Source organism: Amphibalanus amphitrite, unplaced genomic scaffold, assembly GCF_019059575.1.
Source record: "Amphibalanus amphitrite isolate SeventyFive unplaced genomic scaffold, NRLGWU_Aamphi_draft 000308F_arrow, whole genome shotgun sequence".
NCBI classification, from domain to species: domain Eukaryota; kingdom Metazoa; phylum Arthropoda; class Thecostraca; order Balanomorpha; family Balanidae; genus Amphibalanus; species Amphibalanus amphitrite.
The window spans coordinates 3029-73590 of record NW_024881803.1 but is presented as its reverse complement, the minus strand read 5'-3'; the positions used below and the strand labels follow the sequence as shown (position 1 = coordinate 73590).

Below are 70562 nucleotides of genomic sequence, written 5' to 3'. Positions count from 1 at the left end.
GGGAGGGGAGAGGGAGGGGTCAGCACCGAGTGGTCCCGCAGCAGAGACTGGGGAGGGGAGAGGGAGGGGTCAGCACCGAGTGGTCCCGCAGCAGAGACTGGGCGAGGGGAGAGGGAGGCGTCAGCACGGGAAGGTCCTGCAGCAGAGACTGGGGAGGGGAGAGGGAGGCGTCAGCACGGGAAGGTCCCGCAGCAGCGACTGGGGGAGGGGAGAGGGAGGGGTCAGCACCGAGTGGTCCCGCAGCAGAGACTGGGGGAGGGGAGAGGGAGGCGTCAGCACGGGAGGGTCCCGCAGCAGAGACTGGGGAGGGGAGAGGGAGGCGTCAGCACGGGAAGGTCCCGCAGCAGCGACTGGGGGAGGGGAGAGGGAGGGGTCAGCACCGAGTGGTCCCGCAGCAGAGACTGGGGGAGGGGAGAGGGAGGCGTCAGCACGGGAAGATCCCGCAGCAGAGACTGGGGGAGGGGAGAGGGAGGGGTCAGCACCGAGTGGTCCCGCAGCAGAGACTGGGGGAGGGGAGAGGGAGGGGTCAGCACCGAGTGGTCCCGCAGCAGCCATTGAGCAGTCAGCAGAGGCAGAGCAATCTATAGTCAGCACACCCGGAACATTACATATAAACAGCCCGCGGTATGCTGGCAAAAAGTCCACCCACTCCAACACTGTGCCACGCCCCCCCCCCCCCACACTGTGTAATCTTCTCCCGTCTCCCTCCCTGTCTCGAACCCCCACCCCCCTCTCTCCCCCCTCTCTCTCTCTCTCTCTCCCTCCCCCCCCCCCTCTCTCTCTCTCTCTCCCTCTCTCTCTCTCACCCGCAGGTCCTCTGGCAGATCCGGTAGCCGACAGAGCCGCACCAGCACACACAGTCCATCCAGGGTGGCCAGCTGGAGGAGCGCCACCGGCCGCCGCCGACCGCCCGGCTCCGTCACCCACTCGCAGTCCAGGCCCAGTACGGGCGTCTCGGAGCACCGGCTGAGAACGAGAGCAGGATGGAGGCAGGGTCAGAGCATATGGCACATACCATACTGCTGATCCGCCACCGCGGCGGGATCCCAACATAGTAGCGGCGGGGACGTGCAAGGAAAACTGATATGCGAGAAGAGGCAAGAAAGCACGGGTCAGTAGAGCATTTATGCACTGAATAAATGCATACATACCATAAATGCATACATACCACTACCCCTAAACACCGCAAAACGATAAATGTACGAGATGCCTCGTACGAAATGCCTCGTATATACGAGATCTTTGGTACATCTAGGCGAGAATGAAAACAAATAACACTTTAGAGGCCGTCCCACACTGGACCTCGAGTTTGCGGGTTTTGAGTTTGCGGGCATAATACTAATTCATAGTGATTAGACCGTTCCCTTATGGTAACTTCATGAATGCAGTGAAGCCGGTACACCTTCGGAAAATTACATATAGTCGCAAAATCAGCGCAACGAACCGAAATTCGACTCCAACGAAAAACCCGCAAGCCTCGCAGAACTCGCTGCGAGGAAAATCGAAAGTTGACTCAAAATCAACTATTGGAATGCGATGCAAGGTCGCTCGCAAGCTAAACACATTCGGCAGCAGTAACTCACGCTCTCAGCTCCCGTCCGACGGTCGACCACTGATCGGTAGAGTCCACCACCACGATCCTCTTCTCCGGGAGCGCCCGGAGCGGGCGGGGGCGGGGGCGGCGCCACAGCCAGACGGCCGCCAGAGACGCCACTGCCGCCGCCGCCGCCGCCAGAAGCGTCGAGCGACGCACAGGCGCAGGGTCAGCCGACATCTCTGGAAAGCGAGGGACGGAGGGTCAGGGAAAGAGGCGGTGTGAGGGTGCACAATCTCTGTGTACACAACTGTATGTCTTCTGAGCGTTGGAGCATTTCAGAAGTTTGCGTTGAATTATCCGAGCAATGCTCTGTTTATTTGGTTTGATTGTTGGGGTTTACGGGCGCGTCGACGGCGACCTCATTACCCAACCATTGTTTATCGGGGCTATGCTTGCTAACCGACTGTAATGGCGAGGCAAGAGCAAGGCGTAACAAAGCGCATCATAGCTCTTATGGGCATTTGGCAGCATTTGTGCTACAATTTTCTATGACTTTATCACGAAATTCATTTGGGTCTGTAGTTTGTAGATGCCAACCACCCCTGTTCAGTATTTTTGTCCTTAGGCCACAACTGTAATTCCAAACTCATTATTACTCATTCCTCATTACAACACTTACTCTCTTATTACTCCCTTCTTACTCATTATTTATTACTTATTACTTATTCATTACTCATTAAAGCACGACAATTACTCATTAGCGCGGGATCCAGGTTAGGTACCATCCGGCACGTAACGGCATAAGTCACATAAAGTCCGTTGTTTATTTTTTTTTTTTGCACATAAGTCATCACATTACAGCGACAAACAATAATACGGACACTGATCGCTAATGCCGAGTCCCAGCTTATTTTTTCGTGACCTCATCAGTATTTGCTACACAGCCCGTGGATTCCGAACATTATTACACGACGTTCGTTCAAGACATCACATTCCCATCGGGTGCAGAATTCTGCCAAAAAAAGTTCGTAGTTCTGTACTTTGTATCTCCTGACAAACCCGACTATCCAGCATTTCCTGTGCTGAGCATACGGGATTTCCTTGACTGAATCTACGTGACCCCAGTGTAGCCGAGCCTGTGTATTTCCTATGAGCTGAACTTCATCTGCGTACCGATTTCCCGCAAAACCCGACAAAACGCGGGTCACGCGAGTAGGATCCCGCATACTGTAGCCAGACCTTTAGGTTGTTGGCACATAGAACAACCCTTGCTCTATCAAATACCTCGCAACCTTCTTATATTTCACTTTCCGTCGTTGATACCAGAACGTGTCATTGCCGCATAAAGGTGATAACACGTCACACGCCTACCATCCTCTCCGTGCCAGCTCTCAGCCCGTCCATCACATGGACCAGCCACCGTCCACCACCATCGACGCCCCGGTGGTGAACGAGCTCTCATCCGAGGCCAGGTAAACCACCATCCAGGCAATCTCATCAGCCGTCCCCACTCGGCCCATCGGCTGGCGCGCCTCGAACTGAGCACGGGCCCGCTGCGGGTCATGGCTGGCCGCCACCCGGCCGCGCCAGCTGGGGGTGTCCACTGTGCCCGGACAGATACAGTTGCAGCGGATCCCATCAGCGACTGTGTCGGCGGCCAGACACTTGGTCAGGCCCACCACGGCAGCCTTGCTGGCACCGTAGGCCAGTCGCCTGGGCACGCCCTTCAGACCGGCCACTGAAGCCATGTTGATGATGCTACCGGCCCGACGACGACGGAAGGCCGGCAGAAAGGCGCGGCACAGCCAGAACATGGAGCGCACGTTGAGGTCGAACGTCTGCTGCCAGACGTCGTCCGTCGTGTCGGCCGCGTCGCCGTCCGGCACGCAGCCGGCGCAGTTGAACAGCACGTCCACAGAGTCGGCCAGCTCGGCGGCCAGCGTCTCGATCTCGTCCCGTCGCAGGACGTCCAGTCTGCGGACGGTGACGGAAGGAGACTCGGTCGCTAGCTCGGCCAGCGCCGCCGCGTTCACGTCAGTGGCAATGACGACGGCACCCTCCGAGGCGCACAGCTGCGCGGAGCGGCGACCGATGCCCTGTGCAGCCGCCGTGATCAGCACTGTCTTGCCATCCAGACGGCCCATCGTGGCAGTGGGCAGTGAGCGAGGCTCAAGGTCAACTGCCAGTTGGTCTGCAAATAACAAATCACTGGTAATGAATGTTTGGAGAGCAGGACATCCGTGAACAGATTGACCTATTGGCTAGTAAAAGCTGCCTTTCAATCAAGTTTATTCTCCTAAACAGGGACAGGCTATGATCACTATCCACCAACAGAACGATACGCTACATTACAAGCCTAATGACATTTTTTCACCGATAGTCAAAAATGTACTCACCCAAAACGAGCACTCCAGCTCAGTAATGTCACCGGCAGCGACTTCGGACCGACACTGAGCAGAAACTCTGTCTCCAGCGACGGCCTCGGTCGGAGAGAGACCAAACAAACAATGGCCGCGGTCCGAGTACCGTCTGGCGCAGCGGCAGCGTACCAACGAACACACACGCTCGGAGCCAGGCGGGACCGGGCATCACCTCGATCATCAGATCCTGTATCCCTCGTACCTTTCAAAGTCACGGTACCACTCTGAAACCAACGGATGTCCAACGTTGTACATAACTTTATCATTTCGGTCAAGGTCGGGTCACAGCCTCTCAGGTCACGTAGTTGGTCGTAAAATGTCATGCTGCATTATATTTGATTCGGCATATCTTTCTGAGTCCATTGGCGGCTTTTCCGACTCGCTACCTTAATTTGATCGTGAATTATAGAAGAAAACTCCGCTGACCTTAGTGATACAATATAGACGTCATCAAGGCCGACAATGTACCTAAATGCTAAGCGTCAGACCTAGCAAAAAGCGTAAGCAATCATGATTTTACATGCTTGAGCAAGTGTTCGATAGCTTTGGGCGGCAAAATGACAGATTCTATTTCCTCCATCGACTTGTTAAAATGAGATCATCATTTCATGTGCTCTGGAGAGCCCCCCTACCCACCCACCCCCTCAGTCACTCGTGTTACGGAAAATACCCCAGTCATGCGCGGGTTAATCCGGCAGGCGGTGGGCCTCCCGGCCACCTTCCGCGCGGTGGGGGGGGGGGGGCATTTTTTTGCCCCCCCCCCGTATCTCCGAAACTGCTGAACGGATCCGGAAAATTCAAACGACGTTCGATAGTCCTGTCAAATTTGTCGAAGGCAACCAAATTTCTTTGACCTCGGGGTCACCGATGACGTCACAGGTCAGGTCAAAGATAAAATGTTTCACCGTTCACGGGTCTTCTAGGGAAAGCGCTATAACACCAAGTAAAACCCACTTTGTTGAAAATCAGCGATAGGGCGTCAGTTGTCTAGTACATGTGTTGCTATTAGAGGTCACTGGTCATACCAGGTCAGGTCACAGGTCAGGTCACCAAGGGTCACCACATGAACCCAACTTCACTAAGGTTGTGCGATGTATGTTTTATGGCCAATTTTCCATTTCCAACTCAATGGTGTTGGTTATAAGACCATCAGGTACGGTTTAGGTCACTTTCTGGTGGAGGTCAGGTCAAGGTCAGGTCAAGGTCAGGCCAAAAAAGGTCAAATTTCAAAGTTGTTAGTTTTGCATAAAATGGGTATTGATTCGATACAGCTCGTCACGGGGAGTCTAATGGTGGTCTTGGATTTGCGCTACGAGGTCTAGAATTGCTAAAAATTGAGTTTGAAAATTTGACGTCATCAATTTTGAATAGTTTTTTTTTTCGCTATAACTTGGCCAAAAAAAGAGGTATCGATCTCAAATTTGGTATGTAGATAGAAGGCGGTAGGGAATATCACATATATTCCGATTTTTTAAATTCAAAAAACTTTTCGGATTTTTCGGCTATTATATTAAAAAATTGATATTTGGGGGTCAAAATCCAAAAATTTCAAAAATCCTAGATAGCAGTTTTGTAGCCCACTTGATTCTACACCTTTTATGTCTGAAACATTTTTCTGTATCTCTAAAGCTGTAAGCCTGACAGCTCTTCCCGCGAAACCTTTTTTGGGTCGAAAATGGCAGAGATGACGTCACTCTGACGTCATTTACGGCCAACCTATCATAGCCTTTGGATTTTTTTTTTGTCACAATATGCAATAGCTATTCACGGGAGGGTACTGAAAGTTTGGTGACGATCGGCGCAGCGGTTCTGGAGATATATAGAAGAAAAAAACTAAAGGGGGGGGGGCAAAAAATGCGCCCCCCCCCCCCACCGCCTGGAAGGTTAACAATAACTTGCGGCGTTGGACGTGATGCTAATGAAAAGAGCCCGTGAAAGGCGTCAGTGAAATCGTTCCCAATTTTGTTTACGCCGTTCCCACAATAAGGAACGCTTGCAGCGCGAGCCAGTGTACAAGAGCATTCCCAAATTTGGGCACGCGACCCGGTGCCGGGTGGTGGACTGCTTTAGAAATAGGGAATCGATTTGAAACTACGATGGCCCTTACAATATCAAAGTCTTTCCCAACAATATTGAGACAAATATAAGGCAGTTCACGATCGTTTTATGTTTTTTGGATGTCATTTAACGGTTCTTCTTCTTGTTTCCAATAATGCCTCATGGCGTTCCCATATTTGGGTTTATTGTTCCCAAACATGGAAACGAAAATGCGTTCCCAAAAATGGGCACGCTTGACCATAGTTCCGCCTACTGACTCAGACTTTGCGTTTTGAAACATGATATGAGAACGGTGGTGATGTCATATGCTGCGGAACTTCACTTGCATTGCAATGTACTGAATAACTATCGACAGAACCGCAGCCGCTTACTCGGATCGGGCTTCGGTAAGAGTGAAAAACGAAGTTTTCCCAAAATTTGTTAGCAATTAATGCTTTCGTAATTCGTATGGACATTGGGTGCCAACTGCCAGCTGCCACCAGTGACGTCATCATAGTATGCTCATTTTTTAACCCGCGCCCCGTAGGGGAGGCATCGCCAACCCCCTGTCCTTTTCCGTCGATATCTCCCGGCTGGAGATATCGCCACTTAACTTTCAGGACCCCTCCGGGCATCAATTTTACACATTGTGACCAAAACAATTTTCCAGGGGCTATGATAGGCTGGCCACAAATGACGTCAGAATAACGTCATGTTCTGCCATTTTCGACCGAAAAAGACCTTCGCGAGAAGAGCTGTCAGGCCTACAGCTTTGAAGATACAGAAAAATGATCAAGACATTAAAGGTGTAGAATTGACAGGGCTACAAAACTGCTATTTCGGATTTTTGAAATTTTTGAGTTTTGATAAAAAAAGGCGATTTTTTGGATATATTAGCCAAAAAATCCAAAAAGTTTTTTTTTAGTTTGGAAAAACGGAATATATGTGATAATACCTACCGTCTTCTATCTAAATACCAAATTTCAGATCGATATCTCGTTTTTGGCCAAGTTATAGCGAAAAAAAAAACTGTTAAAAAATGATGACGTCAAATTTTCAAACTCAATTTTTGGCAATTCTAGACATCGTAGGGCAAAACAAAGACCACCATTGGACTCCCCGTGACGAGATGCATCGAATCGATACCGATTTTTTTGTGTGCAAAAATATCAACTTTGAAATTTGACCTTATATGACCTGACCTCGACCTGACCTTCACCAAAACGTGACCTAAGCTGGCCCCAAAGGCTGCCTGACCCACATAATCGCATTTGTCATGTAAAATGGACCATAAAACATGTATCACACGACACTTTCATATTGTGACCCCCAAGTGACCTGACCTCTGTGACTGACCTGACCTGGTATCAGTGACCTGAGATAGCGAAGTATGTGTTTGACGAACAATTACCATCAATGGTTTTCAATAACTTACCAATTTACTCGATTTCACAACACATTTCTTGAAATGCCTGTGAATGGTGAAAATCCGACCTTTGACCTGACCTGTGATGTCATCGGTTTGACCTAGGTCAATGAAATTTGGCCACAAGGTAGTTCCTGGGTGGGGCTATCAAACGCCATTTGAATTTTGAAAATCGGCCGGTAAATTTCTGAGATCTTAGGGGGGCCGTTTCGCCCCCCCCCCCCTACGGGTGGTAGGGTCCGCCGGTAGCCCTACGGGGCGCGGGTTTAGACACAACTCCCATGTATTTACCAAGCACAATTTGAAATTGATCATTTTCACAGTAAGAAATTCTTAGCCAGACTGAGACGCTGAATTTGACAAAACTCACGTGAGAGCTTCGATAATGAACTTGGGGAATCCTTTAGAATAAAACATACTATAACATTAAACATATAGCCTTGTTACTAACTACCAGGCTGATATCCGACCATGTAGGTATTTCAATATTTATTTTCTATCCTTTTGGTATAATGAATCAGAAATCAAACGGATAACTTCAACTTAGGTATCAATTTCAAAACAATCAGTTCGAATCTGAATTACCTGCGATGGCAATCAAGTACTCCTTTTCTTCCCCAGTTCTCCCTCTTAAAATATGCAAAAATATCAAGCAGAGTACCTATATACAAGTTGCATATAAAAACAAAAAAATCAAATAAAACACTACCTCCTAAAGTATGAAGAATCAAAACTCTCGCGTGGTTGTGGAACTTTACAAACAATGCGCAGCTGCGACAGGGATAATGAAGGTAGAGTATTTTTTCCCGTCCTAAATCACAAATAAGGAGCAGGATAGAGATTTGGTAGAGAACCACACTACATCAGAGATGTAGTGTAGTGTATACGGTCTTAGCGCACTATCATACAGTCTTGAGAAGAGAACCACAGTGCATATTAAATAAGAAGAGCATTCATTGCCTTTAAGAGCCCACGCCAATGATGCATGGTTTCGCGTGACTGTTGAAATTCTGGAGCGAATTCAGACCAAAAATAACCACCTGGTGAATTTCTGATGACAAAACTGGCAACTTTCTCACTCTCTCCCTTGACGCCCTGGACACAGGGGCCCGGGAACAATTTTCAAGTTGGGGGGGGGGGGGGCGAGCATAAAATACATGACATGATGCATATGAAACAATGGCGTAGCTAGGGGTCTAAGGGTTGGCTTTGGTGCAAACATGTCAAACAGGGTAACTATAGGGCGGATTGATGTAAGCAAATCAGACGTTCAATTGACAATTTCCGATTCTTATTCGATAATTACGGCCAATTATATTTTATTTCGGGAAGTGTTATTATGACCGGAGCAATAAAATCTCATTTTTCCCCTGTCTCCTTACCTATCTCTCAAACCCCTTGCCCACTTATCTTTCCTCTTTGTAGGTATCAGTCTCCTTCCCGTCCTCCTCGAGTCTCTGACAAGTAATATCCATTCTAAGTCTTTTCCTTCATCTTATCCTCCAATTTCTCTCACCACCCTTTCTCTCTCTCTCTCTCTCTCTCTCTCTCTCTCTCTCTCTCCCTCTCTCTCTCTCTCTCTCTCTCTCTCTCTCTCTCTCTCTCTCTCTCTCTCTCTCTCTCTCTCTCTCTCTCTCCTCTCTCTCTCTCTCTCTCTCTCTCTCTCTCTCTCTCTCTCTCTCGCTCTCTCTCTGTATCCGTCCGTCTGTTCATCTCTTTGTCCGTCTCTCCGTACGTCCGCCCGCCCTTCCGTCTCTCAGTCCGTCCATCCGTCCGTTCGTCTCTCCACCCGTCCGTCCTTCTGTCCGCTCTTCCGTCTCTCAGTCCGTCCATCCGTCCGTCCGTTTCTCCATCCGTCCGTCCATCCGTCACTCTCTCCGTCCGTCCGTCCATCCGTCAGTCTCTTCGTCCGTCCATCCATCTCTCCGTCCGTCCGTTTCTCCATCCGTCCGTTTCTCCATCCGTCCGTCCGTCCGTCTCTCCCGATGTTCGTCCGTCCATCTGTCTTCCCATCCGCCCGGCCACCCGCTCAAGGCCCTAAAGCGAGTCCTCTTAATAGGTAGGGGAGAGTGCTCGTATGTGTCGCTGAGCTTTAACCCGCGCCGGGCCGGGGGGGGGGGGTGTTTGAACACCCCCTGCGGTTTTTCCTCCGCGCCGCCGTTTTTGGCACACCTGTTCGTGCATCTTTTCCGCACATGTTGTGAAAATTTCAGATCCAGGTCGCCTAAGGTCAGGTCGCCAAGTGATCTCACCTCAGAAAAAAATAGGAATGCTCGTCATAGCTACACCGATTGATCGATTGCCTTGAAACTTTCAGCGATTGATAAGAGCAACATTATTTATAAAAAAAAAATTATCTCGGAATTTTGTTATCGGTGACTTAAGGTCAGGTCAATTTTGCGGCCTCTCCATTACCTATAAGTCAATGGGAGAAAATTGAAAAGCATCTGTTTTGCACGAACGCTATTCTAGACACTCTCAAACATCGAGATGTAGGTACAATTGACACACTGAACCGGAAAATGGCAACTGTGACCCCTTGTTATGTCCCCGGGGTCATCTCAGGTCACGAACAGAATCTATCAGTTTTTCGCTAATACCTTCTGATAGAGGCGTGCTAGAGCGCTGAAAACGCCTTAGATGTGTTCGGCTCGACGTTGCGGATCGACTGATATGCAACATGACCTTTTCCGGTCAGATCATGACCTTGACCTGAGGTAAAACTTTCAAGTTGACCTTTCAAGGTCAAATTATAATTCATTCGACGCGTCTCGACGAGAGGAACACGATGCTGGTAACAGTAATGTCATGGCTCTTTTGAGTCAAAAGTTATTGCCAAAAAACCGCTTTTTGAAACGGCTATTTTTTAGTTTTTGCCTTCTGGAGGCTAAACCGTTGACCTGAGGTCAAATCTGCGAACATTACTCAGAAAGATATGTAAAAGGGCTATCGAATGCGCTTTCCGCGGCGCTGTAGCTCTATCGGTTCCCGAGATAGCCGTTGGCAGTTTCCAAAATGTTGAAATAGTCAACATTTTACCTTTGGTGACCTCTGGTGACCTGACCTTTGACCTGACCCAAAAATGACCGAGTGTTTTAGTCCTTATTTTGGACGTTCTTGCGATTGCCGCTTACCGCGTGTCGCTACGTGGCCCAGGAGCCGAGTTAGACGGGGGGGGGGGTGTTCAGACACCCTCCGGCCCGGCGCGGAATCTCAGAGCACCGGCCCGGCGCGGGTTAAAGTTTAATCCCATACCGGCCTTCCGAGGGCGCCACGTCAGTGCACTCATTGCCCCACACCCCTCCCTCACACCCATGATGTACAGTTGACATCACAACACAGTGTGCTGTAAAGAACGATCCATCAAAGGGGAAAATCGAACTTCTCGACTTTCCCCTGAAGTTCACAGGCAAGAGGAAGTCCATAAAAACAAAAAATTCGATCAGCCTTCACTGAAACAGCGGGAAGGTAATAGCCGTTTTCACGACGGCCATCTGGTAGGTGGGTACACATTTGGTGCACATCTGGTACAGATTAGGTGCAGATTTGGTCAAATCAGGTTCAGTGTGTCTCTTAGCAGCTATCAGCTAGGGTTGCACTAATTGCTTATATGCCTGCTTTGTCATATTATCAGAGAGCATCATCGATTAAAATACTGAAATAAATTCATAAAATGAAGATATTTGCTGTAAAAGAAATTAGGTGCATATTTGGTCAAATCAGGTGCATTCGTCGGATAGCCCGTCGTGAAAACGGCTGATATATTGGCGCGGGATTTTTTTCAGCATTCCCAACCAGGTAAGGAAATGCACCGAAAATCCCAATTCCTCCCCAATATGTATCCATCAACCGATCCTCAGGCGAAATGCTAACTGGGGATATAGTGGGGCGAGTGGCAACCCCTCTCACCGTAACGGACGCCGTTTCGCCCATTGAGCATAGAGCATACGAGCGAAAAACCGTAGGGGAAGTTGGGGGAACGCCGAATACTTTTTTTCTGACGCCCGTAGCACGCAAGGTAGACAACATAAGCTATTCTTGTTGGCGTCATTCGAGAGGCCAGTCTTTTGCCTTTCAAACATACCAGGCGCATTTGATGAATTCGCGTACCGTTAAGCGCACAAACTAAAAATATCAAAGAAGTGACTTTTTCGGCGTTGCCCCGGACTGCGGGGAAAGCCGAAAATGGGAGAAATGATCTACGGGGAATGCGGACATTGATGTTTTGCCACTTTATCTCAAACTTTATCCAGAATTTATCAAAGCTGACACGCGTTTTAAGAGCTTGAGGACGCTTGGTGCACGCTGGAGGTTATAATTGTGTGATATAAAAAGAAAATGCCAGGTAAAGAATTCCTTATAGGTAACAGGCCGTTGTGTCGGTTGAAAGTGTAATTTGTGTGACTAAAAATTCGCGTTGCTATATTCTACAGCAGTAAAGTCTCTAAGTCTTTAAGTCAGTAAAGTCACGTAGCGTGCTTTAACGTGCGTAATTGCACGTTTTCGGCATTACCCCAGCCAGCCATACTTTCATTTGCAGGCCCATAACTTTTCAACGTGCCGTATAAATTTCAAATAGGCAGCACACTTATGCAAAGACATGCTGAAGATTACTTGACCGAATTGGCCAGACAAACGGTAGCATAATGAGTAAGAAATGCAGCTTCAAAGGCGCATGTAGTACAAGAAACGCGTACCTTGAAAACGCTCTTGGCGCCCTCACAGCCGAAGTATTCCGAATGACGACTCGTAACAAACATGCAATAATTGTAGTCACTTAAGCTTCAGAGCATCACTGACAGGTGGCATCCATGTCTTACGGTTTTCGAAATATCTCGAATTTCGGCTTTGCCCCAACTCCGGCATTGCCCCAACTTCCCCTACCTATAGCGAAAAAAAACAAGCGAGTGCACGTTACGAGAAGAAAGAGGTTAGTAGGTCCTGCCCGTTTTTTTTTTGTCTCAGCTGTCAATCAATAAGTACGAGCACGGTTGTGTAGCGTTTGACCTACGGAGAAATACAAAAAATAGTATTGGTGACCTGAGGTCATTGGCCGTAGGTATTCACAATCACGGGTCCCGTCACGTCATGTTATCACGTTACCCGTTACTCCTACGGTCTACCCCTACCCTTAACCCGTGATTGTGAATACGGCCAGAGGTCACTTCAACGACCCCGAGCTGCAGGGTTTTAGCTTTTCGTAAAAAAATCAACAAAAACGGTCTTAGAGCTACGGTAGTTGTACCAACGCATTCGTCTGGCCAGGCTGCGTCGAATGGCATAGATTTTGTTTGAAAAAGATCCAGTTTTATGTTGACCTTATGTTACCACCTCATGGCATTTCGTTGACTTTGACACATTGGAAGGTCATACCTATATGATGGATATGTAGCCACTGATCACGAATCTGGCATTCACTTTGCCCTAAGCATTCCTTTAGAGCCTCAGGATGGCAATTTTGTCTTAATTATTATGGCTGAATCGAATCAGCGAAATAGCCTCTCGTAAAAACACTCTTCCGTGACCTTGAACTTGGAGAATCCTTTTATCGTAAGATGAACCACAAATAGGGGACTGATAAACTCCAAAACTTTTCAAAACATCCTGGGAAATTAATCATACAAGATGTATACGAAAATGTGCAAAGTTTGAGGTCAATTTTCAGCATGACCCTGGCCTTGACCTTGAATGGAGAACACATCACCGGAATCCACAGATTCTCTTCTTCCGCTTCACACCCATCTTAACCGGTTGTATGCATCCTGCACCGCCCTCTAGAGCACTCACTTTGAGATCAGTGATCACTACACATGTGGCGGTTTTTGCCTTTGACCTTGACCTCTGACCTTGAACATCAACCTGAGGTCAAAATTTTAGATGTTTAAGAATCGTCTCGTAAGAACCTTTCGTTTAGTAGGTATCGCTTTTGTTTCTGTAGGTCTCTTATTTACGGACTTAGACGGAGGGGGGGGGGCGGAAAACGCCCCCCACCTCCGGGGTGCTCACTACTTACCCCCAGGAATCGGCCAAGTTACCCTCCCAATGTACACCCACCATCCTAAATCTAGGATCAATCCAAACAAAGGAGAACTTCTTTGTAAAGCGGAACTAGCCGAACAAACGGCATCAGTGTGGACTGTGGTTATAGGAAGCATGCCATCGAAATCGATGGTCAACGTACCATGGTCAGCGTACTTATTTATACAACGCCGACGCGGACGCTCCTACACAGTCGCGTAGGTACCCAGTCCCCGACGCACGGTCCGCACGCTCTTCGGCCAACGGCGTCCGACAGGCGAGGCGGCGCGGCGCTCCCGTGTACATACCAGTCAACTGAGTGCATACAATATATATGTACATACAATTTACCAACAGACGCTGTAAGTATCGCACGGCAGGTCAGTGCTTAGATTGGAAACGTTAAAAGAACTCGCCCGATGAGAATAATTAGGGTGACTCGATGTAGGTGTCAAAATTTATATATATGTAGGTACTACACTCTTACCCGCGCCCCGCGGGGGGGGGGTGTGGCTATTCATAGCCCTCCTCCCGTTTTTCTGCAATAACTTTCAAACCGCTAGACGTATCGACGCCAAACCTTCAGTACCTTTGGATGCGTCAAGTTGACACCTTGTGTCAAAATATGAAGTTGGTAGCTACCACAGGTCTGCCGGAAATGACGTCAGAGTGACGTCATGTTCGTCCAATTTCGACGCAAAACATTGCACTACGGCAATCGCTCCCAAAAGCTCAGTTTTTAAGCTAGATCCAAGTTCTTTGCATGAGAGGACTAAAAATAGACTGCGCGCTATCAAACTGCTATCTCGGATTTTCAAAATGTTGAGAATTGTGAAAAAAAAATATTCATATTAAAATTCAACATTTATATTTTAGTCTTTTTTTCAAAAAGTTTTTTATTCGAAAAACAACGGAATATGTGTGATATAACACATGCTTATGATTTACACTAGCAAGGTTTAGCCAGATACCTATCATTAAAAATCGCCAGGTTATACGCATTATAGGAAAATTTCACAATTATAAATTTTTCAAATCAATTTTTCAGTACATAGTTGACATCGTACACCAATATAAATAGTACCATCGTGTTCTGAGCTCAAACTGCATCCGATAGACACGTTTTCTTTTGTTGAAAAAAAAATCAATTTCAAAATTTGACCTTTTTGACCTGGAAGTGGCATGACCCAAGCTAAAATCAACTCAAAATGACCTCGAGTAACACAAACGACATCGAATTCGAAATTTATGGCCTAAATGGACCATAAACATGTGTCACGTGACCGACGCAGGATATAAGATTTCCGTGACCTGTAATGACCTTACCCTGACACGAAAATCAAAGAACAAGTTTGGTACCCTCAGGGTATCTAAAACATCTGTTTACGAGTATGTAAGGCAAAAATTAGCCTGACCTGACTAGTAAGACGGCGGCCAGAGCCCAAAATGTGAACAAGCCAAACATCGATAATATTTATTTTGACCTGACCTGTGACGTCATCGGTGACCTCGAGGTCAATGAAATCAGGTTTCGTTCGACAGTTTTTTGTGTGTTGTTTTTTTCGGGGCTATCAGACGCCGTTTGAATTTTGACGATCGGCCCAGTAGTTTCGGAGTTAAGAGGCGGGGGGGGGGGGGGGGCTATGAATAGCCGCCCCCCCCCCCGTAGGGTGCGTTATACACAGACCCCATTACGCAGCAGCCGTCTTCAGTTTTTTTCCCAATGAAACGGTCGTCCAAAGCAGGGGTATTTCCACGTGTATGTAGGGCATGACTTTGAGCCAACTCCGACTCCGGACTCGGAGTCGGTAAGATTTTAGCGACTCTAACTCCAACTCCGACTCCGGGAAAAACTGCCGACTCCGACTTCGACTCCGACTAGGGCTGCGGAGTCGGAGGCCTCGGACTAGGGCTGCCTCTGGGTAACCTCCCGTCAATGAATTAAAAAAAAAAAAAAAACATTCAAATTATACCACTCTGTGAGCTTTGCACAGTGCACACTGCAAAAGGCCCACAGAACACGATTATTAGTAGGGTGACCATGCTCACGGCTGCTGTCACAGATCGCCCGTTCCGGGACCCATGCCGAATATGATTATGAAATCTATAGCTCATCCTTCAACAGAGCTTTGAGGCTAGCATGAAGTAAAGCAGTTCGCCCTTTCAGACCGCAGCGAATCTATTTAGTTTTGATGTTGAAGCTGGCATTAAACGGTGCCATTTTTTAAGGATTCGTTACGCACTGCGCACGTCAATGGAACCTCGCAGCGGAACAAATAGCAAGCAAGTACCGCAAGCAGATCGGTACTGTTTATGGGATGCCATCGCCGCGCTTATGACCCTTAGCAAGTGTAGCTAAAAAGACTCATGAGGCAGGCCTCGTCTGAAAGGTATGTACATACGCGGGAATCAGAAATATACTATACAATTTTACAGCTCCAGTAGACCCATGCAATCTGCATGGTCGTAAATAGGGATGAAGAATGACGTTGCTTTGCACCCGGAGTTTACACAAATGTATCATAGGTACTCGGTAAAACGCGTTTTGTTACGGAGCGAGCGAAGCGAGCGGAGCCTTTCGTAGATTAACGGAAATTTCTGAGTATGAGCGGCAGGCCGGCCGGCCGTGCGGACGCTTTTGCGAGGCTTATATCTCAGCAGCAGCTTGACCGATTTACATGCGGTAATTTTTGTAGGGTAGCTTCATTCCTTCTACCAAGTAGGTATTGGCCTATTCCCATGATGCATGTGGGTGGCCCCTTATGCACGTGCCACGTGCAAAACGAAGAGGTATCAGTTTTGTAATAGTTGCAATATCTCGATAACTATACTTGGCCGGTTGCGCTGAAAGTTGGCATGTAGGTATAAAGTTGGCCACTAGGCAAAGCATATCCATGCGCCAGAGTTGGGGTGTTGCTGCACGTGCGCACGTGCAGGGGTCGTTTCCAGATCACGAGTACGGCTGGACCGATGGCTCTCAAATTTGGTACACGGTTAGGGACCAGTTAGTAGGGTGCCGTGCACAAGTCAGTTGGGAACCATTTTGCACGTGCGCACGTGCAGGGTGCCGCTTCCAGATCTCGAGAACGGCTGGGCCGATTGTGCTCAAATTTGGCACATCGCTAGAGAGCGGTTAGTAAGGTGCCGTGCACAAGTCAGTTGGAGGTACCCCTCGAAATTTCGCACGTGCAAGGCTCACCCTCTCCATCGCTCCGTTAGTCGCCCCAAAAGGCGATTTACTGTTTATTGATACTGATAAGACTGTAATACGATTTACTGATAAGCAGGGGCGCGGGAACTACTTTCCGACTGGGGGGGCACACCATAATAGAGATCAACCTAGGGTATCCCCAAATCTAGTTTTCTCACCGGTTTTAGGCCACTTATTTTTCACCCCTCGGCTTTTTCAACAAAAAAAGAAAACATTTGCAAAAAAAGTGTGGTATTCCGTCTCAAAGCTGTGGGGGCACCGCCCCCACGGCCCCAGAGTTGGGGGGGCAAGCTGCCCCCACTGCCCCCCCCCCCCGGCTCCCGCGCCTATGCTGATAAGACTGTAAACCTACCATCAACCATGTAAATGGTGATCTGGTTAAAACTATGTATATTGTATGTACCAGTACGACGCCTTATAGGGCGACTAACGGAGCGAGTGAGAGGGTGGGTAATGCACATGCGAAATTGTGAGGGGATACCTACCTCCAACTGACTTGTGCACGGCACCCTTCTAACCGGTCTCTAGCAATGTGCCAAATTTGAGCGCAATCGGCCTAGCCATTCTCGAGATCTGGAAGCTGCGCCCTGCACGTGCGCACGTGCAAAAAGGTCCCAACTGACTTGCACGGCACGCTACTAACTGGTCCATAATCATGTACCAAATTTCAGCGAAATCGTTTCAACTGTTCTCGAGATCTGGAATCGACCCCTGTACGTGCGCACGTGCAGTAACACCCCAACTGTGGTACGTGGATATGCACTGCCTAGTGGATGCCTACGCACATGCCAACTTTCAGCGCAATCGGCCTCGTAGTTAACGAGATATTGCATTTGTTACAAAACTGACACCTCTTCGTTTTGCACGCATGGCACGTGCAAAAGGCGTCAGTCGTCACCCACATGCATCGGGAGTAGTCCAATACCTACTTGGAAGAAGGAATGAAGCTACCCTACAAAAATTACCGCATGTAAATCGGTCAAGTGGTTGCTGAGATATAAGCCTCGCAAAAGCGTTAGAGGCCGGGCCGGGCCTAATGCGAGCCGACATACGCCGAATCGCGATTCTGGCCAAACATGGTCTCAGAAAGTAGGTCAAAGGTCAAAGGTCATTTGGGTCAGGGTCATTAAATTTTCAGGGCAGGTTTACATGACTTGATTAATACGAGGGAATTGTAAGCTTTGCCGCGATCAGCCGCTTTTTACGCGAGTTATTTTAACCCTCGCATGTGTGCGGCGTTTGCCAGCTTCTAATGTGTAGGGGGGGGGGGGGTCGGTTGGACCCCCCCTTGCCGTTTGGCCCCTGATCGAGCTAGAGCTTCGCGGAAAAAACGAGCGTGTTGCCCGTGACGAGAGGAAGCCGATGATACCCAATTGTAAGGTCCTAGGTCATTGGTTGACCTTCCAGGTCAGGTCAATGACCTAAAGTCGGGAAAATCGGGACCTGTTAGAAAGTCGTAAAGTGTGGCTGCTAAGGGGTTTTTCGGGGTGCTGATCACGAATATCGTGTTAGTTTTGATCACAGATGATGTCTTGAAGCATTTAGACCAGGTCGGGTCAGGTCAGGTCAGGTCATCCAGTAGGCGTCGTGACGGGTATTCGTAATACGTGTCAACCGCCTCTGACAGCTTCGTAACATGTTACGAAGTCACCAAAACTACTTCGTAAATGTTCAAATGGTTGCTAAATTCGAATTCAGCTCCAAAAACTAGCCTAGAAACATGTAAAACTCGAAAAAGTGACCCGAGGTCACCCGAGGTCACCAAAGGTCAATGACCTGACCTGACCTTCAGGTGACCTTGACACACACGGGAGTAACATCAAATCACATGTTTGAACGTTTGAAACCACGAAAAGCTTGCAAACACGCGGCTAGTGCGAGTCGACATACGCGAAATCGCAATTCCGGCCAAACATGGTCTCGGAAAAGAGGTCACAGGTCAAAGGTCATTTGGGTCAGGGTCATGAAATTTTCAGGGTGGGTGTAAAATTGATCAATGCGAGGGTACTGAAAGTTTCGTCGAGATCGGCCGCTTTTTACGTGAGTTATTCGCGAAAAACCATGGGGGGGGGGGTCCATCCGACCCCCCCCCCTACACATGCGAGGGTTAAAACTTAGGGGGTTGCATCAACCCTTCTGTGCCGGCGAGGGTTAGATGTAGGTTTAGGTATGTGTTCTCCGCCGTCGGTCTGTTCCTTATTATCAGTTTGTTCATTTTAAAGTCTTTCCAATAATCCGACTCTCAGCCAGTAAACCTCAGTGGCTCCCCATCTCTCAGACCGATTGTCTCTCACTTTTAAGTCCCTCAGTCTCCTGGCCCGTATGTATCCTTCTAGCCCTGTGTCTTTCACTTTGACCTGTAGATTCAATTGGCCCTTTGTCTCTGTCTTTCTATGCCAATATATGTCACTTGTCTCAAAGTGTCTCCTTCTCTCAATCACTCTGTTTCTCCATCTTTCAGTCTCTCTGCCTCCTAGTCTGTTGCGAACCAGCAGTCCCTCCACGGCCCGGAAGACGATGCCGCTCGGCCTGCTCGCTCTGCTCCTGGCCCTGTCACTCAGCGCCCGGCCCGTGCAGGGATCTCGCGGCTTGTTCTACCAACAGGACGGCTCGGTCCCGTTCCTGGAGCGCAGTCTGGAGTCGGCCCACTCGGTGCCGGCCTGCGCAGCGCGCTGTCTCGCGCACACCGAGTTCTGCGGCGCCATACGGTACCGGCACGACACGAACGCCTGCTCGCTGATGACACTCGATGAGAGCTGCTGGCCGCTGCTGCCTGCCGTCGGGCCGGCCGACCCCACACAGGACGTCCACGGTCCACAGCTCCTCCGGCGTGGCACGCACACCTGCTCCGGTGAGAGGGCTGAGTCCACGAAGAGGAAATACATATGCAGTTTGGAAGCTTCTGTATGAATGTTATGCAACTACACTGAAACGGAAAAATGCACCTGTGACCCCTCTGTGTGCCCCTTAGGTCATCTCAGGTCATGAACGGTCACCAGAAGTTTTTTGGCTATAACTTTTGATAGAGACGTGCTAGAGCAATGAACACACGTCAGATGTATCCAGCGCGACGATACGGATCGACTGATCGACTGACTGTGAAAACGGCAAGTTTTTGCCCTCTGGATTCTAAACCGTTGACCTGAGGTCAAATCTGAGACCATTATACAGAAAGCTCTGTAAAAGGACTATCGAATGCGCTTTTCCGCGGCGCTGTAGCTCTATTGGTTCCCGAGTTAGCCGCTGGCAGTTTCCAGCATTGTTGAAATGGACTACATTTGACCTTTGATGACCTCTGGCGACCTGACGTTTGACCTGACCCAAAAAATGACCAATGAGCTTCCGTCAAGTATTTTTTTTACGCTCTTTCGAATGCCACTTACCGCGTGTCGCTACGTGGCCCAGGAGCCGGGTTAGACGGAGGGGGGGGGGGGGGGGTCCGACATGCCCCCCCGGCCCGGCGCGGAAGTCGCGGAGCACCGGCCCGTCGCGGTTTCTAACTTATAGGTAATGCAGAGATCGCAGAATTGGCCTGACCTTAGGTCAGAGATATCGAAAGTTCGAGATATACCTTTTATAAAAACTGGTGCTCTTATTAATCGCTGAAAGTTATTATTATTATTATTATTATTATTATTATTATTATTATTATTATTATTATTATTATTATTATTATTATTATTATTATTATTATTATTATTATTATTATTATTATTATTATTATTATTATTATTATTATTATTATTATTTTATTATTATTATTATTATTATTATTATTATTATTATTATTATTATTATTATTATTATTATTATTATTATTATTATTATTATTATTATTATTATTATTATTATTATTACCTCGTGTATTTCCTCTAACCACCAGACGGTGGGCATTACAGGGAAAAGGGCATAAAAAAAGGCATCAAAAGGCATCAGTTTCAATGCGATTGTTCAGTCGGTGTGGTTATAACAGGCATTCACGTGACGTGACCTGGTGACCTGACCTTGAATACACCTGGTCTGAAATTTCCACAACATGTGCGGAAAAGATGTATGAAGAGTTGCACCTGAAACGGCGGCGCTGCACGGGGCATTTTTGAGAAATTTGCAAAAACCCTGGGGAAGGGGGTGCGTGAGAATGCCCCTCCAGCACGGCGCAATTTAATGGAAAAGTTACCAAAGTTTTTTTTTCCAAGTTGTAGCTAGGACCTTTTTAATCCGCGCACCGAAGGGGGGGGGGGTGGTCATCCACCCCCCCCCCCCAGGTTTTTAGTGAATAGTGGAAAAACCGTGGCGCGTAGCGCCGCGAAATTTGGCATGACTATTCTCTCATAACTTTTACGCAAGGTGTGCAAGTTTGAACCTCCTAACTTTTAACCCGCGCCCCGTTGGGCTCTGCCGAGTAATGCGCCCCATTGGGGGGGGGGGGCATTTTGGCCCCCCTAAGATCTCGAGAACCACGCAACCTAGCGACAAGCGGCAAACGGTGTTGGATAGCCCTATCAGGGAACTACCTTGTGACCCAATTTTATTGACCTAGGTCAAACCGATGACGTCACAGGTCAGGTCAAAGGTCCAATTTTCACCGTTTACAGGCATTTCAAGAAATACGTTGTAAAATCGAGTAAAATGCATTTCATTGGAAATCATCGATGGGGAAATGTTCTTCAAACACGTATTTTGCTATTTGAGGTCACTGATACCAGGTCAGGTCACAGAGGTCAGGTCACGGGGGGGTCACAATATGAAAGTGTCGTGTGATACATGTTTTATGGTCCATTTTACATGACAAATGCGATTATGTGGGTCAACAAGCCTTTGGGACCAGCTAAGGTCACGTTTTGGTCAAGGTCAGGTCAAATTAGGTCAAATTTCAAAGTTAATATTTGTGCATAAAATGGGTATCGAATCGATGCAGCTCGTCACGGGGAGTTCAATGGTCGGCAATCTTTGATTTGCCGTAAGTGGTCTAGAATCGCTAAAAATTGAGTTCAAAAATTTGACGTCATCATTTTTGAACAGTTTTTCGCTATAACTTGGCCAAAAAAACGATATATCGATCTGAAATTTGGTATGTATATAGAAAAGCGCAGGGAATATCACATGTACTCCGTTTTTTTCGAAATTCGGAAAAAAATTGGATTTTTTAGTTTTTTCTAAAAAAATCAATTTTTAGAATTTTTGGGGTCAAAAGCCAAAAATTTTGAAAATCCGAGATAGCAGTTTTGTAGCGCCGCTTTTTGTCTACTAGACCATATAAAGAACTTTGAAATTGCTTGATAACTGTAGATTTGGTGAGCGTTTCAAGATTGCATGTTTTTTGCTCATTTTTGCTCGAACATGACCTCAGTTTGACCTCAATAACTCCTGACCTAAGGTGACCTAAGACTTGAAATTTAGTGTGAAGGTGTCAAATTGATGCCCGGGAAGGTACTCAAAATTTGGCGGCGCTGCGCGCCGCCGTTTTCTTGCTATTTAGGAAAAACCACAGGGGGGAGCCAAAATGGTCCCCCCAACGGAGCGATGGTTAAGGTCAGGTCACCAGGTCACTTTGAATGACCCAACCTCAAGTCACTTTTTTGCAACTTTGCCACCGTGTCAGAGCTACAGTAGATGACGTAGGCGTCAATGGGGGAAAATCAACTACCTGTTTTTTTTCCACTAAACGCGTCGGAATGGTCCCATATACCATACCTACGTGACTTCATATACGATCAACCTTCACTACCTTGAGGCCTGTTTTGCTGTTGGCCAGCTGTAAGGTCATGTGACGTCATCAAAGGTCACCAACGGTTTTTTGCCAATAACTCCTTACAGGAATGAGATACAGACGCGCGGATGGTCTCATTGTGTTCAGCTCGTCAAGGCGCATCGAATGATATACATGATGACTTCGAGGTCACGTGACCTGAGGTCAACCTTTGACCTTGACCTTTCGAGGTCAACATATATAATATGATTCGATGCGGATTGACGAGAGGATCACGATGATGCCCTTAGTTTGTTCCTAACTTGACTAATTCGAACGTTATTCGAGAAAAGCTCTCTCCATTTCTAGCGCCGCCATTTTGACTTTCTTGACTCCTGTGGCGTCATCTTTGACCTGACCTGAAAATGACCTTTGTAAAAATTGTAGACCTTGTCCATGCGTACCCCATGCCGTTTACCGCTTGTCGCTATCTTGCTTCGTTCTCGAGATGTCAGGGGGGCGGTCATCCACCCCCTCCCGTCGGTTCTAAGTTGGCGCAGATCCCCGTCGGTGCGCGGGTTTAGTAACATAAAATATGCGTTTCCCTGTGGGTATATTATATTTGAGACAAAACTGAATTCAAAACTTCGACTAAAAATATTGTTTTCAAAATTCCCCACTCAAAGCTGCACCAACGTGCACAAAAATGTCAAACATCAAATGTTTTCCTTCTATGTCGTTTTTACTAAATCGCTGAGGTCTGTATCAAATAGCCTGAGTCATATCAAATATGCTATGATACTGTTCAGTGTTCAAGAATCTGCTGAATACCTTACGGTCCTGAGCCTGCATTCCACCTGCATTATGCAGCCAGTTATGTACCTTTAGTGAAATATTTAGCGGCTAGCCCCTACCATTGCTGACACGCCAAGCCTCCTCCTCAGGTTCCTCCACGGATCGGTGCGCCTGCCCTGCCGGCTTCAGCCGCTGCGCCGGCCGCTGTCTCAGGGTGCTGCCTGACCTCGCAGTTTACGCCGATGCCGAGCAGGCGTGCGCGGCACTGTCGGCCCACCTGGCTGTGCCCCGTTCGGAGCAGGAGAACCAGTGCGCCCAGCAGATGATCGGTGGTGGGCCGGTGTGGCTCGGGGTCTCCGATCGCAGCGTCAGCATGCACTGGGAGGCCGCCGACGGCTGCGGCACACTCGCGGTGCCGCAGCACTGGTGGGACCCCGGACAGCCAGTGGACAACGACGAACACTGCGTGGCGATGACGACCCGAAAGACTTGGAACGACGCCAGCTGCACCCGAGAGTTCGAGGCCAAGAAGCCACTCTGTCAACTGAAGGCGTGCTACCAACCTGACTGCGACGGTGTGTAGTCAGGCCTGAGTCAAACAGTCTGTACCCGAGACCGAGTCAAACAGTCTTAACCCGGCAGTTGCTGGGGTATTTCGCCACCCACCGTTTGCTGGGGGGGGGGGGGGCGTTAAACGCCCCCAACCGATAACTCGAGAACCAATGGGCGCAGCGAAACGCACGAGGCGGCAAACGAAAGAACGCGACGAGAAGCTTCAGATGAGTACTTTAAAGTTGAATTTTGAGGTCACAGGTCGGGTCAAGGTCAGGTCAAACACCTGAAATCGGGCTTTCAGTAGCATGGACTTCAGGACTTCGCAATGGGCGCCTCTCGTCATAAACTCTGTCAAAACGGTGCACAATCCATCATATAAGGCCTACAAGAGTGTCAGCTCCATGTAGGGGTCAGTCAAGAATAGGTCAGGGTCAAGGTCAGGTCAACCGGGCAGGCACATATCCCCGAAAATCAAAACTGATATTCGCAGCCTGTGACACATGTTTTATGGGCAATTTGGGGCGTAGAACATGATAGTGACATTCATTTTATCATATGTATACGTGTTTGGCTCAAAAAGTTCAATTTAAGAAATGCATGTATCATGGTCGTGAAGTAGTCACGAGAAATTGCAAAGATTCAGCTTAAGATTTTGGAAAATGCGGAACGATAATCAATAATCGAAGATAGCCATTTGATTGTTCATGGTATTGGCAGTCTAATGGCGTTTACGGCATGTCTGTATGTCTATTCGGTCATTTTATATGATTTTTTGAACATATGCCGTTTTTGGTCGAAAACTCAGAAATCATGACCTCAATAAAAACTCGATAAGTATCTCAAAAAAAATCCGACGGATTTTTTTGAAACTTTGTCACAATAAACTATAATCGATTCCCTACAGGTACACAAAATTTGGCGCGCCTGCTGCGCGCCGTTTTTATTATATGGCCCGGCGAAAAAAGTGGGGGCGCTTAACGCCTCCCCCCAGCACTTCGCGGGTAGTCTCCGCGCCTGAGTCAGACGGTCTGCACCGGCCTCAGGCCTGAGTCGGATGGAGCCGAGCGACAGCTCAGGTCGGAATACCCAGGCCATTCGACTATGCCAGTGGATTCGCCGCGACTGGATTGGAAGCCCTCTGCCCTGCGCCACAGACGTTTGCATTTCGAGCGTGGATGACGACAATCACAAATCCTAACATACCAGAAGTTTCGGCTACAGGGTGCCTTCGTCAGTGGTTATCATTATATGAATAATAAACGTTAAGTTACATAAGACAGCATGAAACATGATATTACCCAGGAAACATTTTAGTAAAGCAGTGTAGTATGGTTCGTACTGTGATTGTCACACGTTGGCTGTAGCTTTATTTATTCATCTGATGACCAAGTTACCCTGTGGCCAAGACGTCCAGAATTCTAGTGGTTTGTGATTGTGGTCATTTTCGTTCGAATATATCATTTCACATCCCACTGTTCACAGACGATTGTGTTGCTTTTGTTTTGCACTTTTCGGAGTGTTGTACATGTGCAATAAAATGAATAAATGAAACCTTATTTAGTTAAATGCTTGTATGAAGTGATTGCTTGGTATTCGGTATTCAATATCAACTATGTTATATTTAGGTTTACGAGTATAATAGGCAAACACTAGCCAGTTGAAGTTCACTGAGCAGAAGACACCTTATTAAAATAACCGCATAATAGCCGCTTTCACGACGGCCAGCTGGTACATATTTGGTGCAGATTAGGTGTAAATTTGGTACGTACAGATTTGTTCAAATTAGGTTCATTGTGTTTCTACAAAGTTGTCTATTTGGGTTGCACAGATGCTTATACACCTATTTTCTTTTTCAAATTATCAGACGTTATTTTCGATTAAAACACTAAAATGAATCCATGATGCGAAAAATATGTTATAACAGAGATTAGGTGGAGATTTGGTCAGATAAGGTGCATTCACCAAATAGCCTGTCGTGAAGACGGCTATTATATGTTAATCCGCATGTACAGCACGCGTCTCGAAAAGATGAAGAAGATTATTCACTTAATATTGCAGCAATGAAACACACATTACAAACTTGGTTACATCATCTGTCAGGCAAACTAAGAACAAGCTAGATGATATTGTTAACTGCTTGACCACACCCTTTGATCAACGCACAAGAACGTTTTCCGAACTCAGCGAGTGTCACCCGTTCGCGGTCTGTGCGTACCGCCGCTGTGGCGCCGCCTCGGGTTCGACTCCCGATCCTGGCCATCACTTTTATCGCTGTCGCTGTCGTCTGAGCTGGACTCGGGCTCTGTTTCTGTGTCCACCTCTGCCGGACTAAACTTGTTCCTCAGCACAAACAGGCGCTCAATGCTGGAGCTGAATATCAGCAGGCACGGAGGGATCGAGACGCAGACGGCCACAAATATCATCCCCATCGCCAGCTCGGCGGCCACCATGCTGGAACGGACAGAGCGCGCTGGTATGTCACTCACGGGACCAGCGAGGCTATATGCTAACGGTCGTAGTCCCCCCCCCCCCCGCAAAAGAACGAGGCTGGACATGGGTCAGAAATGGCAGACGCGTGGACGGGAAAAATAATTAGTTGACTCGCTGGTCATGAATGAAAAATTATCGGCATTACCAACACAAACCGACACAAACAACAACAGGGGTTGTAATGGATATATATATATATATATATATATATATATATATATATATATATATATATATATATATATATATATATATATATATATATATATATATATATATATATATATATATATATATATATATATATATATATATAGAAAAACGACACAAGCCACCACAACCTGCGCAACAACAACAACCTACCAAGGTCCATCACCTGTATTACAGGAACTACATGAACACACAACACAAAACTGATGAGAAGATCCTCAGAGACATGTTGAAGAAGAACATCACCTGCACAGACGACAATAGTCAGGTTCAACTTCACATCTTTTACCGAAACAAGAAAACATCCCAACTAGTGATGAAAAACAGTCCCGCTTCGACAAAGGCATCGAACCGCACCAACGTAATTTACAAATTTACGTGTCCACACAAGGATTGTAGGCCTTGTAACAACCATTACATTGGTGCGACTACGACAACTTTGTCGAGACGTTTGACTATGCACATCCAGGATGACACAGGACCAGTCGAACATTGGGTAGTCACACACAAACAAAAACCCACTCACAAACTACTCAAAGACAGCACCGACATCATCGACGCCAACAGCGACCACTATCGCTTATTCATCCAAGAGGCCATATACATCAGCAGACATAAGCCACCACTTAACATACAGAGATACACCAACATCTCACTGGCGCTCTGGGGTGTATGATCCTGATGGGAAAAGTGATGGGGAACGGTCCTTATCGGCCCTGTTCATGTGCTCCAACCGAATAGCTGGAGACTGTGCGTTATGAAAAATGCTTGTCTGTGTTATGTGTATGACGTATGTGTCATTAGGTATGCATATATATATATATATATATATATATATATATATATATATATATATATATATATATATATATATATATATATATATATATATATATATATATATATATATATATAGGTATATGTGTAATATACAATACCTGTATGGAAAAGAATGATTTATCATTCACTTTATTAGATACTACCATCAACTACGGTTGACAATTCGGGAAAACTGTAATCTATTGAGTTTTTACGAAAGGGTAAGAAAAAACAGGGATAAAAATCAACAAAAATGAAACACCTCGGTGCTCATTCTTGTTAAAGTAAGATTTTCTTACTTTCACCTGCTTTTTTTTCTTTGCTGGTCTTCTAAATCGAAAATGTCGATTTTTCCCCGGCGAGCACTTAGCTAGCCTAGCAGGTCAATTAGTAGGTACTCGGACTCCTATAGATCGTCTCGCTTGCCTTGTATCACTCGTGTTTTGTCTGCTTCTGTTGTTTTCCTTTTTGCGACGGCTGTCTTGTAAACAGGTCGATTTTTATAGCTGTTAAAAAGTAAACGTCAATGATGGTCTCTAAATCGAAAAATCGCGTGCAAAAAAAGCAATGCATGTGATAGATATTCAGTTAACTCTGGGACATTTTGTATGATGTCATGATTAGTCCCTTTTAACCGACGGCCTTGGCCCCAATACATAGAGCCTGAAAATGTCCCACAAAACGGGCACGCATGGTCCACCGCCGTTCAGTAAGGAACGACACAAAACGATGATTTTGGAGTATTGAGTCAGTTCGAAGCATACGATCGTCGAGGAGATGCCTAAAAAAAGACGTTAAATAATGCACGAACAAGCTTGTAGTCAGGGTTTCGGGGTCGTGGTAGTGCTCTTCCGACTCCGACTCCGACTCCGACTCCGACTCCGACTCCGACCCCGTGTCTGATACAAAGGGCAATGGTGGCTGCCAAAATTCCGCGTGATATGACGCGCTATGTTAGGTCTACAGGGTGTCGGGAAAGTCCTGATGCTTTTCAACATTTTAATGCCATTAGACTAGAGACCTCATTACTTTTTAACAAGTAAAAAAAAAAAATAATAATAATCACCCTGTACTGCTTGCTAGATATCACGTTGGCTGCCACTTTTGCCACTTCTGTCTTGGTCCCTACCTCCTTATCAATCAACAGTTCCACACCAGAGCAGTCGCCTGGCATGCGTTCACTGTCCTTAAAGTCTTCTACAGTGTCCACCAAAGTAGCCCCGCGTCCGCCCCCGCCTCTGGGCTGGCACGTCGGCACGTCTTCTGCACCACTGCGGTGACCGGGACAGGTGTTCCATCCCTGGTGCACCGCTGCACAGTTCAGACAGGTGGCCGGGACGCCGCTGTCACACGGAACCCGACACACCCAATGGCACCGGCTCCAACTGTGGCACGGCATGGCTGCGCCTGCCTGACTGCATATCAGCCTTACGCTTTGTCTGTATGCGTGGCGTATGTGCTTATGGGCACGTATGTACGTACCCAAGTGTTTACATACTCGTATTTACATACCGTGCGTTTGGTGGGCACGGTATGTAAATGCGAGATGTGTCTTATCCCGCGCACCGACGGGGGTCTGCGCCAACTTAGTACCGACGGGGGGGGGGGGCGGATGACCGCCCCCCCCCTGAGATCTCGAGAACGAAGCAAGATAGCGACAAGCGGTAAACGGCATCGGATACGCACGGACAAGGTCTACAATTTTTACTAAGGTCATTTTCAGGTCAGGTCAAAGATGACGTCACAGGGGTCGAAAAAGTCAAAATGGCGGCGCTAGATATGGAGAGGGTTTTTCTCGAATAACTTTCGAAGTAGTCAAGATAGGAACAAACTAAGGGCATCATCGTGATCCTCTCGTCAATCCGCATCGAATGATATATATGTTGACCTCGAAAGGTCAAGGTCAAAGGTTGACCTCAGGTCACGTGACCTCGAGGTCATCATGTATATCATTCGATGCGTCTTGACGAGCTGAACACAATGAGACCATCCGCGCGGCTGTATCTTGTTCCTGTAAGGAGTTATTGGCAAAAAACCTTTGGTGACCTTTGATGACGTCACATGACCTTACAGCTGCCCAACAGCAAAACAGACCTCAAGGTAGTGAAGGTTGATCGTATGTGAAGTCATGTATGGTATATGGGGCCATTCCGACCCGTTTTAGTGGTAAAAACAGGGAGTTGATTTTTCCCCCATTGACTTATAATGGGGAGGTTGCGAAATTGACCTGACCTTAGGTCACCGACATCAAAATTCCGAGATATACAAATTGTAGCTACTAATGACCTAATAACATCCTGCGACTTTCAAAGGCCTCCGACATCTACTGTAGCTCTGGCACGGTGACAAAGTTGCAAAAAAGTGAGTTGAGGTTGGGTCATTCAAAGTGACCTGGTGACCTGACCTTAAAAGTTAGGAGGTTCAAACTTGCACACCATGTGTAAAATTGATGAGGGAAAAGTCATACCAAATTTCGCGGCGCTACGCGCCGCGGTTTTCCCGCTATCCGCGAAAAACCTCAGGGGGGGGCGGATATCCGCCCCCCCCGTCGGTGCGCGGGTTATGTCTACATTTGTCGTAACCTTTTATCTTATATCTCGCGTCTTTACGCGGTCTATACGGAGCATCATAACAATACATAACGCAAAATCAATCATTAGGGAAAGAAGACGGTGTTATGTAGGTAGGTAAGCACAAAACTAACCCGATCAGATGGATTACACTAAAAGATAACGACATAGGCATGCCTTTTACCAATGCTAGAGCCTAACAGCAGACGAAAAAAATTGATTCGAGCAGACCCAACGAATGTAAACGTAAAAGATAAAGCGAGCGTGAATTTGATTCCTGGCAGTGCAGATGTGAACTGTCAATTAACCTCAAAGGAGGATGTGCTCCTCAAATCAGGTGTACCAAGTTTGACGACGGTTTCACCTTCTTCGCATTTTTTAGAGAGACGGTGGAAAAGATGACGGGGTCATAACCACTCCGTACATACGTGCAATAGCAGGACATCTTTCTTCATCGCTAAAAACGGTAACGACGATCAAACACTCAGTTCTCAAAGTGCACCTCACTGTAAATTCGATAAGTCGTATTTACATACCGTGGTCACTGCATTGGCTGATTAAGCAATACCCTGCGGCCTACATTCTTCATTCCGTTCGAAATCAAACGTGGCTTATTGAGTATTATGAATTATGATAGGTAGTAGGTACTGAATTACATTTGCAAGCAATTTAGCGGATTGGACAAAATGGTGTGACATATATACGACCTATGCCAGTCCACATTGACACCTCGTCGCCGGCAGGTAGTGGCGTCTGCCCCCCCCCCCCCCACCTCCCCGCATCCCTCTCCGCACCCGCCCCTCACTCCGTGCACGCGGCAGAGTCGTTTATCAGTAAACACGCCCCCGGCGCAGGGTAGCTGACCTTGGTTGCCGAGCACGCCGGGAAAAGGTGTACCCGATATGCCACCCCACGCGGCCGGCGTCCTTCCCCTCCCCTCCCCCTCCCGCGGCTGGGCCCACTGCTGAGGACCGGTGCAGAGTGGGGGAGCTAGGGCTGTTGGTGAGCGCGCGGCGCGGACGGTGTGACACGTGCGCCGGCGGCGGTGTGGTGTGACGGTGTCTGTGACGGTGTCTGTGACGCGGACGGTGTACGGTGCATCGTGAAGGCGAGTTGCACCCCCAAAACCGGCCCCCACCCAGCTGATATAAACAGTGACGGCGCGCGAGACCCCGCAATGGCAGCAGTCAGCCCCGCCAAACGAGCCAGGAAGGAGGCCAACTCGGACGACATGAAGGAGGCTTTTCCAGGTGAGGTCGAAGGCGCTTCTTCGCTAACGTCTTGTTTCTAATTCGCTGCTTTCCACAGGCAGTTCGCTCGAAAGTCGAAACTGTCAAAAAATATTTCCCGTAGGTCGCATAATGCACGCGTTACACCACGGTCGATTTGGAGTATAAAGGACGTCTCGCTATCGAAAAATAGCGCAGACTTAGCATTAAGCGGTAAGTCATTGTTTTTTTCAAACATGAAAAATAAGTAGGCATGTTTCCTGAACATTTGCATCGAACTTTGTCATGACTCATGACCATATGCCAATGCATATCATTGCAAATTCAACGAATCGATCAGCGAAATATGATGTTCCTCGTTTCCTTTTCGTGACAATTTTAGACCTAGTTAGTAATAAATGCTTTCTTCAATCAAGGCGGCCACGACTTACGCCACGTCTAAAATGTTCAATGACGGTCCTCGCAGCTGTCTGCCGGTGCCATACCATATCAGTATTGAGCTGCTATCACGGGCAACTAAAATTAGATATTCAAGGTCTCACACTAATGTCAACACGCCACTCGAGACGGCACTCCGAGCGTATTGGTCCAGAACTGAATCCTGCAAAACTTGCCGACTCGCTGCTGCCAAACGATCGGAAATCGATCTCAGCAAGAACGGTAAGCCTCATCGGTAGCAAGATGCCCTTCGTAGCCTTTAGGTGCGCTATAATAAAGGTAGCTTATAACAACGGTGATATGAATTGTAAAACATTGAGTTACTCGCATAAGTGAGGTGGCTCGGTCGCACCTCTCTCATTATTCCTCACTTCTAGCCCGCCTTTTCCCCTGTCCGGCAGACATCTCGCCGATCGCGTACCGTCCGGACGCGCCGGCCGACGAGACGCTTGTGTTTCGTCACTACAACGCCAGCCAGCAGGTGATGGGACGCTCCATGCAGGAGTGGCTGCGCTTCTCCGTCTGCTACTGGCACTCGTTCCGTGCCACGGGCCTGGACCCGTTCGGGGGTGCCACCATCACGCGGCCCTGGGACGACGGCTCCGACACCCTGGAGAACGCCAAACGACGCATGCGCGCCGCCTTCGAGTTCTTCGCGAAGCTCGGTGAGAATTTCATGAGGACAAAGATCCCATAGTAGTCGCAGGTGTAAAATGGTTCACATAGTTCTTAGCAAAGGAAGATTGTGACGTGAATCTATCCAATTTTGTTCTGGTGACTGAAATAAAAACAACTGTGTACCTATTTTACATTAAAAGTTTCGATGGCAAAAAAACGCACAAACTGTCTCGTATGTTACAACTCTTCCTCAAATCACCAGGAAACAAGTACTGGACGTTCCACGACCGCGACATCGCTCCTGAGGGTTCCTCCTGGCAGGAGACCAATCGCAACCTGGACGAGATGGTGGAGCTGGCTGCGCAGCTGCAGAAGCAGCACAGCATCAAGCTTCTGTGGGCCACCTGCAACCTGTTCTCCCACCCCAGGTGCGGTCGCCTCCCAATCCGTGCATGCTTGGTTCGAAGGCACTAATGCACCTCAAACTTCAAGCACGCGGGCTTTGACGTTTGGACATGTTTTGTACCGAGCTTCTCAAGCTGTTTTTTTTTTTTTACAATGCCTTCATTTCTTTATGAGAAGCCAAGAGTAGGTGGCTGGTGAAAGCTATCCGACCTCTATCCACCTGACGCTCAACACGCTGCCCCTCAGGTATATGAACGGCGCCGCCTCCAACCCGGACGCCCACGTGTTCGCCTGTGCCGGTGCCGCCGTGCGCAAAGGACTCGAGGTGGCCCACAAGCTGGGCGCCGAGAACTTCGTCTTCTGGGGCGGCCGCGAGGGCTTCCAGACCCTTCTCAACACAGACCTCAACAAGGAGATGCAGCACATGGCCAACTTCTTCCGCATGGTTGTTGGTGAGGATCCTAGGAGAGGGATAGAACAATGATAGACTGTCACGTTTGGCTTTTGATTTGATGATCTCATTTTTGTAAATCGTTCTTCAAATGAGTGGATCATCATTATACCCCGATGCCATTAGCAGCTGAGCCCAGAGCACCTGAGTCGCTAAACATTCTAGAATATTTCCAAGTTTCTACGCGGTCTGACCCGAGTCTTCGTCTTCAGCCTACAAGGAGAAGATCGGCTTCAAGGGTCAGCTGCTCATTGAGCCCAAGCCAAAGGAGCCAACGCGTCACCAATACGACTACGACGCTATGACCGTCATCGCCTTCCTTAAGACCCACCAGCTGGACAAGCACTTCAAGCTCAACATCGAGCCCAACCATACGATGCTGGCAGGACACAGCTACGAGCATGACGTCGTCATGGCCTCCGCGTGAGTGACACGAGAGAAGAGAGAGAGAGAGAGAGAGAGAGAGAGAGAGAGAGAGAGAGAGAGAGAGAGAGAGAGAGAGAGAGAGAGAGAGAGAGAGAGAGAGAGAGGGAGGGAGGGAGGGGGAGGGAGAAGGGAGAGAGAGGGATGGAGGACTAGAAGAGCAAGCTATGACTTCGTTGTTGTTGAAATTTTACTCGACGACATAATCTCCTCGAGTCCCAAATATGCATAGCGAAAACTGCTTTATTTTTCAATCAACTCACCTAGGAGATTCTGTGCACTCCGTTCTCTACTCCTTGCCCGATATAGCAGCCATTCGTGAGGCGTATGTTTCCATCGGGGTGCATGTTCCACTGCTGACAGGATGCGGATGCTCGGTTCGATCGACGCCAACACGGGTTCCCCGGACCTCGGCTGGGACACGGATCAGTTCCCCATGGATGTCAAGGCGGCTACCATGGTGATGAAGACCGTTATCGAACAGGTATGTCCCCCTGGTGAATTCAAAAAGGGGTGAAGGCAAGAGAAAGAAAAAAAGTAATAAGAGCAATAGGTACTAATTTCGCCAATGCTGCCTCAATTTACCAACGTCAAAAATACCAATGTTGGCTCAATTCTAAGTGATCGTACTTCTTCGAAGATATACGCTTGGTAGTAAGCATCGTTGGCGGATCTTTTGTGACCCACAGGGCGGCCTTCAGCCGGGCGGACTGAACTTTGACGCCAAGGTGCGGCGCGAGTCGACCGACCCCCGCGACCTGTTCATCGGTCACGTGGGAGCCATGGACACGATGGCGCGCGGTCTGAAGGCGGCCGCCCGGCTCATCCAGGAGGGCACCCTGGCCAGGGCGGTGCAGCAGCGCTACAGCTCCTACAAGTCCGGACTGGGGCACAAGGTGGGCAGGAAAGGGCTGGTGGACGGGGGAGAGCTGGCAGATGGGGATGGATCAGTGGACGGGCTGAACAAACGATGCTGAAAGATGCTCTGTGGTGGCGACATTCGACGTTGTCATGTTTTCATTCATTGCAGACACTGGGAAACCGTTTATTTTTCTTTAAAATTTTACATTTTATAGGTACCTTATGTGTGTAGCTGCATTGGAGCCAGAAATGTGTTTGTGCCTTTTAATAAAAGTAACGTTTTGTCCATGTATTTTGCACCTTGCTATTGAATTCCGCACATTGCTATTGAAATAGAATCCTATCTACATATCATGCCCCATGCACCCAGGAAATTGCAATAAGATTTTTCGTTTCTAGCCTTGACAACTCATTTACAAGCCGTTCTCTTCCCGAACGATTCACAGGAATTCATATCTATCACTATACGGCGACACCGGAAATAGCACAAGTGCGCCACTAACCGCCATCCTATTGGCAGTGGGCCGTCTGACCCTATTGTCATGATCAAGTGGCCATTTCCTCATTTCGTGTGTCGATTGTGTGCATCCTCAGATCTCGAACGGCACCGCGACTCTGGAAGACTGCGAGGCGTACGTTCTCAAACATGGCAATCCTTCCGCCACCTCTGGACAACAAGAGCACTACGAGACCATCTTCAACCACTACGTCCACGACCTCAAGTGAACGTGACGGCCTTCTGATCTTACTGCGGGCTGGCTTGGGGAAGTCTTCGAGTTTGTGTTCTAGTGATGACACACTGGCGTTTGTAAAATTGTGCACATGTTCAATAAAAGCAACTGAAATGGACTATAGTGCTTGTCCAATATTCGTGTTATATTTGATGCCAAACAGTCGCCGTAGTGTATTACTCGGCAGTCGGCCTCGGCACCATTTCCGAACAGTCTGAAAAAATCGAATATGCTTCCTTACCCCCAGCGCGATCCTCGAGGAAAAATTCAACGAATCCCGAGGAGCGTTTTTTTTTTTTTTTTTACTGACTATAGCTTTTCCCTTATCACGCATATTGCATAGTCGATCTACAACATTAAAGCATTACTGTTACCTATACATACAATGCTTCATTTTATTCATTGAACGCGATTTTCATGAAAATATGTACCAGCGATTATATTATATCTATATTTTTCTTCCATATCATCTGAATTTTCCGCTGTTCAAATATACATGGAGTATAACAACGTCCTTAGAAATGCCTTTTCATGCCATATGTGCCCTTATGACCAGCGTCCAGCCAAGCCGGCAAATCAGCTATCATCAATTTCCGCGCCTTTTCTGGTTGCGGATTTCCCGCCACTGCACCGCAGTGGCGAATATAGGTCGTAAAACTAGTTTTACTTTTAGCATAAAAAGACTAATCAATGTGCCCAAATAAAAAGCCATCCGTTTGTTTTCAATTTACATTGCTTCGGGAACTAAAAAAAGGATCATAGTCTAGAATTATTTGAAATTGAGCAGCTAAGGAAAAAAAAACATAGCTATGCATATTATTACGTCGTGCAGCAAATACTAACTTTCCACCCTCCCACGCTTTCAATGCTCCTTGATTTACGTGCTAACAGGCTGTACCGTCATTCCCTCATCCCATCACCCAAGTGGAGCTGTTGCGGAGAGAGGGGCGAAATCGGAGGCGCACAGTGGCATGTGCGGCGCCCGGCCGCTCTGCGCGAGCTGCCATGCTGTCAGGTGTGTGCCGTGGTATGCATTGCGTACCGAGGAGCCCTGCGACCGGTGACCGGCGCCGCTCCATCACCTGTCCCGTCGACTCTCTCGAGTGACGGTACGCGTACCGTCACCGACGGCAGACCGTCGACGGGCGTCGACCGGCGGGGCGGCTGCCAAATTCCCCAGCTGGGGGGGGGGGGGGGGGTCGTCGTGTCGCCGTCGCCACTGCGCTCAGCTGAGGGCTGCAGTGGCAGGATCGAGCGACCGGGCGCGCTGCTCTGAGGGCGGGTCCGTCCGACGAAAACCGTCACTGGGGTGGAACGGGACAGTTCTTGTCGATGTGGCTGCTCGGGTGTGAATGTCAGTGACAACACTGAAACCATTGAGAGTTGTCAGACCAACAGACGACCCGCTGGATTACCACGAAAGGTTAGTGGAAGTTGTGAGTCGGTCGACTTTTCGGCTTATGTATCCAGCATTATAATACTCTAGATACGATTATGTGTTACAATATGTTCATTTTATAAAAGCGATTTGCATGCAATCCTATTACAAGCTTCGCTGCATCCCTGAAGCTGGTAAAAAGTTTGTTTTGCGCCAGCAAATCTTACTTATTGATTGTACGTATGTACATCTTTTAAAATTTGTAATTTGAACATTCATAGGAGAACAAAGTCAGATACCTATACAATTATCTTACAGTCCTATATTCTACCTTGGTATCCCTTGTGGTATTTTTGCTTCCACCCCAATACGTCCAGCTGAATTCCTGGCTGCGCCCCACCCACCATTTCGTAGCGGCCCGCTGCCCATGCGATGTATAATCAATGCCAGCGCTGCTCCTGCCCTCCAGATATTGACCACACGTTACACCGAGCACGTCATGATGTTTCACGCCTTTAAAGGCCGAATTGTTGTAACGGTTGTAACATATCGCTCTTCTCCCATACCTTACAGCGAGACGAGTCAAGTCAGGTAAAACAAATGTTTTCTGGTTTGGAACAAGAACTCGGTCGTAAACAACGTAAACGGAAACCGCGTAAACAAGTTTTCTTTCATGGCATGGCTCCCCAAACGGTCCGCTCTCGTTCTGTAGTTTCATGAAATTCCGGTCCACCAGAAACGCAGTGGTTTCACGCACATGCATCTCTGGGAAATTGGAGAAACGTGAGCAGCATTGTCTTTTGTCACCGAATGCTTGTGCTCTAGCTATGCATGCCATTCCTTCGTTCGCTTGTCTGTTCCGACTTTATCGATAGGCATCGCGCTATTTGTAAATGCATTCCAAAAGACTCTAAAACGTGTGAATGAATAGACGTGCTTTCGCCGCTACATGTTAACAAGGGAGAGGCATGTGAGATGCATCATTGACCGTATTATGGATGACTAGATGAAGGCGTTCATGAATGGGAAATAAGCGTCCGTAGAATTGATCGTTGCTTGCGCAAGTTCGTAGGATGGTGCGTTTGCGTTTCAAATTAGTGGGTATGACCTATGCCTTAGCCGTAATTTCTTGCCCATGTGCGTTCTTTTCGGAGAGTGAGGACACGTCTTATGCGAAAGCTGTTTTCAAATACTAGTGCTATCTACATAGTTACGTAATACTGAGCCAAACGTGTCGATTTCCTTGGAATCCTCTAGGTCATTCCACGATGTGCATTGGAATACAGTGTTGTATAGTCACTGGTAGATCCGGGGGAGGCATTTGGGGCAAATACCCCTCCCCCATACAGCCCCCGAAATCGACGAAAACTTGCGGTTTTCCGAGAATAAAACAAAAAGTGATGAACTGTTATGCGAAAGTTTGTTTTAAACTGCACAACAGTGCGTAAGGAATCGAAATCCGATGAGTTTTGGAATATGAAAAAAATGGGGTATGCCCCCCCCCCCCACACACACACAAACACACAGCGTCCAAGACCGCCTGTTTGGATCTGCCAGTGCGTATGGTATGGGGATGAGCTGGGATAGTGGTTGAACCTTTCTGAATCTGTTGCATTACAATGATATTTATGGTTAATAACACATTTTTAGAGCCCAGTTACATTGAGCTCTGTACGACCATGCACCATGCACCAGCCATGTAATACATGTCAGGTAGCGTATAGGTATATTTTTTGTTTTCTCAAGTCTTGCACACCAAATAGATACAAACCGAATTCGTTACGTCTTTGAATAAAAAAGGCATGTTAGTTGATACCTGTTGCCAATTGAGTAACACGTAATGCAGTTCAAATGATCGCAGTCACAACTCTGACCCCACTGTGCCGTGACACTGTATCCTGCGGAGGACGATAGCAAGAATACGAGCGGAAATTATCACAATCGCATGCGGATATCCTTTGAGGTCTAAGGAAGTCGGCCATATGCCCTGCACTGATAAGCATACTTAAAGTCGTCCTCAGTGCATTTTCACCATAACATTTTTGATATAGTGGGCGCTCTGACTTCTGCATGTTAGCACAGCCAATTTTATAGCTAGACGAAACACTACAGCCAGCCAGCCTCCGATCGTTCGAATCAATACCACGGCAGCTGGACTACGGTATCGCGGTCAGCAGCTGGTGGTATGATTTCGGGCTCCATGTCAGAGACGGTAGTCCACTGACAGCGCCCGTTCGGAGTCCAGTCATCTGCAATGACCGGTGGCGTGGCCCGGCTCCCCACCCGGCCGTAATTGTTTGCCCGTGTAACGGACTGCGGCCGGTGCAGGGCAGTCGGTCCGACGTGCCGCTCCATCGGGCGAGGTTGGTGACCCTGCAGGTCGAGTGGCCGCCGAGGCAGAGTGGTCAGTAGGGTCCGGTGGAGGATGGAGGGAGATGAATGGAGGGCTGCAGCCTGCAAGAACGCAGTGAGGAGTGGAGAGAGAGAGAGAGAGAGAGAGAGAGAGAGAGAGAGAGAGAGAGAGAGAGAGAGAGAGAGAGAGAGAGAGAGAGAGAGAGAGAGAGAGAGAGAGAGAGAGAGGGAGAAAGAGAAAAAAAAATATTGAAAGAAAGGTGAGACTGTTTTGCGGGAGAGAAAGACTTGGTGATTGTAAAATCAGGGGAAAGAGATAGAGAGGAAAAGTGAGAGAGCGTAATGGAAGAGAGAGGTAGAGGACCGGAGGGAGATAAGGGCAGAGGGAGAGAGCCGACCGTCATATCTCCGCCCGGCGGGCCGCGCGATGGAGTGGGCCGGTCACGGCTTCATGAGAGAGGCTCAGTGCTGATCGCGCCGCGGTGCCGATCGGAGGGCGCCAAGAGGCTCCCTCTCCATCGCTCTGCCTTTCACTCACTCACTCCAACTCAGTCTGCGGGTGAAAGTGCATCGGAGAGCCAAGCAGGGCGCTTGGTGTCAGGTGAGCACTCCCTCTAGACATCATTGCGGGCTTACTGTAGGTCAGGACGTGATTTGGTCGGTCTTTATATCACCAGAACCGTAGGACCGATTTTAATCGGTAAACGGCATTACAATTCTGGGAAAACTCGTCTTAGACGGATGACCATTGACCACTATAATATTGCTTTTCGTTTGAAGTGGGAGGAGCTTATTATAACAATTCTATAACAATATTAGCCTTTTAGATATTTCAGCATAGGTACTTTTCAATCGAATCTTATCGAATAGGCATATTAAAGTGAAAGAGCCTAATGTGTAAGTCAATGACCTGTCTGTGTCAAAAAATGAAAATTTCAAGGAAAACACAAGAAACCTGCGACAAATCTGGCGTTTATGGTCTAAAAACATTGCCTTCAAAGATCGGTACATAACGGTTAACTCACATGAATATATAATGCATTTACAATACTTTTGGGAAAAATGCAAAGAAAAACTTGAAATTGAAATACCATTGTCATGGAGTATGGCACAGCTCAAGTATCTTTTACCGAACATGGCATATCGGAGGACTGCCAAACAGGTTTGTTGTTACGCTCTTAATTTCAATCACCCCATGTTAGGCTGAGTCGCAGGTGTTCATTTTATTTCTCAAAGTCATGCGGAATACTTGCGATGGCTGATGCGAATGAAGCACCCTCAGTAACTCATTTTTTGCCCGGTTAAATGCTTCTCTAAAGATGCGCTGTTTATGTATAGTGTCTAACTTTGACCTAACTATAATGACCGTCTAACTATAACCTTAGTGTTAGAGTATATAACACGACCCTTTCTCCCACCTGTTTCAGCTGACTACGGCGGATTCAGGCACCCACATTTCTCCATGGGTGACAAACAACTTACCATCGTACACTTCAACGATGTGTACAATGTCGAGTCATCGAATCAGGAACCGGTGAGCGATAAAAGCCGTTTTCACGACGGGCTATGTGGCGAATGCACCTAATTTGACCAAATCCGCACTTAATCTCTCTTACAGTAAATATCATCTTCATATCGTGAATTTATTACACTGTTTTAACCCTATTCCTGGCGGGGGGGGGGGGCCTCAGGAGCCCCCCCCCCTGAGGTTTTTTGGTTATTTCTCCCAAACGCGTTGAGCTAGGAAGCTCAAATTTTCTGACTTTTCCTAAAAGGCTTCTACGCAACATGTCTGAAAATTTTGAGTTGATCTGACCTCAGGTCAGGTCACCAGAGGCGGTTTGGTGACCCTACCTCAGAAAAGTTTGCAATCACGCCAGAGCTAGAGTTTTTGACCGATCAATTTCTTCTCTTCAGGCTTTAGTTAGGGTACCAGTATGTGCAATTTGTATATCTCGGAATTTTGATATCGGTGACCTAAGGTTAGGTCAGTTTCGCGACCTCCCCATTATAAGTCAATGGGGGAAAAATCAACTCCCTGTTTTTACCACTAAAACGGGTCGGAATGGCCCCATATACCATACATGACTTCATATACGATCAACCTTCACTACCTTGAGGTCTGTTTTGCTGTTGGGCAGCTGTGAGGTCATGTGACGTCATCAAAGGTCACCCAAGGTTTTTGGCCAATAACTCCGTACAGGAACAAGATACAGACGCGTGGATGGTCTCATTGTGTTCAACTCGTCAAGACGCATCGAATGATATACATGATGACCTCGAGGTCACGTGACCTGAGGTCAACCTTTGACCTTGACCTTTCGAGGTCAACATATACAGGGTGGCGCCGGTAAATAACCACAAATTTCAAACCTGTGTTACGAGGAAACTATTTAGTGCAAAGCAATAATTTTTTTGCATTCATGTGCCATGCTTTATGTAAATTGTTGTCCATAGCAAAAGGGAACGTTGCAGCTGAAGATGATAGCGGAAGAAATGAAAAGGCACGCGGTCATTGTGGCGCTTCACGCCGGCAGCGAGGCACCCCAGGTCGCCAACTTCCTCAGGGTCTACAGAAGCCATGATTATAAAGTCGAGCGGATCTTGGATGAGTCTGTGGGCGACGTTCCGTCTGTGGCAAAGCGGAAGAAACATCCCCGACGATCTGATGCCGTCAGAGACGACGATTTCATTGCAAAAGCCGAGAACATCGTCGACGACGACCCGACGTCGACGTCACCGTCGATGACGGTGACGTCGTGAAGCCCTGGATCTACCGAGTGGCTGAGGAAGGCCCTATGTGTTCCAACAAGACTCTGCACCCGCCCTCAGGCCAGGGTGACGCAGGAGTGGATGAGCGCCAACCTGCACAGCCACATCACGCCCGAGCTCTGGCCGCCAAACTCCCCGGACCTGAACCCGCTCGACTATTACGTGTGGGGCGTAGTCGAGAGGGCCACTAACAAACACCCACACAACAATATTGACTCTATGAAGTCAGCCATCAAGCAGATGATGGTCAAGATGGACAAGACCATGCTGACCAAGACCTGCGCCCGGTTCAGGCCGCGCATCGAGGCCGTCATCGACGCGGAGAGGGATTCATCGAGTGAAGTCTGCTCGACAGGTCGCCATCAGTCACCCCAGTTCCAAGCTCCCACCCAATGTACTGACTTTTGTCAAAAAATTAATGTTTTGTGTGGAGCACATATTGTCTTCATTTATCGGCGCCACCCTGTATATCATTCGATGCGGATTGACGAGAGGATCACGATGATGCCCTTAGTTTGTTCCTATCTTGACTAATTCGAAAGTTATTCGAGAAAAACTCTCTCCACATCTAGCGCCGCCATTTTGACTTTTTTGACCCCTGTGACGTCATCTTTGACCTGACCTGAAAATGACCTTTGTAAAAATTGTAGACCTTGTCCATGCGTATCCGATGCCGTTTACCGCTTGTCGCTATCTTGCTTCGTTCTCGAGATCTCAGGGGGGGGGCCGAATCGGCCCCCCCGCCAGTTTCTTGTCCCGGCGGAGCCCGCCAGGAATAGGGTTAAGCGCCGTCGTGAAAACGGCTAATATATTTTTTTTCTCGATATTCCAAAGCTTGCCCGTGTAGCGCGCGTTGTTGCCGGGCCAGGTCAGCTTCCCCGTCCTCAGTTTCCCATGACATATATCTAAAAATGCGCCACGAAGCACCGGCCTTTTGTCTTACATTTATTTTCGCTCACTAAATTTGACTAAAATTAAGCAAGATTCGGTCATTTCAGAAAGGGTTACATGGGCACGCTTAGTGCAAGCATATACAAAGTGAGGCACCTTGGTATGCGTATATCTAAAATGCGAAGCCATTCAAGCCAAATGCTCGCTTGTTTGTAAGCTCTTTCATTTCCAGTACAACCTTTGTGATTTGATTACAGCATCAGAATAGCATCCTTCCAAATGCTGATAAATAAGTCATTTTATGTCAAATGTAACCAATATTTGCCGTAGGTTGGCGGTGCCGCCCGGTTTGTGACAGCTGTAGAAAAGTTCCGACATCTGAACCCGATGGTCGTCTTCAGTGGGGATATATTTAGCCCCAGTCTCCGTAAGTATTTGCACTTTATATCAGCGCCGCTGTGGTGAGGACGGTAGAACGTACATTTTGTGTTCGACGGCTTTTATTTTTTCATTTATGTTTCATTATATTTACGATAAGATAATGGTTGCACCTTTCATACCGTGGGGCGAGATGACATGGCATGCACTGCGCACTGCGACCACAATTGCACCGGTTTGTTTTATGACAACGTACGCCGATTTGTTTCAGTGAGCACGTTTGCTCGGGGCGACCATATGATCCCTGTGCTAAACCGCCTGGAAGTGCATGTTGCAGTGTATGGAAATCATGACTTCGGTAAGCAATGCTCTTCCTAATGAATTAGCCGATCTGCTGCATTTTCTCTAACCGTCATTTTAGACGGGACCAGAATCCTTCAATCGCCTGGTGCAAAAAAGGCCTCAGCGAATTCGTTCCTTTATTCTTATCCAACATTATGAATGATAAATCATAAATGGGCGGCCGTATGTCTCTAGGACTTCTCTTCACATGGTCTTACCTATGTAAGTGACTGTCCCAGGTGTTAAGACTAATGTATAGGATTATAATTTCAACTGAACGTGTATTTGACGGCCAGTTTTTAGGAGTTTGGCTCGGTCTGTTTGTACCGTTTTGACTCATATTTGACGGCCGTGTTTCAGATTTCGGTCTGGACTCGTGCATGGCTCTGACGGCGGAGACGTCGTTTCCCTGGCTGCTCTCCAACGTTCGGAACATGGAGACGCAGCGGCCCCTGGCTGAGGGACGCATCACCTACGTCACGCGCTGGAACGGCATCAAACTCGGCTTCGTGAGTCCGTCGGTGCAGTCTGGGGAACGTTAATTTATGATATGCCTGCGTTCAGAAAGATTAGGTCGTTGCCTTCCTGGTGATTCTGGTAAGCTTATATCCTTTTACTGGATGAATAAAAAATAATAATAAGAAGAAGAATAAGGGCCAAATGTTGTTTAAGCACCTATAGATTTCTGGGTTATAATATTCTAACTTTATATTTCTACGGCTCTGATAACACCATTAAAACATGCATCAGATGCCTTAATTTCTTATAATGGAGTGCACCTTATTATGTGAATGGAGGAGAAGACTCTCGACGTTGATGTTTGCCTCTTTCTCCTTCATTTCTAGATGGGTCTGGTGGAATACGAATGGCTGGAGACCCTGTCTACCATCAATCCTGACGAAGTACAATACATAGACTATGTGGAGATGGGCAACAAGCTGGCTGCGAAACTACGGAGCGAGGTAAATACTTATTCTTACGATATTTGAAATCTGATTTTCTGAACGGGTGCTTAATCATTACTCGACACGTTACCAACAAAACAACCGGTAGGCTCCTTAACAGGTAGGTCAATTTGATGTGATTATTTCATTTGATGACTCGACTCGATGTTTATTTGCTGAAGTGAAAAACCCGCATATATGTCATCAGAATTTGTTTCTTTGCCGCGCCATGGTAAAACCCCTCTGCATTTGTTGTTTCTTTTCATGATAACTCGCAGACCCATTGTGCGCAACGGGCGCTATTTGTGGATTTGCTGTCATGACAGGACACACTCAACAGACCGTGGCATTTCAATTCGAACTACTGATTGCTTATACATAAGTAAAAGCAGGCCATATGGGCACCGCATGTTCAGCTCTCAGTAGCATATATCTACTGCGCTAATTCCTATCAGCCGTATTTGATTTCCTTCTACCATGATAAGAATAAGAGCCAGAGAGTCCTCTCATGTCGAGTAACCCGATATGACTACGGAGGCACGGTACTTGAAAATCTTCTATCATATCTTCTAACATCACCTATCATAATGTTTGACATCGCGCCGATGAATTATCGTCCATCCGACTTTGAAGTGTTTCCGATGACTATTCCCAGATACCTACAATAGGTGGTCATCACAATTACAAGGCCTATACCAGATGGATAATGTGCCGATGTAGTGGCTTAGAAAATCTAACATCCTGACAAAATCGACAATTCTACAATTCTGATGTTTCTTATAGTTGTGCTCCAGATTGACACATAGTGGGGTCACATGAGAACTGCAAACCGTTCATACCCAATATTTGAGCGTGGCTGATGTGCCAGCTCAGTTTGTGTGAGACTGAGTGGCTGATGTGCCGGCCCGCAGGGCTGTGAGCTGGTGATCGCTCTAACTCATATGCGGACCTTCAACGACCTGCGGCTGCTGAGAGAGTCAGAAGGCATCGACCTTATACTGGGCGGCCACGATCACGACTACGAAATTCATACGGTGAGTGATGCGCCATGAGCAAAATAGGGAAATTTTAGACTGTTTCCTTTCTAACATCTTAAACGTTTTCGCACAATTCTTGTCTTCTGTATGTCTGATGATGATTATGATTTTTTTTTGCTGTCAGTTTGTTTCTAACCTTGTCATGATCTCTGAGATTTTATTTTTGTAAAATGTGAATTGCTTATGTCGAATTTAAATAACATCGTTTGGCTAAATTTCTCTCGTAACCGACAGGCGCCCGACTCGAAGTGCGCTCTGATCAAGTCGGGTACCGATTTTCGGGAGTTCTCTGTACTGGAGCTGACTCACCTGCCGGGAGGCGGGTGGACCCACACCGTTCAGCGGATAGAGGTCACCGCCCAGTACGAGGAAGACGCCAAACTCAAAGAGGATCTGCAGCCCTTCATCGGTAATTATCCACGTGGGGCTTACTTGCTAATACAATTTATCTGTGTAAAAGCGCTTCTAGTAGTGTTTTTTTTTCAAGCGAATGGTGTTAACCTATTAACCCGCGCCCTGCTGGGGGGGGGGGGTGTTTGAACACCTCCCCTTGTGGTTTTTCGCGAATATCTCAAAAACGGCGGCGCGGAGCGCCGCCGTTTTTGGTACACCTTATCATACATCAATTCTACACATGTTGTGAAAATTTCAGACGAAGGTCATTCAAGGTCAGGTCACCAGGTCACTCGAAGTGACCTCACCTCATAAAAAGTTTCAATGCCTGTCATAGCTACACCGAGTGACCGATCGCTTTGAAACTTTCAGCGATTGCTAAGAGCAATAGCATGTACAAAATGTATATCTCAGAATTTCGATATCGATGACCTAAGGTCAGGTCAATTTTGCGACCTCACCATTATAAGTCAATGGGAGAAAATTGAAATGCGCCTTTTTTGGACGAAAGACATTATAAACACTCCCAAACACTGAATTACAAGTGGTTTAGACACACTGAACATGAAAATGGTGTCTGTGACCCCTGTTTATGCCCTGAGGTCATCTTAGGTCACGAATGGTATCTAACAGTTTTTCGAGAATAACTTTTGATAGAGGCATGCTAGAGCGATGGAAACGCCTTAGATGTGTTCAGCTCGACGATACGGATCGACTGATACAGTGGCGTATCCAGGGGGGAGGCCAAGGGGCCATGGCCTCCCCCTTTGGCATCAAGCATGCAAGTGGGCCCTTTGGATCACTTGAGTGCAGTGACGTACCCAAGGCGGGCCACGGGGGTCCCGAGGGGCCCCTGGTCACCTGAGGGGCCCCTGGTTATCTGGGGGACCCTTGGCTACCTAAGGGGTCCCTGGTTATCTGACAGGCCCCTGGTTATCTGAGGGGCCCCTGGTTATCTGAGGTGGCCCCTGGTTATCTGAAGGAGACCTGGTTACCTGAGGGGCCCTACGGGTCCTGATTACCTGAGGGGCCCTGGCTATCTGAGGGGCCCCTGGTTACCTAAGGGGCCCCTGGTTATCTGAGGGGCCCCTGATTACCTAAGGGGTCCGTGATTGCCTGAGACCCCCTGGTTATCTGAGGGGCCCCTGGTTACCTGAGGGGCCCCTGGTTATCTACGGGACCCCAGCTACCTGAGGGGCCTCTGATCTCTTGGGTGGCCCCTGGCCAGTGTCCTGAAGAAACCCTGGTCACCTTAGGGGCCCATGTTTACCCGGGGATTACCTGGTTATATGAAGGGCCCCTGCAGTCACATGAAGGCATTTAGTTACCCTTGGAGCCCCTGGAATAACCGGCCCCCGGTTATCAGAGGGTCCCCTAGTCACCTGGTGGGCCCCTGGTCAATTGAAAGGCCCCTGGTCACCTGAGAGGCCCCTGATCACTTGGTTTCAACGGCATAGCCAGGGGCGAGGGGCACGTGTCCGTTATAAGGTTTAGGGTCCCCTCGGGCCCGAGGGACCCTGCGGTACCAATTGGCAGCAGAGGGTTCGCGCTGGCCACGCTTCAACTGGAAAGGACACCACAGGGCTTGTGAGAACACCCCATGGGCTCTAGTGTAGTCACACTTTCTCCAGAAAGGCCCCACGCCGGGTTCATACCCAGTAAACATGCCGGCGTCGGCCCGACGTCGGACCGAGGCTCGGCCCGACGTCGGCCCAACGTCGGTTCAACCTCGGCCCGACATCGGCTGGACGTCGGATATGCCCGCATGTTCCGACGTCCAGCCGAAGTCCAGCCGACGTCGAGCCGACGTCGGGCCGAGGTCGTTTGCCGAGGTTGACGAGATCGTTCGTCGTTGGACCGACGGGGTCGACGTCGGCATGTTTATTGGGACAACGCGCCAAAAATATCAACCGGCGGTGGGATTCGAGCCACCCAGTCGCCGACGTCGGCATGTTTACTGGGACAACACGCCAAAAGCATCAGCCGGCTGTGGGATACGAACCCCGTGTCATTTGAACGCGAGGTTTGTGCGCTAACCACTACACCACGCAGCCGGATAGCTAATCTAGTTTGTTTTGTTGGGTTATGCCCTTTCGGTCTGACAAGACCATTTCAGAGCCGGAAGGATGATAGGATGGAGACATTGGTCTTCTTGGCGAGCACCCTGGGTCCAGTTCATATAGAGTCTCTGGTCCCATTGCTGTTACGTGACACTTATTGGAAAGGGCGACCCCACAATGGATTCATATAGCCACTCTTACACACCTGCACCGACGTTTCCCAAAGTGTCCCTTTGATACGTGGCACTTTGGCAAAGTGACACTTGCCGACTGGCCTTTCTATATGAACTGGGCCCGGCCCTGGTGAGTTGCCGGGGCTGAGCCTGACCAAAGGATAGGCCGAGCAGCCCCCAAGCACTCACCGCACCCGGCTACGGGCGAGCTCGGCTTACGGGCAATCCCAAATGGGATAAAATTTTCCGTCCAGTTCGGATCAGGGGGGTTGCGGCGTAGAGGAAGATTTGAGTTTCCTGAGGATATTTTGAATACAGAAGCTCTTTATGAAACATGAAACATGTATTTTATATTTTCAACGGTCAAAACAGCGGCCGATGTCGGTCCGACGTCGCCCCGACGTCGGCCCGACGTCGGCTGGACCTCAGCAATTGATCTCGGTCTGACGTCGGCCCGACGTCGGCTGGACCTCGGCTGGACGTCGGTACATGCGGGCATATCCGACATCCAGCCGACGTCGTGCCGAGGTTGGACCGACGTCGGGCCGACGTCGGCATGCGATGCCGAGTTGCCGACGTCACCCCGACGTCGGCCGACGTCGGGCCGACGTCGGCATGTTTACTGGGGAGGGACCTTGCCGGCCTCTGAGGGACCTTGCCGGCCTCTGAGGGACCTTGTCGGCCTCTGAGGGCCGTTGCCGGCCAATGAGGGATCAGCTGTAAGGGCCTCATACTCGTTTGATATGGCCTCACGGTCCACACCAGTGTTTCTGATGGCCTTCACTGCCACCTCTAAGGGCCCCACACCAGTGCCTCTTAAGGGCTTACTTCGGTGGCTCTGAGAGCCCCCACACCGGCGCCTCCGAGGGCCCTAGGCCAGCGCATCTGACGACCACTTACCAGTGACTCCGAGGGCCTCTTACCGGCCTGTGAGGGTCCCTTGCCGGCCTATGAAGGGCCACCAGTAACTTTCAGGGTCAAACTGCGTCAAACTATCTTAAAATGCCATTTGATGGCCCTCATAGGCCAGCGTAGGGCCCTTAGAGGCCAAGGCTGAGCCCCCAGAGACTAGCGTGGAGCCCTCAGAGGTCGCTTTGGCGGCCATAAAGAAGCTTAGACTTGAGCGTGGGACCCTTTGACGCTGGCGTAGAGCCCTAAGGAGCCAGCGCTCAGCCCTCTATGGCCAGCGTGGGACCCTCTAAGGCCATTGTGGGGCCTTCTAAGGCCAGTGTGGGACGCTCTATGTCCAGCATGGGGCCGTCTATGTCCAGCGTTGGGTCTTTTAAGCCCAGAGACATGGGACCTTCTTTGGTCAGATTGAGGTCCATTGGCCACGGAGACCAGCTTGGGGCCCTCTGAAGACAATGTGGAGCCCTTTTAGGCAAGTGTGGGGCCCTCTGTGACCAGCGTGAACCCTCTGAGGCCAGCGTGGGGCCATCTGTCATTTGACTCCAGACTTCAGAAGCTGGTGCTTGGCCAGTCAGAAGCCAGCGCGGGCCTTCATAGGCTGGCGTCGGGCCATTAGAGACCACCTCGAGAGCCTCGGCAGCCACTCTTCAGACCTTATGCTTGTTTGGGCCCCCTGAGACCCTAAGGTAGGAGTGGCCCTTAAAGGCATGCGTGGGACCCTCAGGGGGCATCATGGGCTTCTAGAGACCGGCGTGGGTTCGAGAGCGGCATAGGGATATCAGAGACTGACTCAAAGGCTCTCAAGAGCCAGCGGGGGGCCCTGTGAGGTTAGCCATAGCATGGGTCTCCTGAGGCCATTATGGGGCCCGGAGGCCAGCGTGGTTCACCCTGTTGCCGGTGTGGGGCTTTCAGAGGCCAGAATGAGCCTTCAGAGGTCGGAGTGAGGCCAATGTGGGCGACATAGAGCCATCAGAGTCTAGATCAGAGCTCAACCCGAGTCGGGCCCTTCTAAAGTTTAGGGTATCAGCCCTCGACCAGAGCAAGACACTAAGAGACTGGCATATGCCCTTTGAAAAATGTTACAATCTTTAAAAAAAAAAATGGCAAAAACATTTTGCTTTTGATGATCTTTAGTGACCCTAGCCGCTAGGGTCACTAAAGATCAGTAGGCATATAGTTTTTTTTTTTTTGCTTTGGTCGTCACTCGTCGCTAGGGCCTAGCGACGACCAAAGCAAAAAATAAAACTTTATGCCTACTGCTGAAAGAAATTGTACGCTACAGAGCTATCGATATCGATGCCTTTTTCACGTTTCAACATTCTTTTTTAGATTGCCGAGTGTGCCTAAAAAGGCTCCCTCACATGGCGAAAGTGGCAAAGAACCGCACCTGGGTGTGAGTTAAGTACGCTACTACTGGGGCCCCTAAGGTAAGGGTGGGGCCCCTCGAGCAGGTTTGGCCTCCCCCTTTCCAAGATCCTGGATACGCCACTGGACTGATATGCAACATGACCCTTTCCGGTCAGGTCATGACCTTGACCTGAGGTCAAATTTTCAAGTTGACCTTTCAAGGTCAAGTTATAGTTCATTCGATGCGTCTTGACGAGAGGAACACGATGCCGGTAAAAGTAAGCTCGTACAATGCTTGGGTCAAAAGTTATTGCAGAAAAACTGTTTCCGAAAAAATCGGTTATTTTTGCAGTTTTTGCCCCCTGCAGGCAAAACCGTTGACGTTAGGTCAAATCTGAGAGAATTATTCAGAAAGGGCGTTAATAGGGCTATCTAATGCGCTTTTTCGCGGCGCTGTAGCTCTATTGGTTCCCGAGTTATGCGTTGGCTTCTTGGAAATTTTCGACATTCGACCTGGAAATCGGCGAAATTTTGCCTTCAATGACCTCTGGTGACCCGACCTTTGACCTGACCAAAAAATTGACCGAAGTGATTTCCTCATTATTTTTGACGCTCTTTCGAACGCCGCCTTCCGCGTATCGCTACGTGGCCCAGGAGCCGAGTTAGAAGGGGGGGGGGGTGTTCAAACACCCCCCCCCCCCCCAGCAGGGCGTGGAAATCCAGGACCCCCAGCCGGGCGCGGGTTAACGAAGTTTCGATGTATGCTGCTGCCCACGAAAAAGTTTTTGCTCTCCAGCAATTGGCATTTGAACATCCCGAACCGTTTACCTGTGTTATTTTGCAGACATGTCGGAGACGAAGCTCGAGGATGTTGTCGGCCATTTTGAAGTCGACTTGGAGGGTCGCTTCAGCAAGGTTCGCTCAGAGGAAACGAACCTGGGCAATTTCTGTGCGGACGTCATTCTCGGTAAGTAACAATCCTCCCAGAGATTCTGGCGATAAAACAAAACAAAAACATGACTATGAAGCATGTTTCTGTTAAAAGGAATGCTACCGATATGTCAAATAAAGCTGTGTTTATTTCATTTTGATTTGAAGTTACAGCTTAAAATATGGGTTTTGTGTCTATACTGCGCTGACAGCTCCCCTCTTTCTCCCAGCTGCCATGAATGCCGACTGCGTCATCCTCAACTCGGGCACCCTGCGGAGTGACCGGGTCCACCCAGCTGGTGACTTCACCATGCGAGATCTGGTCACCATAGCCCCATTCATGGATGGCCTCTGCCTGCTGCACGTCACAGGTTAGTCTGGGGAGGTCACCGGTCAGGTCAAATGTTACCCAGATTAGTCCAAAAGTCACCAAGGTCATTCCAGATTGTTGCTACTTAGCACTTAGCGAAGTTACAAGACCTCTGATATGTATATTGCATACATTTCACGTAAGATCTTGTTTTGAAGCCGTATCTCAAACCAATCAATCGTTTTCAGTCAAGGACTCGGCGTTCCGCAATCTCTGCACTACAAAATTTTCCGTGTGCCTTCAGGCGCCGTGCTGTGTGAGGCGGTGGAGAACTCTGTCTCCATGTACCCCCGGCTGGCGGGCAGGTTCCCCCAGGTGTCCGGCATGTCCTTTGTCTTTGACCCGGACAAGCCGCCCGGACAGCGGGTGGATCCCAGGTGAGACACAGCGCGCGCACACAGGTCAGAAGCAATCGGAAACGGGTGATAATACGGACGGGGAAGGAAGGATATAATAGTGGGCATTCTATCAGGAAATGCTGATTGTGTAATAAATTAACGCCAGGGGAAAATAGCGAGGCGCTCGTATGAGGTGCTCTGCCGTCACCCCAACCCTTAGAAATACGGACGAGGCCGGCAAAGACAGCGCCGATCGTAATGCACGAATGTGATGTTGTTGACCCCTACGATTTGCCTAACGGTGCACTGTCCCTCCGCTGCGCAGGCTTGTGAAGGTGGGCGACATGTTCATCCAGCCGGATCAGCTGTACAAGGTGGCCACCAAGGAGTACATGCACCAGGGCAGGGACGGGTTCACCTGCTTCGTCGACGCCAAAGTGCTGGTGGGTGGTTTTAGAAAACTTTTACCAATACTTTGAGTGCTGGCTGTCTGCTTTCGGTGATTTTGCATGTCACTCAATGTGTTGTTAATTTGTGAATATTCATCGTAGGTCATTCCAGTTAATGAGACTTAGTGTTAGACGTTAGTGTACTGTGAGTTTGTTTGAATACGTTGCATATGCAGCTACAGAGAAATAATTGTACCACTTCGAAAAGTTGTAGCAATTGTACGAACACTTTTCACCAAGCAACCTTTTATCGCAGCAAGACGAGGAGCAGAGTCCGCAGCTCCGGACAGCGATAGTGAACCATTTCGACTCGATCAATCGCCTGCGGGGATATTGCGGCCCTCAGGCAGCGCTGAGCGCCCACCGCCAGTCCATAGTCTCCATTTCACGGAGGTAGGGAGGGAATGGGAAAGGGGAGAAGAAGTGGAGGGAAGGGAAGGAGGGAAGGAGTGAGAGAGAAAGAGAGAGAGAGAGAGAGAGAGAGGGGGGGGAGGGAGAACGAGAGAGAGGGGGAAGAGGGGAGGGAGGGAGTGGAGAGTGAGGGTAGGAGGAAAAGAGGAAAGAGTGGCGAATGGGAAGGATAGCATTCTCTGTGTCATTTAGTCATGTCTTGATCAAAGCTGTCATCTTGAATTCAAATTCCGTTGTTCTTTAGCAAGCCTCCCTTTGCTGATTTTGAACTCGAATCTGCTAAGCTTTAGTCTGAACCATTCTGAGTGGCTCACTCTTGAGATTTTTTCGGCACGTTGTTCCAGGAACAGCCGTCTGCGCAGTTCGATGGAGGTCTCTGGGGTTCGTCGGCCCGAGTCAACCCTCTCCCGACGCAACAGCGTCCAGTTCAGCTCCCTGCCGCCCGGTCAGTATCAGCTGAACCACACGACCCTGGTATTTACTCATAGGCACCGGAATACAGCAACGACGTAAAGAGCGTAAAAATGTGTGCCGGCCGCCGAGTCATGCACTGGGCATGCTATATTACTCTCATATTTGATCTTAGGATTAAAGTTAACGTATTCACCTTTTCTTAGAATAATAGGAATTGCATTTGAAGAACTTAATTTGCGCATAACTTTCCTCAAATGCTACAGACGTCTAGATAAATTGCTGCTTTTGAAAGAGCTCGAATATGAACGGTCTGAATATTGTTGGGATGGGTATGAGAGAGTAGATCGGAGGCAGTTAAATAGGTACGTGTATTTGTGTGAGTTCAGAAGTGCAAGGTACCTTTATCTGGCAGAGACACCGATGCAGCGGAGGAGTTCGATCCACTCTGCCAGCGTGCTGAGCACCCACGCCATCATGGAGCGACTGTACAGCGTTAGCGATGACGATCAGGAGGTGAGAGAGAAAGAGGACATGAATGGAAATAAGGAGGAGTTACAGAGGGAGGGGTCAATGGAAAGAGAGAGAGAGAGAGAGAGAGAGAGAGAGAGAGAGAGAGAGAGAGAGAGAGAGAGAGAGAGAGAGAGAGAGAGCGAGAGAGAGAGAGAAAGAGAGAGAGAGAGAGAGAGAGAGAGAGAGAGAGAGAGAGAGAGAGAGAGAGAGAGAGAGAGAGAGAGAGAGAGAGAGAGAGAGAGAGAGAGAGAGAGAGAGAGAGGAAGGAAGGAAGAAAAAGAAAGGGATAGGGAAGGAAAGAGAAGAAGAGGGAGGACAAGAGAGTGACTGATGTGATCTCTGATGTGATCTCTGATGTGACATTGGCATGACCCCTGGCCCTGATATGACCTATTGATGTAACCCCTGATGTGACCTGGTATAACCCCTATACCAGTATAACGCCTTTTGGGGCGACTAACGGAGCGAGCGAGAGGGTGGGCCTTGCACGTGCGAACTTGCGAGGGGGTACCTCCAACTGACTTGTGCACGGCACCCTACTAACCGGTCTCTAGCGATGTGCCAAATTTGAGCACAATCGGCCCAGCCGTTCTCGAGATCTGGAGGCGGCACCCTGCACGTGCGCACGTGCAACATGGGTCCCGATCCTGACTTTTGCACGGCACCCTACTAACCGGTCCCTAACTGTGTACCAAATTTGAGCGCCATCGGTCCAGCCGTTCTCGAGATCTGGAAACGACCCCTGCACGTGCGCACGTGCAGCAGCACCCCAACTCTGGCACATGGATACGCATTGCCTAGTGGGTGCCTACCTAAATGCCAACTTTCAGCGCAATCGGCCAAGTAGTTACCGAGATATTGCAACAATTACAAAAGTGACACCTCTTCGTTTTGCACGTGGCACGTGCATAAGGGGTCACCCACATGCATCGGGAATAGTCCAATACTTGGTAGAAGGAATGAAGCTACCCTACAAAAATTACCGCGTGTAAATCGGTCAAGTGGTTGCTGAGATATAAGCCTCGCAAAAGCGTGACCACGGCCGGCCGGCCGGCCGGCCGGCCGCTCATACTCAGAAATTTCCGTTAATCTAAGGAAAGACTACGCTCGCTTCGCTCGCTCCGTAATAACCTTCCCTGAGGTTGACACCGATGTGATCTACGATCCAACCTTTGCTTTGACCTCAGTTTTGACCTCTGCTATGACCTCTGCTGTGACCTCTGTGACCTCTGCCCACGTCGTCTCCAGGACCCAGCCGAGCGGCGCCGCAGTGTGATCACGACCATAAGCGGCTCGCGATCACCAACTCTGCGCAAAACCGAACAGGATGTGGAGGAGCTGGAGTGTCAGGCGGCCAGACTGGCTCCCAAGGTCGAGGGAAGGATCATCCGGGCGTCGGAGGAGGTAGGTGGGAGAGAGAGAGAGAGAGAGAGAGAGAGAGAGAGAGAGAGAGAGAGAGAGAGAGAGAGAGAGGGAGAGAGAGAGAGGAGAGAGAAGAATGGATCAGTGTGAGGTCATCATGGGTTGGAAAAGTCGGTGAGAAGTGGCGATAGATTAGAAGTCAGTGTGGGGCTATTTGAGGTCAGTTTATGCTTGGCGGGGCCAACTGAAAGATTGAAAAAACTGGGGATGAAATTTCAGCACCTCATTTCAACTCTAAACGGGGCGCAAGTTATTGTCATCTCTGTACATACGTTTTGTTTGCCAGGTGCTGGAGAGGCTGAAGGCGGAGAGGAACCTGGCGGATATGATAATCCAACGGGATACCGACAGCGATTGAGGACGGCATGACAGTGACAGCAGATCGCTGTCACCCTCTGCATGACAGCCAAGTGGCGGGCTGCCACATGACAACGAGCGTCTTGGGGTCCATGTTCGGGTCCTCGGGTCCTGCGACTGGTAGTGAACAACGTTACGTGAGCCGTTTGGTTTTACATTGAAACTATTGCATGACAATGCCACAACTGCCAATAAGTGAACGGCATGTAACTATCAGAAAACTAGGCGATTGAGATGAGTGTTCGGTTGGGGTCATTTTGGCATGTACTCGCGTGGTGAAACCATATCCGAGGTATCGTCAATACCGCCTCGTACTCCACTCTTGCATGGTGATGAGAAGATCGTTCATGAAGTTAAATGGTGAGAGAATCGTTAATCGTCGCCTTGCCGTGGTCAGCAATGCTACCGTTGTAATGTACTGATCCGTAGTTATGCTACTGTATACATCATGCTGCTCAAAAAATATATCCGCGTCCGTATGCAACACTTATGCAATTACTAGATCATCTGGCGGGTCTCAGACCCGACTAGATAGGGTTGTAGTTTAGTTTAGATGGGGTGGTGCATTTCCTATACTTCTTGATATGTTTCTCCAAATATCAGCACGCTTTCTGACTTTTTGACAAGGTTAAACGTCCTGATGCTCCTGGTGAATTATCTGCAGATCATAACGTGGAATTGCCCTTACTAGGTATGGAGACAATTTACAGCAAGTAACTAAAAAATCATGAAACAGTTTGATTTGGGCAGTATCGACACAGACTTTGGTTATATTCTGTCAGTCCTCGGTTTACTCGGCTATGCCATATAAATGTTTAGCCACCTTAACGGCGGAGACGGTAAGGTATGTTGACGGACCGGGTAAGGACGCAACGCACGGTGAAGTAAGGGGAGAGAGGGGAACAATGGGAGGCGGTGAGGGACGGTGGGAGGACGGCGCATGGCCGCGGGGAGGCAGGGGGGAGAGAGTAGCGCAGAGGGACACGTCAGGGTGCCAGTCGACAGAGGGCAGCGAGCGTGTCAGCACGTGCAGCAGTTAGTTTTTTTTACCTTTCTTCCATGGAATTCCTAGAAAACTAATTATTTCTTTCTCGTTAAAGGGGGAGGGGCCGCTGTGAACCCGCAGGCGGTGTGGTTCTCTCGAGAGAACTCTTCAGCGGGGGATCGACCATACATCAGCCAGCTATGTGAACGTGATTACCGTGCAGACCGGGCCGAGGACGTCAATTATTATTTATTGGCGTGCGTTATGGTGTTTTGACCGGGATGCCATATAATGCTCAACCTCTCTGTGTGAATAATCATAATAAGCAACGGTTCATTTTTTTAGTGAGTTAATCGTACCGTGTTACACCGCAATGAAGGACTGTAACAAATATGTTAATCGATGAAAATGACTATGATTAAACTGTTCCAGAAGCAAGAAAAACCACAGGGGGGGGGGGGCAAAATGGCATCCCCATCAGGGCGCGGGTTAACCCTCGTCGGGCCGGGAGGGGGTGTTTGAACACCCCCCTGCGGTTTTTCGCAGATATCTCAAAAACGGCGGCGCGGACGCCGCCGTTTTTTTGCACACCTGTTTGTGTATCTCTTCTGCACATGTTGTGAAAATTTCAGACCCAGGTCGTCTTAGGTCAGGTCACCAGGTCACGCCCAGGTCGTCTTAGGTCAGGTCACCAGGTCACGCCAAGTGACCTCACCTCAGAAAAAATAAGAATGCTCGTCATAGCTACACCGACTGATCGATTGCCTTGAAACTTTCAGCGATTGATTACAGCAGCATTATCTATAAAATGTGTATCTCGGAATTTTGATATCGGTGACCTAAGGTCAGGTCAATTTTGCGGCCTCTCCTTTATAAGTCAATGCAATGGGAGAAAACTGAAAAGCGTCTGTTTTGCACGAACGCTATTCTAGACACTCTCAAACATCGAGATATAGGTAAAATTGACACACTGAACCGGATAATGGCAACTGTAACCCCTCGTTATGTCCCCGAGGTCATCCCAGGTCACGAACAGAATCAAACAGTTTTTCGCTAATAACTTCCGATAGAGGCGTGCTAGAGCGCTGAAAACGCCTTAGATGTGTTCGGCTCGACGTTGCGGATCGACCGATAAGCAACATGACCTTTTCCGGTCAGGTCATGACCTTGACCTGAGGTCAAATTTTCAAGTTGACCTTTCAACGTCAAATTATAGTTCATTCGACGCGTCTCGAAGAGAGGAACACGATGCTGCCAAAGTAATGTCATGGCTCTTCCTTCGCCCCAGTGGGGGGGGGGGGCATATGTTACCACCCTGTCGCGTTTTTTGCGTGTAAATAAAAAACCGCGGCGCGTAGCGCCGCGCCGCTTGGGGTAGCTTTTGGTACATCAATTTTGGACAATATGTGAAATTTTTGACCCCAGGTCATGTCAGGTCAGGTCACCAGGTCAAGTTAACTGACCAAGCCTAAAAAAGTTTGCAATCATGTCCAGCCTGCAGTGTTTGTCAGAAAGGTTTGAAACTTGTTGGATTGCATGCTGTTATGAGCGCCTACAATTTGTATATCTCGGATTTTTTATATCCGTGACCTAAGGTCAGGTCAGTGGCGTGACCTATCCATTACAAGTCAATGGAGAAAAATGAAAATGCCTCTAGATCCGTGTGTACGCATAGGAACAGTCCAAATATTTCAGAATCACAATGATTTAGTCCACTCGTGATGACCAAGGTGTCATTTTTTTCTGATAGCCTCTAGAAAGGTCATCCGAGGTCATTTGAGGCTAAAACAGCTTTTTCCTAATAACTCGCGATTGGAAAGAGATAGAGCGCTGGGGATGGTCTCTTTGTGTTTGTCTTGTTGAGACGCATCGACTGATATTCAACATGACCTTTTCCGGTCAGGTCATGACCTTGACCTGAGGTGAGGTCAAATTGTCAAGTTGACCTTTCAAGGTCAAATTATAGTTCATTCGACGCGTCCCGGCAAGGGGAACACGATTCTGGCAATAGAAATGTCGTGGCTATTTGCAGTCAAAAGTTATTGTCGAAAAACACTTTTCGTAAAAACAGCCATTTTTGGAGTTTTTGCCCTCTGGAGGCTAAACCGTTGACCTGAGGTCAATATTGATAATGACCTTTTCAAACGAAGAGTTCAAAAGCTATCGATTGCTGTTCCATGCGTTTTTCTAGCTACCATAGTTCCTGAGATAGCGGCATGTTTTCTGAAAAATATAATGACAATTGGCAAATTTTGACCTTTGATGACCTTTGGTGACCCCAATATTACTCTAAGGTGAAAAATGACAGAAATACTTTCAAACGTACTCATTGAGAGCTATCGACTGCTTTTTACCGCGTCTTTCTAGCCCTCTTAGTTTTTTGAGTTAGAGGTGGGTGGTAACATATGCCCCCCCCACTAGGGCGAAGTTGGCTGAGACCGCCACTGGGGCGCGGATGAAGTCAAAAGTTATTGCCGAAAAAAAATGTTTTCGTAGAAACGGCTATTTTTTTAGTTTTTGCCCTCTGGAGGCTAAACCGTTGACCCGAGGTCAAATCTGAATCATTACTCAGAAAGGTTTGTAAAAGGGCTATCGAATGCGCTTTTTTGCGGCGCTGTAGCTCTATCGGTTCCCGATATAGCCGTGGGCAGTATCCAAAATGTTGAAATAGTCAACATTTTACCTTTGGTGACCTCTGGTGACCTGACCTTTGACCTGACCCAAAAAATGACCAAAGTGCTTCCGTCCTTATTTTGGACGTTCTTTCGATTGCCGCTTACCGCGTGTCGCTACGTGGCGCAGGAGCCGAGTTAGAAGGGGGGGGGGGGGTGTTCAGACCAGGGTATAGGTATTGAGTGAACAACCCCCTCGGCCCGGCGCGGAAGTCGCGGAGCAGTGGATAAGGCCACTAATGCGGTACCACGACCCTTAACCATTGATTAGGAGCTCAAAGTAAAGTTCGAGGTTACAAATCAGGGTTCAGGGTCATTTTGCGAAACGTTCTTTTTATTCTCAGCCCAGTTGGTCCAGGCCTCGCCCGCGATGCCCTCTATCAACTAATGTTATTCTAGGTGGCAGCACCATTCTACCTTTCACCCATAATTATTTCTTGGGATGTGCCTTTTACGCAACACGAACCCACAAAATTATTATGCATCATGCACACATACTCATCTCCAGACTCCAAGCAACTTAACCCGCGCCCCGTACGACTATCGGTGTCCCTCTTGAGTGACCACTTGAGTTGCTGGAGTGCCGCTTGTCCTAACTCCTACCGGGGCACACTGATTCCACGGGATGGGCTGTCATCCACTACAGCACACCAGTCCATGATGGAACTCAGACCAATGTTCCCACTCTCCACCTTATCACCAAGTCCCACGCCACGGAAATAATCGTTTTGAAACCAAAGAGTCTACCCAGCCAAATACTGAATACCTACAGAAGACAGGGAAAGCCTTCCTAAGAATAAAGTACCTGTAAAAAAACAACAACAAGAACAGAACAAAAAAAGGTTCAACAATAACATGGCAAGCTTTAACCCTCGCCCGTATTGGTGTTTTTCCAGCCGCGAACGTATAAGGGGGGGGGGGGGGTCCGTTGGACCTCCTTTCCGTTTCGCCCCTGATCGAGCTAGAGCTTCGCGGAAAAAACGAGCGCGTTGCCCGTGACGAGAGGAAGCCGATGATACCTAATTTTAAGGTCCTAGGTCATTGGTTGACCTTGCAGGTCAGGTCAATGACCCAAAAGTCAGGTAAATCGGGACCTGTTAGAACGTCGTAAAGTGTGGCTGCTACAGGGTTTTTCGGGGCGCTGGTCACGAATATCATGTTAGTTTTGATCACAGATGATGTATTTATGCATTTATTCCAGGTCGAGTCAGGTCAGGTCAGGTCAACCAGTAGGGGTCCTGCCGGGTATTCCTAGTAGGTGTCAACCGCCTCTGACAGCTTCGTAACATGTTACGAAGGCACCAAAACTACTTCGTAGATGTTCATATGGTTACTAAATTCGAATTCAGCTCCAAAAACTGGCCTAGAAACATGTAAAACTCGTAAAAGTGAACCGAGGTCACCAAAGGTCAGTGACCTGACCTGACCTTCAGGTGACCTTGACACCCACCCTAATGCATGGGGGCAACATCATATCACATGTTTAAACGCTTGAAACCACGAAAAGACTGCAAACGCGCGGCTAATGCGAGCCGACATACGCCGAACCGCGATTCCGGCCAAACATGGTCTCGAAAAGTAGGTCACAGGTCAAAGGTCATTGGGGTCAGGGTCATGAAATTTTCAGGGTAGGTGTAAAATTAATTAACGCGAGCGTACTGAAAGTTTCGTCGCGATCAGCCGCTTTTTACGCGAGTTATTCGCGAAAAACCATGGGGGGGTCCGTTCGACCTACCTATACGGGCGAGGGTTAACAAGATAAAAATTTGCAGTTTCATTTTTTTGGTCAACACTATTTGGACTTTATCCTGAGGATGACCTATGATCAAATTATATGTAGGAAAGATATATTTCATAAAACGTTATTGAAAAACCAAACACGCTGATTCAAAATTCAATGCCGCATACCATAAAATAACCGGCTCCATCACTGCGCTGTCGGAAACACTGTACGCGTATGCCGCCCAAAACAGAATCTAGGAGAGCTGGATACAGAGAAAGCCGCCAAGACAGCGTCAACAAATGACGACAGGAGTGCAGTAAGTGCCCTGGACTCGTCTCAGCCGTAAACACGACAGTAAAACAGGGCCTGTGTGCAGGTCAGTGCAGCCGGTAGGTACGTCCCATATCCGTTACTCCCAGGCCCCAGCAAGGCAGGCGAGTGAGGAAAATAGCAGTGATGTGTTTGTTTTATTTTGCCATATTTTTGCTCGTCGTTTTATATCCAGTAAACGAAAAGACGCAAGGTGATTTCCTCTCCATTCTTACGAGTTAAAGAATATACAAATCCGTTGCACATAGTCGATCCATTTGATATTGACACGCAGCCACATTTCGGCAGCGCCCTCCCCCTCCCCCCGCCCCCAGGCGATGATCATCTGCCCGGCTAGCAACGGTCGCCGCTGGGCCCACCCCGGCGCCTCAGGCATTCTTCATGACCGGTCACTGGCAGACACTGACCATTCCGTCGGTCGACGGCCGTAAGAAGCGATATTGGGAGACTGCAAAACACTGCTCAACTCTCTTTCTCGTTCTGTCTGTCTGTCTGTCTGTCTGTCTGTCTGTCTGTCTGTCTGTCTGTCTGTCTGTCTGTCTGTCTGTCTGTCTGTCTGTCTGTCTGTCTGTCTGTCTGTCTGTCTGTCTGTCTGTCTGTCTGTCTGTCTGTCTGTCTGTCTGTCTGTCTGTCTGTCTGTCTCTATCTCTCTCTCTCTCTCTCTCTCTCTCTCTCTCTCTCTCTCTCTCTCTCTCTCTCTCTCTCTCTCTCTCTCTCTCTCTCTCTCTCTCTCTCTCTCTCTCTCTCTCTCTCTCTCTCTCTCTCTCTCTGTCTCTCTCTGTCTCTCTTTCTCTCCCTCTCTCTCTCGCTCTCCCTCTCTCTTTCTCTTTCACTTTCTCTCTTAACCCGCGCGGGGCTGGGGGGGTAAATTTTACCCCCTCTCGCGAATTTTTGCGATATCTCAAAAACGGCGGCGCGCAGCGCCGCCAAACTTTCAGTACCTTTTCTTACATCAATTTGACACGTTCCCTGAAAATTTGAGCGAAATCCGTCGGAAAATTTTTGAGAAATTGACGTTTTAGTGACGTCATGTTCGTCATTTTCGCCTCAAAAACGGCAAAAGTTCAAACGCCGCTAACATCTTCATTTTTAAAGGAATCAAGACGTAACAAAAAAGGTTATACGTAATTTTACTTTGTCTATCAAATGGCTATCTCGGTTTTTTGAAAATTTTGGAGTTTGGCCTAATTTTTTTCAAAAAACTGACTTTTGGGAAAATCATTATAAAATCCAAAATTTTGAGTCTATCGAAAAAAACCGGAATATGTGTCAGAGAAGTGGTCTATGTGCACCTACATACCAAATTTTAGAAGAATCGGTTCAAAAATGTGGGAGTTATTCAAAATTTTATGACGTCACGACACACAATTTTTTTTGAAAAATGACTTTTTTGGAAGTTCTAGACCTCGTACGGAAACAAAAATAGCACCATTCGATTCGCCGTGAAAAACTGCATCAGATAGACACCTTTTTAGGCCTTAACAACCAACTTCAAAATTTGACCTCACTTGACCTGACCTTGACCTGACCTCGACCTGAAATTCATCCAGAGGTGGTCCATATCACTTATTGAGTGTGCCTATTGAATTCTATGAGTAAAATGACCCATAAAACATGTGTCGCACATGCCCTTTTCTATATTTTGTTTTTTGGTGACCTGACCTGACCTGACCTGACCTGACCTTGACCTTGACCTCTGAATGATATTGTATGCAACGAATATTGTCTTGGTAGCCTAAGAACACGTTTTGGGCGATCAGTCTCAGTCCATGACTCCATTCTTCGGCAACTACGGTGCAAGGCCGATACTGTAGAAACTTGCAATTAGTACCCTTGACCTGACCTTGATCTTGACCTCAAACCTTAAATTAAGTACATGTTTTTAGTAGTTCGTGATGAGAGCTTTCGATTGGCGTTTGAATTTTCCAAATCGGACCGTTAGTTCGGGAGATAACAGGGGGGGTAAAATTTACCCCCCCCCCCAGCCCCGCGCGTTCGGCTGGAGACCCCAGCCCCGCGCGGGTTAACCCGCGCCCTGGTGGGGTCTGTTTATAACGCGACCTGGTGGGGGGGGGGGGCTATTTTTGCCCCCCCCCCTCGTATCTCCGAAACTACTGGATGGATCCGCAAAATTCAAACGGCGTTCGAAAAGCCTGTCAAATTTGTCGAAGGAAACCAAATTTCATTGACCTCGGGGTCACCGATGACGTCACAGGTCAGGTCAAAGATGAAATGTTTCACCGTTCACGGGTCTTCTAGGGAATGCGCTATAACACCGAGGAAAACGCAAGTGTCGAAAATCAGCGATAGGGCGTCAGTTGCCTAGTAGATATGTTGCTATTAGAGGTCACTGAAAATACCAGGTCAGGTCACAGGTCAGGTCACCAAGGGTCACAGGTCAGGTCACACGAGCCCAACTTTACTAAGTTGTGTGATGCATGTTTTATGCCCAATTTTTCATTTCCAACTCAATGGTGTTGGTTATAAGACTATCAGGTACGGTTTAGGTCGCTTTCTGGTGAAGTTCAGGTCAAGGTCAGGTCAAGGTCAGGCCAAAAAAGGTCAAATTTTAAAGTTGATCGTTTTGCATAAAATGGGTATTGATTCGATGCAGCTCGTCACGGGGAGTCTAATGGTGATCTTTGTTTTGCGCTAAAGGGTCTAGAATTGCTAAAAATTGAGTTTGAAAATTTGACGTCATCAATTTTGAACAGTTTTTCGCTATAACTTCGCCAAAAAAGAGGTATCAATCTCAAATTTGGTATGTGGGTGGAAGGCGGTAAGGACTATCACATATATTCCGGTTTTTGCGAACTTCAAAAAACTTTTTGGATTTTTCGATTATTATATATAAAAAAAATGATTTTTGGGGGTCAAATTCCAAAAATGTCAAAAATGCGAGATAGCAGTTTTGTAGCCCTGTCAATTCTACAGCTTTTATGACTTTATCATTTTTCTGTATTTGCAAAGCTATAGGCCTGACAGCTCTTCCCGCGAAACCCTTTTTTTGGGTCGAAAACGGCAGAACATGACGTCACTCTGACGTCATTTCCGGCCAACTTATCATAGCCTTTGGAAACATTTTTGGTCACAATGTGTAAAATTGATGTCCGGGAGGGTACTGAAAGTTTGGTGACGATCGGCGCAGTGGTTCTGGAGATATATCGAAAAGTCTGGAGGGGGGGGGGGCAAAAAATAGCCCCCCCCCCACCAGGTCGCGGGTTAACCCACTTTCTATTCCTCTCTCCCTCTACTGCCGTTGTCTTTTCATCTTTTGCTTCGCTCGTACGTGATATTTCGTTCTCTGTTGCCCATTTCTGTGTTTCTCCTTCTGTCTCTTTTCTCTTTTTATACTCGTCATCTATTCTTGCCGCCAATTATCTTCTTTCCATAAATTTTTCCCTTCTCACTCTCTCACCGCTGTACTGGTGTCCTCTGTTTTTCTCGCCAATACTTTCTCGTACTTTCCCATCTTCCTACATGTTATGTTTTCCTGCGCCCTTCTCATCATATCCTGTCCCTCTTTTTCTCTCTTAATCCGTTCCTTTTCTGTCATCCTCTGCCGTCCTCTGCCACCCTCCACCGTCCTCTAACGTCCTCTACCATTCTAACCATCCTCTGCCTGTCCTACCATCCTCTGCTATCCTCTGCCTACCATCATCTGCCATCCTCTCCCGTCCTCTGCCGTATCCTGTCCTGTCCTCTCCCACCCTCTCCCGTCCTCTGCCGTCCTCTCCCGCCCTCTGCCGTATCCTCTCCCGTCCACGACCATCTGGCCGTGCATGGCTCGGCCGTCCGGCGGCTGACAGGGCCCGCGAAAACAACTCACATGCATGCCTGGGCACACAATGGTGGGAGGCGGCACCCGGCGTACGCTGCTGCCATTGATTGGCCCCACTGCGAGAGATTAGCCCTAATGGAGGTCTGGTGGTGACGGTCGTATCAGGTCCGCGACAGAACAGGCCGGAACAGCCCCGGCTGGACCCCCAGCCCCTCCCCTGCGCCCTTCTCTGCATGGACGGGGAGCTTTTGTTTTCTTCGTCCGAAAAAGTGTGATAAAAAACAGTGGCGTCGATCATGACTCGCTTATTTGATTGCAAATGAAAAAGTGTTTTGGGTACCAGAAAAAAATTAGGTCAATGCCAATACTCGCTTAGAATCAAAGTAACAAAAGTTTTCTGGGCTGTCCCCGTTCTATGTTTCGATGCTGTTATGAAAACTTCGACCCTAGGAAACGGTGGCATAATGCCTAAGTAACATGAGAACAGCACAACCTGCTTGACTTTTGTGGTGGTTTTAAGCCAATCAAGCGATTTCTACTGCTTTGACCTGACTGTTGAATGATATGGTAAACAACATTTTATTGGCATTGCTACCTTTATGGACACGATTTTCGCATGATTTGTGATAAGTCATTTTTGAAAGTCTAGGTACTCCCATGCAATACTTGACAGGTTTAACCGACTTCATCGGTTAGTTGGTCGTCTGTAATTAAAAAGAAAGAAAGATGACCCTCCCCCGGCTCTCTTGTCTTTCTCGTCCTTAAACATGGCATCTCTGATTTGGTTAGTGAGAGATATGTGTGACCAATGTGCTTGGGTAGTGAATAGTGATCCGTGCAACCATTATGTTTGTGTTGTAGCAACGGCTGCAAGGGCTCGTACTAGACAGGCGTCTTGTAATAGAAATGACCAAGTGTTGTCCTGCTTTCGGTTCTAAGTTTCCCAATATTCCTAGTTTTTATTTATAACTATCCTTAGTATCCAACTTCCCTAACTAATTTCCATCTGTTCCGCATAATACAAAGCATGCATTTGTTATGCATCCCATTTATCGTAGCTATCGATCTCGATGGCTCGTTGGCGCTGGCCCTGGGCTGGTACTGCGGCCGAACGCAGCGGGGGTAAGTGACAGACTGACGGGTCGTCCCAGGGGCCCCGCGGCCATCTCCGAGAGGACTGGCCAGAGGTGGCGTCGAGGCCATACCCAGACAAATAGGGACAATCACAGAGGCCATCTTACTGGGGGATGAGGCCTGCATTGGTCAGCAGCGTCTTGGATGCAAGCTGATATCCTCCTCCGTCAGCAGGCTTAGAAAGGTATGCAAGAATAAAACGTGTTTCCATATAAAACCGCTTCAATATTGATCCCGATTGTAAGTATCTTCCTAAGTTATCAGAGTCTTATCTTTACCGCACGTTTAGCTGTGGGTCCTGTCCCTCGTACTCCCTGCCCTTACTCGAGCCATTGCTCACCAATGCGATCAGAGCGGCGGCCGGATTCTCGCGGCCAATAGACCCTCAGCCACCTCCTTGGAGAGCACTCTGGCCGCAGCGCCTCATTAGCCGTCACCCCAGCCGGCGGCGGCGCTGATCAGCCGGAAAAGCAGCGAGCCACCGAGCCGCCCACCCTTTGGCCCGCTCCGTCTGCCGGCCATTCCTGAGCCGCGACTAGACCCATCCCTTGGACTGTTCCGCCTTGTTCTCTATGGAACCCCGGCACGTGCTGCGAGAGTAACTGGTCGGCTAATGTCATGACAACTGGCTGAAACTGTGATGTGACGATGGCAGGCGGAGCGTGGCTGGCATTCAAAGCAGAGCCGACGCTGGATGGACTGGCACTCTGGTCACGCGCGCGGACGCCCGGATGGGGGCTGCAGGGACGAGTGAACCGCCTCGGAGTCAGCCCCCTGGGAGTTGGCCCGACTGCCGTCAGTCCACTTGGAAAAATCGCCCCGAACTTTGCTGTCGTGAGAGAGAGAGAGAGAGAGAGAGAGAGAGAGAGGGAGAGAGAGAGAGAGAGAGAGAGAGAGAGAGAGAGAGAGAGAGAGAGAGAGAGAGAGAGAGAGAGAGAGAGAGAGAGAGAGAAAGAGATAGAGAGAGAGAGAGAGAGAAAGAGAGAGAGAGAGAGAGAGAGAGAGAGAGAGAGAGAGAGAGAGAGAGAGAGAGAGAGAGAGAGAGAGAGAGAGAGAGAGAGAGAGAGAGAGAAGGTGAGAGAGACACGGGAAGAGAGGGAGAGAGAAAGGGGTTGTCGAAAAGTTGTCAGCTATACAATTGCAGAAAAAGTATTACAGTAATTAATTTCTGCCTGTTTTCGCACTCTCATTATCATTTTATTCACGCCGACGGTATTTAAGGACCGTACAAAACAACGTGAACCAAGGAGCTGTGTTTGTTTCTGGCGCTTAATTGCCGCATAAATCACAAAGAAGCTGATTGTGCTCAGCGGAGATACCACCCTTTTGCGAGCAACGAGTTTCAACTGCTTTTGGAATCCGCAACACTTCGTTAATCTAAATAGTATTCCCTCCAGCGTTTAGTCGTTTTGCATTCAAGTCATTATTCAATGAAGTTGTGCTGCAAACGCAGCGATTTCATTTTGGCCCAACAAACTTTTAAAATATGCACGAAGCCAGTTCATTTCATACACGATTTCCATTCTCCTCAAGTTCATCAATTCTATGCCAAGGATGATATTTTGCTACTTTTTAGCCACTCGTGCCCAAAACAAAGTTTATTTAAGGGCTTTGTGATTGTTTTACAGCAGTTGATTTGTGTTGACCTGACCAATAGGGTTGTTCAAAAAAATCGAATTTTGGAAAAGTATACGGGCTCATGGCTCGTGTGGTGAGGTATTATTTTCTGAGTCCAACGATGCCCTTTTTTTCCGAAAAATATTAACTGCTTCATGCTCCCCAAACGGCTTGAAGAGGACCATGTCACGCCCGGCGACCGGCCGGTGTCAATAAGGGCGAGAATTCCCCGCCGCGCGCGGGCGGCGGCGCCTTATCGGCACCGCGCGCCACATCTACCGGGCGGCCGGCCGGCCGGTGGTGGGAGGGAATGAATGCGTGGTCTTCTTTCACATGATAGGGGTGCGCTAGCCATGCATTGTGGGAGCGGAAAGCTTCAGTGCAGCATCGTTGCCTCTGCTGCGGTGTTCTGTGTCGATGGTTCAGAAAATAGGCCAAACAGAACTAAGAAAAGACTCAATGCATAGCGCCCGTGACACAGGGCGCAGCTGCCACTCAACGAACCATATCGCTTTGTTCATTAGTCAAGAAGAGAACTCTGAGCAACAGCACAGCTGTTTGAACTGCTGTTGACAACTTACATTGCGTTTAGACATGACGGTGGCTTGCAGCCCACATATGCTGTTGCCAACTGTATGCGAGAATTTGAAGTTTACTAAGAACAGCAGGAGCTGGCAAGGTGCAAGGACAGAATATGGAGACCCCTAAATCGACGTTAAGTTTAACTTACATTTGCAGTTAAAAAAAGGATGACATGCCCGGGAATGATGCGGTGGCCATTCTGATTTGTGACGAAGTTGGGCGTGAGTAGAGATAATAACGGGAGTACACATACAAGTCAAGCGCCCCTCAATCCAACCCTTCGGGCAGCAGCGGCACCAGCCACCCGGCCGTGTCCACCGATGTCGTTCAAGATCCGAATCCAGAGCCGGCATAGAGCACGGCTCTGCCCTGACGTGACATATATCCCCGGCGTGTCACGACGGACAGACCATTACCTCGCCTGTATAAATACAACAATGTATACAGTACCTATACCTCACCTATTTCCAAGTCTCATTTTGACTTTTGAGGCGAGAACTAGAAGCGATCAGCGTCCAGTTCAACTTCGACGAAGACTCGTATTCAGACCCGGCGAAGAGAGCACGGCTCAGCCCTGTTTCCGCGGCTTCTAATGGCCACATCGATACGAGACATCTCCAATCGTCTGTTCTACCTACTACAAAACCAGATTGCTGTGTTGCGATTAGCACGATATATTTATTGCGTAGATATCTGTTAAATGCGTAATTAATTAGAAATAGGAAAAGTAAACATTGCCACCGTCATTCGCCAAACGGGCGAGGTCAAGCATAAGTCTGTCCGTCATGACACGCCGGGGATATGTGTCACGTCTCAGGGCAGAGTCGTGCTCTATGCCGGCTCTGGATTCGGGTCTTGAACGACACCGGTGGGCACGGCCGGGCTGCCGGTGCCGCTGCTGGATTGAGCGACTCAATTGATTTATATGTGTACTCCCGCTATTGTCTCTATACTCACTTCTCACTTCGTCACACTGTCAGGGCGGCCACCCTGTCATTCCCGGACATGTTATCTTTTCTTTCGAAATGCTAATCTAAGTAAAACAAACGTCAATCCTGTTGCTTCAGCATTTCACTTCAACGAAACTGCATGATATTAGTGACGCCGATGCTGGTCAGAGCCATGCCCCAAAACTTGGGCCAGGCAATGACTGCGAGGTCTCCATATTCTATGCTTCAGCCCCATGCCAGCTCCTCCTATATCCTTCATAAATTTTCGCATACAGTTGCGCAGCAGCATATTTGGGCTGCGAGGCACCGTCCAAATGCAATGTATGTTGTTAACAGCAGTGCAAAGAGCTGTTTTATTGCTCCGAGTTTGCAGCTTGATGAATGAACAAAGCGATATGGTACGCTAAGGAGGCAGCTGTATTCTATAAACGGAATGTTTTGAGTGAATTACCCGAATGGTATTGAGTCTTTTATTAGTTCTGTTTGGCTTATTTTTAACAATCGACACAGAACACCGCAGCAGAGGCACCGAGATGCTGCACTGAAACTTTCCGCTCCGACAATGCACCCATATCATGTGAAAGAAGGCCACGCATTCATTCCCTCCCACCACCGGCCGGCCGGCCGCCCGGTAGATGTCGTGGCGCGCGGTGCCGATAAGGCGCCTCCACCCGCGCGCGGCGGCGAATTCTCGCCCTTATTGACACCGGCCGGTCGCCGGGCGTGACATGGTCCTCTTCAAGCCGTTTGGGGAGCATGAAGCAGTTAATATTTTTCGGAAAAAAGGGCATCGTTGGACTCAGAAAAGAATACCTCACCACACGAGCCATGAGCCCGTATACTTTTCCAAAATTCGGTTTTTTTGAACAACCCTACTGACCAAGAGCTATAGCGTGGGTAACCCGGCGCTAGCCTAACCACACCAAGCCAACGCTGACACCCTGCTCAACTCTGTCCAGACATAGTGGTGTCTGGAGTTCTGGACACCTCCTACCCTCAATGACCTATGACCCTGTCCCGACACGATCCGCAGGCAGTGGCCCCAGTGAGCCGCGTTATCACCAGGGGCCGCTGCGTCGTCCGCGACCTGCGAATGGCCGCAGGCGTTATCTCGCGCTGCCGCCCGCCGGCGCGCCGCCCTCGCAGCCCCCGCTAGTCGGTGTGTGGCGTTGGCGGCGGCAGCAGCGGAGGGGGCGGTGGCAGCGCCGAGCTGCTGCTGGGGTGAGGTGGTCAGCAGAGTCGGTCTCCCGAGGCCGCACCGACTTACTGAGAGACTCAGTGGTGGGCTGGAGCCGCGATATTGAACTCACAGCCTGCACGGAGCAGTTGAACGGCGTCAGCAGTGCCGGCAACACGCCGGAGGGATTGTCCAGGTGCCGAGAAGGCCGAACGGTCGGACTCTCGAAGGCTTGTTGGACTGCTGTATGACTGCTGTGTGACAAAGGAGCACTGAAACTCGTCAGTTGCGAACTGATTCCTCCCGATGGAAGAGTCGCTGGTCTGTGGCTGAGAACCAGCGGTGCTGGATCACGCGTAAAACCAGTGGGATCACCTTGTCACCGCGCGTCTGCTCCGGTGAGTATTCTGTTGATCTATCCGGGCTCTTACCGTCCATCTTTCATTAGGAGACTCACCTCAATCCTGTCGTGAGGGACGGAGTACAGTGCTCCCACTCATT

The 70562-nt window shown here is 48.5% G+C and overlaps 4 protein-coding genes and 1 long non-coding RNA gene across 8 annotated transcripts in view; 2 read left to right on the top strand and 3 right to left on the bottom strand.

Annotated features, from left to right (window-relative positions):
- The window catches only part of LOC122388108 (exonuclease 3'-5' domain-containing protein 2-like), a 23477-nt gene extending 15301 nt beyond the window's left edge, over positions 1-8176 (bottom strand). Inside the window, exons 1-3 of one of the 3 annotated variants that reach the window (XM_043378908.1) lie at positions 8130-8176; positions 1584-1776; positions 807-966 (exon numbers count right to left, since the gene is read on the bottom strand). In XM_043378908.1, the coding sequence (XP_043234843.1) occupies positions 807-966; positions 1584-1774 (351 nt within the window). In that variant the 5' untranslated portion in view covers positions 1775-1776; positions 8130-8176. Of the gene's footprint in view, positions 1-806; positions 967-1583; positions 1777-8005 lie in introns of all 3 variants that reach the window. The other 2 variants (XM_043378907.1, XM_043378909.1) reach the window with 2 other exon arrangements.
- Positions 2348-4181, bottom strand: LOC122388110 (3-hydroxybutyrate dehydrogenase type 2-like). The gene is made up of 2 exons (XM_043378910.1): positions 3934-4181; positions 2348-3728 (listed from the first exon to the last, which is right to left on the bottom strand). The coding sequence occupies exon 2, from the start codon at positions 3679-3681 to the stop codon at positions 2941-2943; it is 741 nt and encodes a 246-aa protein (XP_043234845.1). The 5' UTR covers positions 3682-3728; positions 3934-4181; the 3' UTR covers positions 2348-2940.
- Positions 8177-25722: 17546 nt separating the features above from the next.
- LOC122388112 lies at positions 25723-28504 on the bottom strand. Its single transcript, XR_006257732.1, has 2 exons — positions 28337-28504; positions 25723-26139 (listed from the first exon to the last, which is right to left on the bottom strand). It is a non-coding gene; the product is annotated as an uncharacterized LOC122388112 (long non-coding RNA).
- A 2126-nt stretch (positions 28505-30630) lies between these two features.
- On the top strand, positions 30631-35056 carry LOC122388111 (xylose isomerase-like). Its single transcript, XM_043378911.1, has 8 exons — positions 30631-31027; positions 31846-32109; positions 32325-32490; positions 32714-32919; positions 33131-33341; positions 33705-33825; positions 34031-34237; positions 34797-35056. Exons 1-8 carry the CDS (start codon positions 30955-30957, stop codon positions 34926-34928), a joined length of 1380 nt encoding a protein of 459 aa, XP_043234846.1. The 5' UTR covers positions 30631-30954; the 3' UTR covers positions 34929-35056.
- Positions 35057-39004: 3948 nt separating this feature from the next.
- Positions 39005-55594, top strand: LOC122388107 (snake venom 5'-nucleotidase-like). 2 transcript variants are annotated; one of them, XM_043378905.1, is made up of 17 exons: positions 39005-39264; positions 40091-40197; positions 42657-42753; positions 42976-43062; positions 43407-43555; positions 43892-44008; positions 44902-45024; positions 45262-45436; positions 50754-50876; positions 51070-51210; positions 51454-51586; positions 51873-51990; positions 52253-52389; positions 52752-52852; positions 53234-53334; positions 54580-54735; positions 55040-55594. In XM_043378905.1, exons 1-17 carry the CDS (start codon positions 39006-39008, stop codon positions 55109-55111), a joined length of 2196 nt encoding a protein of 731 aa, XP_043234840.1. In that variant the 5' UTR covers position 39005; the 3' UTR covers positions 55112-55594. The 2 variants fall into 2 exon arrangements, with proteins under 2 accessions (XP_043234840.1, XP_043234841.1); XM_043378906.1 differs by lacking the exon at positions 39005-39264 and adding an exon at positions 39597-39825.
- The last annotated feature ends 14968 nt before the right edge of the window (positions 55595-70562 follow it).

Bases quoted from the DNA above. Each gene is read 5' to 3' on its own strand.
- LOC122388110 (XM_043378910.1), bottom strand. From the start codon at position 3,681: ATGGGCCGTCTGGATGGCAAGACAGTGCTGATCACGGCGGCTGCACAG.
- LOC122388111 (XM_043378911.1), top strand. From the start codon at position 30,955: ATGGCAGCAGTCAGCCCCGCCAAACGAGCCAGGAAGGAGGCCAACTCG. The intron at 31,028-31,845 runs GTGAGGTCGAAG...CCTGTCCGGCAG, and splicing joins CATGAAGGAGGCTTTTCCAG to ACATCTCGCCGATCGCGTAC. The intron at 33,342-33,704 runs GTGAGTGACACG...CACTGCTGACAG, and splicing joins GACGTCGTCATGGCCTCCGC to GATGCGGATGCTCGGTTCGA.
- LOC122388107 (XM_043378905.1), top strand. From the start codon at position 39,006: ATGGAAGAGAGAGGTAGAGGACCGGAGGGAGATAAGGGCAGAGGGAGA. The intron at 45,437-50,753 runs GTAATTATCCAC...GTTATTTTGCAG, and splicing joins GGATCTGCAGCCCTTCATCG to ACATGTCGGAGACGAAGCTC. The intron at 51,991-52,252 runs GTGGGTGGTTTT...CTTTTATCGCAG, and splicing joins TCGTCGACGCCAAAGTGCTG to CAAGACGAGGAGCAGAGTCC.